This window comes from Suncus etruscus, chromosome 1 (assembly GCF_024139225.1).
Source record: "Suncus etruscus isolate mSunEtr1 chromosome 1, mSunEtr1.pri.cur, whole genome shotgun sequence".
NCBI lineage: Eukaryota > Metazoa > Chordata > Mammalia > Eulipotyphla > Soricidae > Suncus > Suncus etruscus.
The window spans coordinates 24082944-24154418 of record NC_064848.1 but is presented as its reverse complement, the minus strand read 5'-3'; the positions used below and the strand labels follow the sequence as shown (position 1 = coordinate 24154418).

At 46.5% G+C, this 71475-nt stretch overlaps 2 protein-coding genes across 2 annotated transcripts; one reads left to right on the top strand and one right to left on the bottom strand.

Moving 5' to 3' along the window:
- Positions 1 to 42133: 42133 nt before the first annotated feature.
- On the top strand, positions 42134 to 46662 carry ALDH1B1 (aldehyde dehydrogenase 1 family member B1). Its single transcript, XM_049784151.1, has 2 exons — positions 42134 to 42210; positions 44646 to 46662. The coding sequence occupies exon 2, from the start codon at positions 44656 to 44658 to the stop codon at positions 46207 to 46209; it is 1554 nt and encodes a 517-aa protein (XP_049640108.1). The 5' UTR covers positions 42134 to 42210; positions 44646 to 44655; the 3' UTR covers positions 46210 to 46662.
- A 7558-nt stretch (positions 46663 to 54220) lies between these two features.
- Positions 54221 to 68157, bottom strand: IGFBPL1 (insulin like growth factor binding protein like 1). Its single transcript, XM_049784169.1, has 4 exons — positions 67707 to 68157; positions 57473 to 57582; positions 56038 to 56154; positions 54221 to 54370 (listed from the first exon to the last, which is right to left on the bottom strand). The coding sequence occupies exons 1-4, from the start codon at positions 68155 to 68157 to the stop codon at positions 54221 to 54223; spliced, it is 828 nt and encodes a 275-aa protein (XP_049640126.1).
- Positions 68158 to 71475: the final 3318 nt, after the last annotated feature.

Here is a 71475-nt window from a genome sequence, read left to right as displayed (position 1 = left end):
CCACCTTCCTTCCACATGCAAGGCAAATGCCTTACCTCCATGATATCTCTCCAGCCCCTCCTGTTTGTTTTTTGAGGCCACACCCAGCAGGGTTTGGGGGCTGCTCCTGGCTTACTCTCATGGCAGTGCCAGATGATCCTATGGATATAGTGCAAGTAGTAGTGTGGGGATGGAATCTGGGCCTCTTGTATGTAAATCTTTTGCTTTCTACCCCTTTATTCAACCTTTAAAGTGGCCACAAATTGGCAAGCCTCAAAACTAAGGTGTCTAACATTTATGTTTCCTTTGGCTAGCTGGCTTTCCTGCCTCTGGATAGGTCATGAATTGTGCTTCCGCTCCCTTGTCCTCCCCTTTCTCTTCCCCACTTCCTGTCCATTGATTAACTATGAAAGGTCTGGCATTTGCCTTCCTGGGTTTAAATCTTCCTGGGAAGTTGTTTTTGCAATCTGGCTGTATGAACACCTGAATTTATTCTGAAATGGATTTGCCTGCCTGAGAAATCATGCGGGTCTTTAAGCCTCAGACCTTCAGCAATAAACCATCCTCCTGGCCCTGCACAGCGTAGGCTTCCCCTCAAGCTTCAGGTGACTGAGGAGGAGGTGCTGTGGGCCTCATCCCATCTCTGCATCCTCCAGCTCCTCTCCATGGAGCATTAACAGAAGCCCACTTGGTTTCCTGAGCTTCTAGGCCAGTAGCTCAGTCCTTCTGACACCTCCCAGAAGAGGTCAAGGCTGTGGCCTGGGCACCACATCCTGAGCTCCATGATCCACTACTTTACTATTTCCATAATTCTTTCACTATCTCCAAAGACTCTTGGGAGACTCTGGCCCACAATGTCAACGGGGCAGAAATCCTCGTGCAAGCCACCAATGAGAAGGGGACACTCAGAGGGTGCCTCACAGCTTGAGATGACAAAGGTCTTTCAATGCCACTTCAGGATGCCTGTTGGCCAGCCTCATTATACCATAGGCCAGGGAGTTGGACTGGTGAATGATAGAGCTAGACTTCTAGTATTTTCTTACCTGTAGAAAGACCTCTATCTCCAAAGCAATTGCTGACAGTTCTACCAGGAGTCCTACGTGGACAAGACATGCAGGATTAAAATATTTATACATACTGCATTCTTTCACCAGCCCCAAGTCTAGGCTGTCCAGAACAGACCAAAGGGACAGGGAAATGAAGTTTGCAGAGCAAAGCTCTAGCTGCCCACTGCATTTTCTGTACAGTAACTTGAATGGAGTGAGAGACAGGCACAGACTTCAGCTCCTGGGAGAGGGATTCAGGGGGAGACGGGAGATCTCAGACCATATGGAGCACGAGTGACAGAATTTGGCAGTGCAGGCACCACAGATGGGCCTACTTATGTCCAGACACATTTTGAGGCCAAAGACTGAATCATCTCTCTAGCAATTCCTTGTTTCCAAACACGTCTTTTGAAGAATGTGCGGATGCTTCATGCAGTTAAGCAGAATCTCTTGCTGGGAGAGGAGAGACAGAGGACCTAAAAGAAAGTTGTATTTATAGAAGTGGGGGAAGCAGGGGACCCATCATGTACCACTTAGATGGAGGACACAGCAGGTGGGGAGGAGGGAGGCTGACAGCGAGGCTGTAGTAAGGAGACTAGAGTGCATGTGTTACATGAATCTCACAGCAGCAGGAGCAGGGAAGTAGCCCCATCACCCAGAATGTAAGGCTGAGGTCATCAGGGGCTAAGGATTGGCCAAAGGTTCCCAGCTGCTGAGGACAGTTGTAAATGAGGAAAAGCAAATGGGGGTGTCCTCACATAGCCAAGGAACCAACCCCCAATACTCAAGAATCACAATTCTTAGAATTTGAGCCACATTAAACATTGCTCAGGGCTTATTCCTGGCTCTAGGTGTCACTCCTGGCAGTTCTTGGAGACTATAAGCAATGACAAGATCAAATCAGGGTCTGCCACATGCAAGGCATATGTCTTATCCCTGTCCTATCTCTCTAGTCCTTCTCCTGCACTTCCTACCAGCCTCTTGATTAGGGCATCTTAGATTCTTTTTGTACTCTCTAACCCTATTATTAAAGAAATGCAACACAGATGAACATTGTCAAAAACACCTTGAATTCAGCAACACTATTGAGTTTGGACTAACTTTTAGTTGTTGTGTGTTCATAAAACTTTTACTGTTGCCAAAATATTTCTGTCACTCCATACTCAACACCACCACCCCTATATAAATCCATACATAACCCACAGTTTAATAAACCATGTTTGTGCTAGAAAGGTTGCATGAGGATTAAGCACTTGTCTTATATGCAGCTGACTTGGTTGCCTAAACTCAAGAGAGAATGATCCCGGAACACAGAAAAAGGAGTAAGCTTTGAGCACTATTGGGTATAGTCCCAAAACAAACCCCACTCTAAAACATAAAATAAAACTCTGAGCTCCCCTACCACCCCATTTACAGACAAGGAAACTGAGGAGAGTATTGCTCCCCGATGGAGCCAAAATCATGTGCCTAGTAATCAAGAGTGAGATGAGAGTCAAGTTCTCTTTATAGTCATCAGCGACAGAATCCTATTTGCAAATGTGCCTACCAGGACCACAACCTTGGACAGTTACCAAGCTCTTATTCCATCTGCCTTCCATCTCTGAACTTCACAAGAGCCCCTTGGGCTGAGAAATGATTATCCCATTTAGCCAAATGAAAACACAATTTTTTAGAGCAAGGAATCAATCAGCTCAGATGTGAAAGTTTATGAATTAGCTATTTCTGTATAACAAATAATCCTGAATCTCAGCAGTTTCCAACAGTTTACATTTACTAGCTCCATGGGCCAGAGAGCCAGGTAGAATTTAGCTTCTACCTTGGAGTCCCTCGTGGATATTAAGGTACCAGTCCACCATCAACAAGTCTTATCTGATGGCTCAAAGATGTGCTTCCAATCTCATCCACCTGAGTACTGGCAGGGTTTGAGTGTCTATGTGTTATTGAAAAGAGGACTAACTAATTTTGTTCTTTGTCACAAGGACCTTTGGGACAGGACAGCTGGCTTGATCTCAGTGAGTGAGCCTAGAACACAGAGAGCCTGCTTGTAGGAAGAGGTCGTGGTCCCTAATAACCTAATCACACAGTTAGGAATCCACATTCCACACAGTTGCTGCATAAAAACACCAGGCACCAAGTTCACTGCAGACCATCACCACAGGGGACAGGATGAGAGCAGGCAGGTGGGAATGAACCTCGAGCAGCTGGATGGGGTTTTTTGTCTTTGCTACTTTGACATAGGTTCCTTCCTACTCCTGCACCTGGGAACATCCTGGCTCTGGGGGCTAAGGTGACAGGAAGTGATTGTCTGCCATCTGTGTTCTCAGAGCCAGGGTCAGGAAGAAAGCCAGCCTATTGTAAAAGCATTGTGTTCCCACCCCCACCCCACCAAGAAGACTGTGCACTTGCCTGGGTGGTTTGCACAACCCTTCCCAGTCCTGCCTGTCTCTAAATCAAAGCTGCTTGCTCTTCAGGGGCTCCCAGCCGCAGGCAGCCCGAGGATTTATGAGGGGCTGATCCAGAAATGTAATATAAAGGAGTCAAGATGCAGCCGGTAATGTAAACTGAGAGGGCCCATCCAGGCAGGGGTCCAGGGCCTCTTGAGTGACCTTCCCTGGCTGGCCCCACACAGCCTCCGCCTTTATGAAACTCTTCCATCATCCTTGTCCTCCCCCTGCCCTTCCCTAGTGGCCTCCCACCACAGTCTGAACCTGCCTCTGCCTGACCCTGCCTCCCCGGAACTGCCTTCTGTGGACCCTGGCCCTTCTTGTCTATCCAGCCTGTATCCACACGCTCCTATCTCCCTGTCTTTCTGCTGGATCTCAGGCTCTCTCCACTCCAGAACTGACCTTTGCTACTACCCAGAGATCTGGGTCCTCTAGGTCCTCCAGGCCCTGTTCCAACTGTCCCTCTCCTTAGCACCAAGTACTATATCCTTAACGAGAGAGTATCACAATCTTTCCTTGAAGAGTAGCCTGGGCTAACAACTCTGGGGCTTTCTCAAAATAGGTGGGGCAAGATTCCCTTTTCTGCGGGAAAGTACAGCAGCCTGCAGCTCCATCCAACATCTTTCAACAGAAACTCTGTGCCTTGGAATAAGGGACCTGCTGACAAGGTTGCTGAGCTCCACTCCCAAACTTCCAGCAGCTTCTGGGCTTTTCCTTAGAGCTGGAATTTCCCTGCACTGAGGGAGGAGAGGGAGGTACTGCCCAAGGACAGCTGGAGGGGACAGGTTTCACTCACACACACACACACACACACACACACACACACACACACACACACACACACACCGCTTCCAGTTCACCCCTCATTGTTTCTTTCAGCTCCTGGGGCTGCTGAAAGAAACAACACAGAGGATTGCAGGGCTGGAGTGGAGTGACCCAGTGAGGAAAGACCCCACCAGCATGGTACCTGGGTTAGAACACCCCAGAATAGGGGCTGGTAGGGCAAAGAGGGGCTGTCTGGGAGGATGAGGGCAGAGCTTAGGTCTCCCCCATGAGGCAGGAACTGCCTTCTCTGTGCTTGGTCCTCACCTCCACCCTCTTGGGATTGAGACTCCTGAACAGACAACAGGAAACGAGCACAAATCATCAGAATCCTGATGCTACCAGTCCCCCTCCCCCATCCACACACCCCTGGGCTCCCTCAAAAACTCCTGGCTCCAGCTCAGAAAGGGGCCTTCTGGTGAGAGCCCCTCCCTGGGAGTGCTGCCTTCTGGGCCGATTCCTCTCTAGGACTAAACTGACAGGAGCCTCTGAGATTTCAGGAAGCCCATTTCCCTCCACCACCACCCCTCACACAAACGCACGCTCGCACACTCGCACACACACTCATTGCCCCCACCCAGGCAATGTCTCAGGAGGCAGCAGAGGGAGGTGAGAATTGGAGAAAATACAGATGTCAGTCTGTGTCCCCAAGGAGCCATGCCTGGAAGTGAGATTCTGAAGCCTTTTCTACCCTAAGTACAAAGTGTTGGGGTACTCTGAGAGGCAGCTGTCAAGGAAGTTCTTGGAGAATGTAGCCTTAGAGCTACCCAGGGAAAGAAAACAGGGTTAGACAAGCACAGGTGAGGTGGACCTAGAGATGGATGGATGTGAGAGTCCCCATGAGTGGAAGAGGAGAAGGTGGGGAAGACGTTAAGAGAGGAATCCAGAAGGCCCCAGGACCAGGCCAGATCCTGCAGTGCCCAGATGTTATCTCATGATCTGAATTCCCTCTGCACTGTCCTCTCCAGGATGGCCTTCTCCCCATCAATGTTCCCAGTTGCCCACAAATGAACATAGCCTTCCCTTTGCAGGCACATACAAATTTACTTTATATTGGTTTTTTTTTTAACACAAAGGCAAATGGAATTATCAAAAATTTAGGTCAATAAAGGTTAATATTTGATCCTTCACAGTTTTCTCAGATGGGAGGGGGGTTCATCATCCTTTCTAGAGGAGCTTTTCTTTCCAGGGTACTTCCTGCTCTTTCAGCTCAAACACAGCCCTGCTTGGCTTATGTGACCTTAGGGACCCCCATCAGCTCCCAAGCCTGCTTTTTTTTTTTTTTTTTTGGTTTTTGGGCCACACCCGGCAGTGCTCAGGGGTTACTCCTGGCTGTCTGCTCAGGGGCACAGGCACAGGGGACCATATGGGACACCAGGATTCGAACCAACCACCTTAGATCCTGGATCGGCTGCTTGCAAGGCAAACGCTGCTATGCTATCTCTCCGGGCCCAACAAGCCTGCTTCTTCAACCCACCCTCTCTCTCTCTCTCTCTCTCTCTCTCTCTCTCTCTCTCTCTCTCTCTCTCTCTCTCTCTCTCTCTCGCTTCAAGGCATCTGAGACCTCACCAGGACCTCCCACAACTCAACACAGAGCCCAGTGCTTGAAGCCCTCCTAGCCCCCCAGAATTTCCCACCCTCCTCTCCTCCTAAAAAGATCCCCCCAGACAGCCTAATGACATTCACATAGTAACTGCATGGTCTGAGGACTCAGTTTCCCCACCAACAACCAACAGTGACAAGCTCCCAGGTATGGAGATGCTTCCTTGTACTGACTGGCTCAGGTGGCACTGACACGGCCCTGGAACTATTGCTCATTCTAACATTCTGGCTGGCCCCTCCTCTCTCCCTCCAGCCTGTCTGGGAGAAGTGGGACAAGGTTCTAGTGGACAGGGCAGAGGACAGCTGTCTAGGAAGGAGGTGAGGACTAGGGTGCAAGGAAGGAAAAATGAGGAAGGAAACAGGAGACATCCAGAGCATGCAGCAAGGGTTAAACCTTATTAGTTAAAGATCTGCACTTCTGGTAGAGCTAGCAACTCTCTGTTCTAGGCCACCTTGGCAGGGCTGAGAAGCTAGTCCAAAGAGGAATGCAAGGAGGACCTGGTGCTTGGCAGCTCTGGAGGAACCCAGATATCTGATACAGTTGGAGGGAGTGGAATGAGCTTTAAGTTTCCTTCCTGCAAAATCACTTTCAAAAAAATTTATTCTAAGAGACAGGTGGGGGGTGGGGTGGGGACAGGGGTGGGAAAGAAAAATGGGGGACATTGGTGGTGGGAAGATTGCACTGGTAGAGAATGGTGTATAGTCTATGACTGAAACCCAAATATGAACATTTTTGTAATCATGGTGTTTAAATAAAGAAATAAAAAATAAAAATAAAAGTAGAAAGTACTTTATTTAAACATTATGATTTACAAGGTTGTTCATAATACAGATGGATTTGTTTTTTTTCCTACAGATACAAAGTTGTTAATTATTGAGTTTCAGTCAGGCAATATATAACATTCGTCACCAGTGCACATTTCCTGCCACCAATGTCTCAAGTTTTCCTCCCTCCTTCTTTCTACCTTCTCTCCTACCTACCTCTGTGGCAGACATTTTTACTTCTCTCTCTCTCTCCCTCTTTTTCTGTCTTTCTCTATCTCTCACACACACTCTTGCTCTCTCTCTTCCTTTTTTCTTTTTAAACACTGTGGTTTGCAATATTGTTACTGAAGGGGTATCATGCATATCACTTTATCTCCTTTCAGCACCCAATTCTTGTCCAGAGTGATCGTTTCCAATTATCATTGTTATAGTGGTCCCTTCTCTGACCTAACTACACTCACCTGTTATTTGTGGCAAGCTTCCTACCATGGACTGGTCATCCTGACACTTGTCTCTATTATCTCTGGATATTATTACCATGCTCTTTCTATCTAAAACAAATGAGTGTGCTTATTCTTATTTGTGTGCTTATGAGTGTGCTTATCCCTCTCTCTCTGACTCATTTTGCTCAGCATAATACTCTTAAACATTCGTCCATGTATAAGGAAATTTCATTGCTTCATTTTTCCTAACAGCTACATAGTATTCTATTGTGTAGATATACCACAGTGTCTTTAGCCACTCGTTTGTTCTTGGGCACTTGGAATGTTTCCAGATTCTGGCTATTGTAAATAGTGCTGCCATGACCATAGAATACAGAAGGATTTTCCTGCAGAATCTCTTGCCCTAAGAGATTACTATCAAACTAGCCTTTATTAAGCCTTGCAATAAAGATCAATTCTGCATGCAATTAAAGAGCTAGATTTATATGCCTTACAGCCCATCAGTATGGCCTGTTGGGTGCCAAATTTCCACCACAGGCAGGGAAACAAATGCTGGACATTTGCAGAGGCCATAAGAGCCTCTGCAGAAAGAAGCGGATGAGTGCTGGTTAAGAGGGTACTGGGGTTCCTTTTTCTTTTTTTTTTTTTTTTGTTTGTTTTTTGGGCCACACCCGGCAGTGCTCAGGGGTTACACCTGGCTGTCTGCTCAGAAATACCTCCCGGCAGGCACGGGGGACCATATGGGACACCGGGATTCGAACCAACCACCTTAGGTCCTGGATCAGCTGCTTGCAAGGCAAACGCCACTGTGCTACCTCTCCGGGCCCTGGGGTTCCTTTTTCTAAGAACACTTTGTTTCTCATTCTAAGAGGAGCCTGAGTTGGAGTAGCCCTTGGATTTCATAAAATTCCTCAAGTAATTATTCAAATTCCCTCCACATCCCCAAGCCTCCAGCTAGTCAGAGAACTTTGATTATTTATAATCAGGAAACCTTAACTACCAAAAACCCTAACTAGTAAAACCAGTGTTGGAGCCCGAGAGATAGTACAGTTCTTACCTTGCACAAAGTTGACCTGGGTTTTATCCCTGTCATCCCATATAATCCCTAAACCAGCCAGAAGTGATACCAGAGTGGAAATCTAGGAGTAATCCCTAAGCACCATCAACTGTAGCCCACCCCATTCCCAAGTTAAAAAAAATAAAATAATGGGGGCCAGAGAGATAGCATGGAGGTAAGGCATTTGCCTTGCATACAGAAGGTCGGTGTTTCAAATCCTGCATCCCATATGGTCCCCTGAGCCTGCCAGGAGCGATTTCTGAGCATAGAGCCAGGAGTAACCCCTTGGCACTGCCGGGTGTGACCCAAAAATCAAAATAAATAAATAAATAAATAAAATAAAACAAAACCGTTTCCGGACTCAGCTATATAGCCTGCCTGCCTCATGCCCAGGTGCCATGAGGGTATTCATTAGTAACTTTCCTGGGTTGTACAAAGGAAACTTTGGGCCTTATTCTCTTTTCTTACCCTCCCCAGGCTGTCATTTCCTAGCCTTGCACATAGCAGCCCTTGGAGGCATATTCATAGGACTGGGAAAAATCCTTAGTGTGAGAGAGTCCTGTCACATCGAACAGAGAAAAGGAGAATGAGAAGAGCCCAAGTCAGCTCCCCCAGGCAACCAGGAAACAATTTGCAAGATGGAATTCAACAAGCAATGCCAACAAGATCATAATGACCATATTTATGGGAGAATGTGGCTGCCCGTGCGTGGGTTTTCATTATCATGTGTACAAATGTGATCGTCTCTGTGTAGCCAGTCTCCCACTCCGGGTGGCAGCTGTTGGCTGCTGCATGGTAATTTAATGTAAATTGCCCCCAAATATGGTAATTCTCTCTTCTGCTAGGGGAGTTTGAAGTCACAAACCTGGAGATATTAGCAGAAGAGGTTTGCTTACTTCTCGGCAGGCTGCTGGCAAGTCAGAAGTAAGCAGAAAAGCCGGAAAGTGGGAGAGACAACCCAGAGATAATCCTTATCTTTGCTACACTCTGTTTGTGTGATAGGGGACCTGCAACGAGCCACTCACCTCTAGAAACCTCAGTCTATCTGTGAAATAGACATGTCTGCCAGGGTTGCTTGGATGTATAGAAAAGACTCAGAGCACCTAGTTCAGAACTGTTAGTAATATTATCGGAAGGAGGGAGGGAGGAAAGAAGTGAATAAGGAAGGAAGGGAGGAAGGGAGGGAGGAAGGAAATAAAGAAGAAAGGAAGGGAGGGAGGAGGAAGAAATGAAGGAGGGAAGGGAGAGAGGGAAGGAGGGAAGTGAAGAAGAAAGAAAGGAAGGGAGGAAAGGAGGTAGGAAGGAAGGGAGGGAGAGAGGAAGAAAGGGAGAGAGAGAAAAGAAAGAAGGGAGGGAGGAAGGAAAAAAAGGAGGGAGGAAAAAGGAAGGGTTGAAGGGAGGAAGAAAGGGAGGGAGGGAGGAAGAAATGAAGGAAATTGAAAAGAGAAAAACAAAGAATGAAGCAGAAGAAAGAGAAAAAAGGAAAGAGAAAGAAAGAAAGAAAGAAAGAAAGAAAGAAGGAAGGAAGAAAGAAGAAAGGAAGAAAGAAGAAAGAAAAGAAAGAAAGAAGGAAGAAAGAAGAAAGAAAAGAAAGAAGAAAGAAAGAAAGAAGAAAGAAAGAAAGTAGAAAGAAAGAAAGAAAGAAAGAAAGAAAGAAAGAAAGAAAGAAAGAAAGAAGAAAGAAAGAAAGAAAGAAAGAAAGAAAGAAAGAAAGAAAGAAAGAAAGAAAGAAGAAAGAAAGAAAGAAAGAAAGAAAGAAAGAAAGAAAGAAAGAAAGAAAGAAAGAAAGAAAGAAAGAAAGAAAGAAAGAAAGAAAGAAAGAAAGAAAGAAAGAAAGAAAGAAAGAAAGAAAGAAAGAAAGAAAGACCAAGAGGAGAGGAAAGAGGGGGAAGATGGAAAAATGGCTCAAAGGGCTAGAGCTCAAGGTTTGCATGTGGGAATCCTGGATTAATTTCTCAGCACCATTTGGTTCTTGAAACATTGTACTGGACACCAAGTATGGTCCCAGAAACTAACTAAACAAATAAACAAAACAGGAAAGCAATCTGTCAGAGTGCTCCAAAAGTCAAATCATGGTGAACCAGGAACTTAGCTGAGCCTTTGTCCTAAGACAATCATGCAGTGAACAAAGATGCTCAGCCAGGTGAGTATCGCCCAGAGCAATGAAGACACCATCAGGGATCTGTCCTGATGCAGACACATGTGCCACCCAGAGGTCCTTCAACAGAGTTGAGTTTTGCAGGGTGGGCATCACAGGAAAGCTAGCTTGCTTGTAGCATGAACTGTTTATAGCATAAAACTCTACACATCTGCCTGTGGCAGTGGGGTGAGGTGGACTTCCTGAAGAGGGGGAGGGGAAACACAGCAAGCAGGGGTTCCCTACAATAGGGATTTTCTGTCTTTAGGTCACCAGAGGGGTCTTCAGAACAGCAATAGGAGCAAATGCACTATGAAGGGCCTTTAAAAACAGTTCCAAGGGGGCCGGTGAGGTGGCGCTAGAGGTAAGGTGTCTGTCTGCCTTGCGAGCGCTAGCCAAGGAAGAACCGCGGTTCCGTGCCATATGGTCCCCCCAAGCCAGGGGCAATTTCTGAGCGCTTAGCCAGGAGTAACCCCTGAGCATCAAATGGGTGTGGCTGGAAAAACAAACAAACAAACAAACAAAAAAACAGTTCCAGGATGTAAGGAAACGCAAGGACACTGGCAGGACACTGGGATCAGAAAAGCACCTTCTTTTTTTTTCTTTCGTTTTTTGGGTCACACCTGGTAGCACTCGGGCGTTACTCCTGGCTCTACGCTCAGAAATTGCTCCTGGCCTGCACGGGGGACCCTATGGGGTGCTGGGATTTGAACCATGGACCTTCTGCATGCAAGGCAAATGCCTTACCTCCATGCTATCTCTCCGGCCCCAAGGAAAGCACTTCCTTGGGGCTGGAAACTTTAGATCCAGAACTGCCTCCTATAGTAGTGAGTTCCCTGAGGCTGGAGGTATGAAAGCCAAGATTGTAGGCATGTCCAGCATGGATGTTATCACCTAAAAGTCACATGCCTGCTTATGCCACCTCATGACTAGTGCCTTTGGCCAGAGCTCAAAAGTAGAAATATAAACTTACTTTATCTATTTTATTTACTATATCTACTTATATACATAGATATATTTAAGTCTAATAAGTATGTAGATTTAATATATATTATATACATAATATATATAATATATAGATATAATTAAATCTATATTTATTTACTTTATGTATACAGAACAAAAGGAAGGGAAGAGAGGGGAATAGAAAAGAGAGAAGGTAGGAAGGAGCAAAGGCATGAAGACAGGAAGGGGATGCCAGATCTGCCACACGCCAAATAGACATCTCATCCCATGGTAAACACTGTCTGAACCTGCCTGTCTCCCTAATTGAAAAGCTCGTGTGGACTGTTTAATCCAGTCCATGTTAATGAGACCAAAACACATCATAGCAGATATTGACTTTGGCAGTGCTAGCACCAAGGCCAAGGACTCTCTAGTCAGAACATATTGACACAATGTGCTGGAAGCAATCTCGACCCACCCCCACCCACCCCAGACATCAGCTCTCTATTCCCTGGCTCACATCATTTCCTAGGGCCACAAGGTTCAAGAGCCAGAGTCCCCTTCCATCTAGCCCCACTTCCCCTTAAATCAAAGGATGAGGTCTTGAAAATAAAGTCCTAGATAAAAGCATTTATGCAAATAGTCTAATGAGTGCAAAATCGGTTCATGGGAGCTTTCTTCCTTTCTTTCTTTTTAACCCCTGTTTAATGGCTTGGATGAAATTATTATCAAGGCAAAGATAGACCATTTAGGAGGCTAGGGGTCAAGTTATGCCATCTGATTCCCACCTCCAGCTTGTGACATTTAACCCCTTCCATGAAAGGTTAATGCTCTCATCTTCTCGCTTGCTCTTAGCAATAATGTCTCTCATCAGATTTTCAATTCATTATCGAGTCCCTGATGCAGGGCCAGAAGTCTTATTTTTCAAAGTTAAACAGACTCTGTACCAGTCTTGTCAACCTTCACCTGGTTTGGGACAACTGTCATTCATTTCCCTGATGTATCTTACTACATCCTTTTCGCCTCAGCCCTCCCCAAGTCATTCTCCCACATATTGCCAGACTGTTCTTTTTTGTTTGTTTGTTTTGTTTTGTTTTTTTTATTTTTGGGTCACACCCAGCAGTGCTCAGGGGTTACTCCTGGCTCTATGCTCAGAAATCGCTCCTGGCAGGCTCAGGGGACCATATGGGATGCCGGGATTCGAACCACCAACCTTCTGATTGCAAGGCAAACGCCTTAGTTCCATGCTATCTCTCCGGCCCCCAGACTGTTCTTTCTAATTGACATATTTCATTTGTCTTGTGACTACATAAAGACTTCCCATGCTCCCTGTTTGCTCACTGATTAAAATCTAAAGTCAGGGCCAGAGCAATGGCACAGCAGTGAGGGTGTTTGCCTGGTACATTGCGGACTGGGTTCAATCCCTGGATTTCCATGTGGTCCCCCAAGCTTGCCAGGAGTGATTTCTGAGCACAGTCAGGAGTAACCCCTAAAAAATCTAAAGTTATCTTCTTGACATTTGGGAGTGGGATGGTGATTTCTTCTTTTTTTTTTTTTTTTTTTTTTTTTGGTTTCTGGGGCACACCTGGCAGTGCTCAGAGATTACTCCAGGCTCTATGCTCAGAAATCGCTCCTGGCAGGCTCAGGGGACCATATGAGATGCCAGGATTTGAATTACCATCCTTCTGCATGCAAGGAAAACATCCTATCTCCTTGCTATCTCTCCGGCCCCTGGTGATTTCTTTTTATATATATAATTTTTATTGAGACCAATGTGAATTAAGAGTCTTTCACAGTTATATTTAAGGTACATAGTGACAGTCACTTAGAACAATTCCCATCACCAGTGTTGACCTCCCTCAGACACTGTTCCCAGCATATATCTCATACCTTAACCCCTGTACTGCTAGTGTAACAGGTCCCTTTTGTATATAGCTTGTTGTAGGTTGGATCTCTTGATTCTATTGTCATAACACTTTTGTTTTTTGGACCACACTTAGCAGTGTTCAAAATGTAGTTCTGGCTCTATATCAGGGATTATTTTTGGCTCTGTGCTTAGGAATCACTCCTGGTCCTGCTCAGGGAAACCATATGAGATGCCAGGGATTGAACCTTGGTTGACTTTTTTGTATTATTTCTGCTATTTCTACTATTCCCATGAGCCTTTTTTTTTTTTTTTTATGTTCAGGCACTTCTGGCAGTGCTTGGGGATTACTCCTTGCTTAGTGCTTTCCAGTAATACCAGGGATTGAAGCAGAGGCTCCTACAAGCAAAACACACACCATATCCCCTTTATTCATCATTTTTCTACAATCAGTTCTCCCATAACCCACACACCCCCAATTCCCATGACTATCACATAGCTCAACCCCAGCCATTAACTTGCAAAGAGAAAGTGGCCAAGTCCAAACCACAAAGCCCAGACCATGAGCCCACTTGGCATTGGGCCGAACATGCACTGGTGTGGTTTGAAGAATTCTTGATTGCAGTTGCAGTCCTGAAGCATTGCACTGTGAGGCTGACCACCCTTTCCTCAGATTGTGAATGTCACAGAACTCGGTGAGGTGGATGGTACCAGAAGGGTTCCAAAGTTCAGCTGAGGTGCCTCAGAGGTGAAAGGCAGACCAGGGACTTGAGGGATCTGCCTGCCTGTGCATATCTTGGTGCTGCCTATGGCCCCCTATCCAGGGACTCCCAGCTCTGCCCCTTGTTTAGGGGAGGTGAGATGAGAGTGAGTCTCAGGGGAACAAAGACCTTGCTGGCTACACAAAGCTGGTTAGACCAGACTTGCTGCAACCCATCTGTCTCAGCAGCCAATCCTCTTTCTTGAATCCAGCTGTCTTTCCAGGCAGCTGTAAAGAGGCTTCCATGATGTTCCCCTCTGACCCAGGCACTCATTCATCGTGGGGGCCCGGGAATAAGGCCTTCTGATCATTATTTAGAACATGATGGAAAAGGAGCATTTAACCAGACAACAGCTGTTCTGTGAATTGAATGACTCAATTGGCCTTGAGAAATGTGTGTCCTCTGGGAGTGACTTCCAAGCCCAGTTCCCTGGTCTGAGATGACTAATGGAAAATCCATGTCTACCTCTGAACCTAGTGGCAGAGAAAGAGCTTTGAACCCTGTACCAGACACCAAATCTAAGCATTGGTAGACAAGGGTCTGGGTTGAAGGCATATCCTGAAGCACATAGTACAGCTCAAACTGATTTTATGGATTCCCTGAATCCTAGGACATCCAGTAAGTAGTGGCCAGCCCTGCTAACTGGTCTTTTTCCCATGCATCCACCCATTAATACATACATACATACATACATACATACATACATACATACATACATCTGTCCTCTACTCATTTACCCATCCACTCATTTATCTGCCCACTGATCCATCTATCCATTCATTCACTTATATACTTGTCCATCTATCAAACAGTAATTTGTTCATTTATCATCTATCCATCATTCATTTATCTATCAACATAAGCATTTATTTATTTATTTTCATGTTTATTTATCCTCCCACTTATCCACCAGTCACTCACTCATTCATCCCACAAACATTTCTTTTTTTGTTTTTCTTTGGGGGGATATCTAGAAATGCTTGGGGTTACTCCTGGCTTTGCATGCAAAGTTCAGGGGACCATATGGGATGCCAGGAATCAAAACAGGATTAGTCACCTGCCAAGCAAACACCCTACTGGCTGTACTAATACAAACATTTCTTGACCACCAACACCATGGCAGGAACCAGAGGTTTCAACATGTGGGAGGCAGAACTTCTCCTGGGGGGTCTTGGGCTGGTGGAAAGTGGTCCAGTAAACCTGCAAGCAGGAGGTTTTCATAGTCAATTTCTATGGTTACTACATGAAAAATCTGAGGCCTAAAGGTGTGCACAGAGATGAAGCAGAGACTGTGGTTTTGTTTTCAGGAGGCAGAAGGATGTGATTCTGCATCCCTCAATCAAGTATATAGAAAGCAATTCCTTTGGCATGAGAGTGAACCCTCTATGTGTTAAGGGCCAGAGGGGCAACTTGGGGGCCTCTGAGACTACTGGGGAAAGTGTGGAGGTGTGGAAGTGTGGGTTCAGCTTCTCCCCTCTGCTTTCCTGGCCTGGTGTGACTGCACGGATCTCTCATTTCTCCCCTCATTAAGGACACTCAGCTCACCTGGAAACAAGAGGATTTTCTACCCAACTGGCTTCCTAGACTGGTCAGCACCCCCCTCCACTGGGTCAAGCCCTCTTGGCCTGGCCACTCACCAACCGCCCTCTCCTCCTACCAACCCTGGGCCTCCTCAGGCCTTGGCCACTCTCTCTCCTAAGCTGCCTCACCTTGAAAACACCCCCACCCACCCTCTCTCCAAGGCAGACCAATTTGGGGCCTCTTCTATTCAAGGCAAACCTCTATTAGAGATTCATTCACAGCTTCGGGCATTTAGCTTCCTGATTAGACTTGAAGACTAAACCCTCAGAGCAGGGGCCACATCTGTTCCCATTGGGCAGTCTCAGAGCCGTGCAGGGAGCAGTGACAGGGTGTGGAGTGGTTCTAAGACTTTGTGTGTGGGACTTTGGGTTTCCTTCTCCTCCAGTCCATATTATTGGGGTAGTAGGCTTACCCAGTAGTGCTCAAAAGCTATATCTAGCAGTGCTTAGGTGTCACTTTCAGAGGTGTTCAGGGGCCCCTCTAGGGCTGAGAACAGAACTTGGGTCTTACCTATGCAAAGCTCCAGTCCTTTGAACCTTCTATTCCATTTCCAAGTGTGTCCCATAGGTCAGGAGCAGGCCTGCTATAGTGCAGCCATTTTCTGGCAATAACTTTATGAACAAGACAGTGGTAGGCTCCAGAGTTCCAGTGCTGTCACCAAATATTGTAGGTGATATGGGTGTCCCCCAAATGATGTTGGCAAGGGTGGGGGAGGGAAACGAAGAGGAAGGGACAGAGCTACCACCTTTCACCTTTCTTCTCAACACACTCTGGTTTCATGAGACTAAAGTCTGCAGCATCCATACTGAAAGTCAGTTCCAACCTCTGCTAAAGTTTCCAGTCTATCCCCCCCAGAAAAGAGTTTCAGGAAGAGACAAATAGCAAGGTAAAATATTTTTATTTATGGAAATATGAGAAAGAGAGGGAGAGAAAGGAAAGGAAGAAAGGGAATGGAGAGAGAGAGAGAGAGAGAGAGAGAGAGAGAGAGAGACAGAGACAGAGACAGAGACAGAGACAGAGACAGAGAGAGAAAGAGGTACATTGAAGATAAAACCCAGGTTTCCTAGAGAAGAGCCCAGAATTGGCCTCCAGATTGATATGGGATCCCCAGAAAGGGGATCTGGTTTACCTGCCTTTGTCAAGTAGATTTCATAGATTCTTCTCCAACTACACACCCTGCATCGCTCAGGGGTTATTCCTGGCTCTACGCTCAGAAATCGCTCCTGGCAGGCTCAGGGGACCATATGGGATGCCAGGACTTGAACCGATGACCTTCTGCATGAAAGGCAAACACCTTACCTCCAAGCTATCTCTCCGGCCCCACTTTTGGGCTTCCTATGCAGATGAGTCTTTTCCTCAGACTTGTCAGAAGGGAAGAGCTTTGAATTTTCAGTAGGACACTCGTGTTCTTATCACAGTGTTTGTTTCTCTTATGGCTTCTCCTTTTCTAAGTGAGATGCAAAGTAAAGCAGAAAAGATGCTTCCTCCTGGTGTGCAGGGGAGCTTTGGTTCTGGTCCTAGTGGAGATCTAAGATAAGAGCTTCAGATCTCATCAGCAAGGTGAGTCAGGGGCTCAGGCAGCCTCAGGCATTGCGTGTGTTTCCCCCGGAGTTAGCAGAGAGGAAAGCAAGGTTCAGGAAGGCAGATTCATCATATCTAGAGGCTCACAGCCAGTAGTCTGGTCAGGCTTCAAAACGTGGTTTGCCTGGCTTTGCAGTTCACACTTCACACTCGGCCCCATATAGAAGCAAGTTCTGCTTGTTTTGTTTAGTTTCGCTATCACACCAGCAGTGCTCAGACGCTGCTCCTGGCTCCATCCTAGGGTGATTGCTCCCAACAGTACTCAGGGTCCATATGGTGGCAGATATTGACCCAGGGCCTCCTGCATATAGAGAAGGTACCCCAGCTCTTTGAGCTCTCCCCAACCCTCTAGCAGCATCTTCAGTGGAGAGTCACTGCAAAGACAGGAGCTGGGAGCGCGAAACAAAACTGAATTTCCACTCCACCCCACCTGATGCTTGAAATTCCTACCCACCCCCACCCCCCAGGACCCTGGGGTACATCCTTTCTGCCTCCTAGGGAGCCAGACAGACAGAGTGGTGGCATCCCAGCAGGGGGCATGAGGGCAGACTCTCAGGAGGAATTAATAAGATCCAAGGAATTTCTCGGGAGCAGTAGGGGGGAATCAAGATTTTTCAAAGAAGGCCTAATAGCAAATTTCTGGATTTTCCAGCTAATTTGAAGGTACCTAGTTGGAACATTTTCTTGTCAGAAAAGATTTTTTAATACATTTATTCAGTGTGACATGATAATTGGGCCTGGCTGCTGGTGAATGCTTTTTATCTGTTCCCGAGCTATTGTTGGCGGGGTGGCTGCTGATGGACTGGAACGGGCACTAGGCTCTATGTAAGACATCAGGCAGAGCCATGACCCCACTGCCAGCCCTGGCCCTGGCAGGCCCCTGGGTCTCGATGGTCTTGGATAGCACCGTCGGGTTTGTGAGGGTGAAGAAATCCAAGAAGGCAGAAATTCTAGACAGCAGAAAAGCTACTCCCTCCCTGCATAGCAGGGGCAGCCAAAACCAGCTGAATGTCCAAAAACCAACAGGTACTGAATGTCCAACCCTGAAGCCAGTTGCTCTTTTTTAAGAATCCTGTGCAGGAAGACCCAGAAATGCACCCTGAAATTCCAGGCAAAGTCACCCAGATGCCTGCATCTCCTCTGCCTAAGGCTCAGAAAACATTTCCCTGCTTGTCACAATCTTGGGGGCATATCAGATATCTAACTTTCCCTTGCCGTGATGTGGTTACCACTTTTCCTTACTTCTTTCCTCTTTTGATTTATTTTAATGCCATTGTCTTCTACTGGCACATTTCCAGACCTGGCAACTGACAATCATTTTTGCAAAACTTTTCTCTCTCTCTTTTTTTTAATTTTCATTCTTTTTTTTTTAGAAGGATTATGAGTGGACCTATTATTTATCTGTATATCATTTTTGGTTTATCTTGGCTATCCCCCATTTAATCCTTTCACTATCTTTAAAAAACATACTACTCATTTTTCATTAGCTCAGCTACCGAAAAATACCCCATATGTTCCTAAGTTGTTAGTAAAACTGAGGCTTGGGTCTTCTGCTTTCTTCATATAGAGTTATCTTTTTTCTCTTGAAACACTCAGTGTACATTGGAGAAATAGTACAGCTAGTCAAACTCTTGGTTTGAATCTGGTCAACTCCAGTTCAAATGCTCAGCACTATGTATACTCAGCAAGTACCCTGAGTACTACCAGGAGTCACTCTGAGCAGAGCCAGGAATAGTCCTTGAGAACTGCCAAGTGTCACCCCATCCTCTCCTCCTCCAAACAAACAATTAAAGCTTAGTGTATCCTCAGAACTGCCTTTCATTAACATTTAAGAAATAAAACAGATGGGGGGGGGAATTAGGAAGTTGGCATTTTCATGGTTTTTCATATCGAATTAGTGAATTTCCTTAGTGAATCATGTAAATCATCCCTTAAGGGACTTCGCTTTTCACAAATGCAAAATAACAAAGACCCAGCTTGGGAAGTGAGTTTGTGTCCTCCTGTGAACCTTTGGATACCCCAACTCGTGGCTGAGAGTTTGAATGTGGATGTGTCATGCTGTACACTCAATCGCATGTATCTGACTCTGTGTGTGTGTGTGTGTGTGTGTGTGTGTGTGTGTGTGTGTATTTCTGAGTAGAGGGGGTTCATGATTCGGGGGGTCTAAATCTATGTGGCTGTATGTCCTCCATCCCCCAACCTAGAGCACAATTTAGGCCCATATGCAGCGAGGTGCTGTGGGTGTTCTGGGTTTGTGAGGTACATGTGTCTAATTGTAGGCACCGTGTTGAGGACGCCTTTGTCCTTGTTTCGACTTGAATGTTTTCCAGTGAGAATTTGCCCAGATCTGGGCTGAGCCCCAAACACATGTACACAGTACCCTCTAGTGGGCATCAGGAGAAAACACATCAGGATCTTGAACCCCACCTCCAATAATCACCCCCTAGTCTCTGGTGAGCAGCCACAGAGAGGACCAAGCTTTTAGGATAGTACTTGACAGGGTAGAATGGTAAGGTACCCACTTATAACGGAAATCCATGTAGGTCCAGCCAACTCATCTCCATACTAGTGCCGCAGCTCATCTGGCATCCACTCGGCTCCTTGAGCTGGTGGTAGGTGACCTGAGCACAGTCCTGAGCACAGTCCTCTCACAATGGAGAGAAGACTTAACAAGAGCTTCCCCATTTTAGGAGTCCTGTATTATTTATGACCTGGTCAAGTGTGAGGCTGTGTTTAGTATCAAGAACAGTACATGAGGGCCCGGAGAGATAGCACAGCAGCGTTTGCCTTGCAAGCAGCCAATCCAGGACCAAAGGTGGTTGGTTCGAATCCCGGTGTCCCATATCCCCGTGCCTGCCAGGAGCTATTTCTGAGCAGACAGCCAGGAGTAACCCCTGAGCACCGCCGGGTGTGGCCCAAAAACCAAAAAAAAAAAAAAAAGAACAGTACATGATATCCCTTCAGTAAGAATATTGCAAACCACTATGTCTAAAAGGGATAAAAGGAGGAGGGAGAAAGAGAAATAGAGAGATAGAGACAGAAAGAAACACACAGAGAGAAACACACAGAGAGAAACATACATAGAGAGAAAAACACACAGAGAGAGAAACACACAGAGAAATACACACACAAAGAGAAATGTCTGCCACAGTGGCCAACAAGGAAGAGAGTAGAAGGGGACATTGGTGGCAGAAAATGTGCACTGGGGCCAGAGAGATAGCATGGAGGTAGGGCGTTTGTCTTGCATGCAGAAGGACGATGGTTCGAATCCTGGCATTTCATGGTCACCCCAGCCTGGCAGGAGCAATTTCTGAGCTTGAAACCAGGAGTAACCCCTGAGCACTGCCCGGTGTGACACCCCTCCCCAAATAAAACAACAACAAAAAAGAAATATAAAGAACTGATAAAGGTTGTTCACTGTATGACTGAAATTCAATAATGAACAACCTTGTAAACCATGGGGTTTACATACGTAATTTAAAAAAAACTCTAAAAGTAATAATAATGATGATGATGATGATGATAATAATAATAATAATAATAACAATAATAAAAAGAACTGCAGTTTCAGGACCCTGCCAGTAACCCAACTTCACTGCATGCTGTGTGCTTCCTCACTGCCCACAAATCACTCACATTCGGTGACTTACAACCACTCTTAGCTTCCTGAAGAGTGACTGATTCCCCCACAGGATCCAAAGGACCATGGTTCCCTGACCTTCTCCACATTCTGGAAGTGGCTGCCCTCCTAGGCTCCCAACCCATGCCTGCCACCAGTGACAGCGGCTCAAAAAAGTGGTGGTAGAAGATTGAACTCAGGATCATTCAACTTCAAACCCAGTGATCTACAATGAAGAGACATTGAGGGGCCCAGGGATACTGCACTACAGTTAAGCTCAGACCAAGCAAATGGGAGGCCCTGAGCTCTGCCCCTTCATCATTGGGCATTGTCTGAGGGTTCCCCAGCACCATCTGCCCTTAGCAAAAACCAGCAGAATTATCAGGTTCCCAACCCAGACTGAGCCTCACTGGCCACAGTTCCCCCATTCAAGACCATTCAGGAAGACCCCTATTTTAAATGACATATGATTTGGTCAAATCTTTATAGATAAGAAAAGCCAAGACCTAGTACAGAGCATTTGTAACAATTTGACATAGATGAATGCCTTAAAAAATGCATGCTCTTATGGTGAGAGGACCATTCTAGTTGTGTTTTGGGGGCCAGGAATCAACCCAATGACAGTCATTTCAGCAGTGCAAGCCTAACAATTCAATGGCAGACCTACCTTGTATGCCAGGTGGTGAGGTTGAGAAAGATGCAATTCCAGGACCTCTTTCTCCCCACCTTACTTATAGGATCTTACTTTAATTCTTTTTTCATTTGGAGGTGACACCTGGCTTACTCTTGGCTTTACACTCAGGCAGGGATCACTCCAGTTATGGTAGACCATAACTGGTGCCAGGAATGGAGCTGGGTCAGTCATGTGCAAGGCAAGCCCCTACTATCCAGCCTCACTTATGTGCTTTTTTTTTTCCTTTCAGTTATTGGGTCACACCCAGTGGCACTTAAGGGTTACACCTGGTTCAGTGCTCAGAAATCGCTCCTGACAGGCACAGGGAACCATATAAGATGCCGGGATTCGAACCACCATCAGTCCTGGATTGGCTGCATGCAAGGCAAATTCCCTACCGTTGTGCTATATGCTTTTAAAGATAGCAGCCATGGACAAACCCAGTGGTCATTGGCAATTGGAGCATCATGAGGTTTGAAGTCAGTTGTGTTTGAGTATAAATTACACAGTTGGTGCTGGGTTGATAATACAGTGGGTAGAAATCTTTCTTTGAACTATACCAATCTAGGTTACATGTCCAGAACCCAGTATGGCTCCAAGAGCCCTGCCAGTAGCCATCCCTGAACACAGAGCCAGGAATCATTCCTGAGAGCTCCTGAGTGTGGCACCCAAAAACACATCATTAAAATCATCCATGTTAAGTATACAAGGCTTAGATGTTTGACAAACATTCAGAAAATATATAAGACGTCACATCCTTTGATGGCTATTGAAAGCAAAACCTCATGTTCCAAGAAGGAAGTACTTCTCAGTAGGGATGCCCTTGGCAGTGACCTCTGCTATCTCATCTGGCTCTGCCATCTCAAGTCTCTGCTGACAGGCTCCTCCTACTTCAGTCCCCCTCCACTGATGAGCCTTTTCCAGAAAGGCATAAATGGATGCATCAGTAACCTTTTGATTTTTCTTTTTCTGAGTTGAAGTTTATTTTTACATACAGTAAAATATTTTTTTTCAGTAGAGTTCTCAGAATTCTGACCAACTTAGAATTGATAGCCATAATCGAGACATGGATGTGACATAGCATCTTTCTCTCCCCATCCTGTCAATCAGTAGTCTGTTTTCTGTTCCTTTAATTTCGTCTTTTCAAGAATAGTTCATATATGGTCATATAGTGTGGAGGTATTAAAACTATATCATTTCATTCATTCCATTTTTTTTCATTACTGAGCTGTATTCTTAGTGTAAATGGTTCTCTATTTATTCTTTATTTAGTTTAATAAATCTAGAGGATATAGAAAAGAAAGAGAAAGAATCTTTTAGATTCAAAACCTCCACAAATTTGGTTATTTCCCAATGTGATGATTGTGAACCATCTTCTGTATCTGCTGTTGGATTTGTTTGGAAAATATTTTGTAGAAGTTCTTTGTATTATATTCCTAAAGTCTCTTGGACTGTCAATTTTCTTCCCCTACATTCTGGAATGTCTTTGTTGGTTTCTGGTATCAGGAAATGTTATTAAAATGGCTGGGAGGTGCTCCCTCTTTGTCTGTTTTCTGTGAAAGCTGGTTTAGAACTGGTATTATTTCTTCTTCAGATGCCTTGCTATTAGAATTTACCATCAAAGACCCCTGAGTATGGAATTTCCTTTGTTGGTAGGTTTTCAATTATGGATTCCATTTGCTTAAGAGATACAGGAATGTTCCTATTATCTATTTCTTCCCAAGTGAAACTTTGGTAGTTTGCGTCATTCATGGAATTTGGCCATTTCTTCTGTTATTAAGTTTATTATTAAAAGTCGAGGCAAAGTCAGTGCTGAAATAGCCAAACATGGGAATGAATAACTCACTTCTGTGAGCCTATAAGTGAACAAAAATCAAAATTTTTAAGTTCAGGAATAATCTGAAAGTCATTAAAAATGCATTTGTTTTGAAGTATCAGTTTATTAAAAATAACAATTATGCTCAAAGCATATATGTAAAGCAGTCTTACAAAAATTAAAATCCCCACAAATGTCAGTCAATATATAACATTCACTTGATATATATATTCTATATTATTTAAACTATGTAAAAAATTTATAGTAAAATGTTTATAACTTTTGGTGGAGGTTTTGAATCAAAAGGATTCCTTCTCCTTTTTTTTTCTATTTTTTTTTTAGCCACATCCAGCAGCTCTCAGGAGTTACTTCTGGCTCTGTGCTCAGAAATCACTCCTGGCAGGCTCAGGGAACCCTATGGGATACTGGAAATAAAACTGGAGTTGGCCACGTGCAAGGCAAATGCCCTACCCACTGTGCTATCACTCTAGCCCTGTCTCTTTCTTTTTCATATCCTTCAAATTTGCCATATAGCATTTTAGTTTCTGTTGTTTAGCAGTGCTTAGGGACAGTTCCTGGTTCTGTGCTCAGGAGTGACCTCTAGCAGTGCTCAGAGGACCATATGCAGTGCCAGGTATTCAAACTAGATTAGCTGCATGCAAAGCAAGTACCTTATTTTCTGTACCATCTCTCTAATCCTAGATAACATTTTTAAAGTGAGAACAAAACTATTTTTGGTTTTTGGCCCACATCCAGTGGTGTTTAGGGCTTATTCCTGGCTCTGTACTCAGGGATAACTCCTGGCAGGCTGTTACATACTACCAAATGACTGTGCCCTCGAGAGGCACACCTTGAAAAGCCATAAGGTAAAATGATGGTGGGATGCAGAGAATTGAACCCAGGTTGACCAATACAAGGTAAAGCACTCTATCCACTGTATTATTGTTCAATCCCCCAATATTATTGTTCAATCCCCCAAATGTTCTTAAAAATTTAGCATTTTCTCCTCCTATTGGAGTATAGCTACAGATCTTACCAGACACAGCTTCTAACCCATGGAGTCTCATTAAAAGACCTCTGCGTTCAGCTCTGAAGATACATTCTGACCCTTGGCAACAATAAGTTGATCTGGAGGGTAATGTGATAGTGAAACAATGTAGAGGAGGACATGAGTTTTCTCTGTGGGTGCCTCCTCCACTCACCAATCTGGACCAACTCAAGCACAGGAATGCCCTAGTCCAAAAGGTTTGCTCATCAGAGCAAGCCTACTGCATGGTAAGCACATTGCCTAGGGGCCCTGTGGAGCTGAGCTCACCACTTATGCCCAGCCACCTCTGGCACAGCTCCTCTGCTCATAGGCATGCAGTACTGCCTGCTGAACTCCAAGTACAAAACACAAGTGCAAGTGAAACTGTGGTACATTTCCAGACCATAGCAGAAAGCATACCACAAAATGTCTGTGCCCTCAGGAGGCACACCTTGAGAAGCCATAAGGTGAAACCATGGTGGCCAAAGCAGCAGATGATGATGATGCGGTGCCCCTTAGAAATTAGGCAGGGCGCTAAAGACATACTACAAAGCAGGGCACTTTTCTTGTACACAGATGACCCAGGTTTGATCTCCAGCATCCCATATGGCACTCTGAGCACCACACAGCGTAATTACTGAGTGCATAGTCAAAAGTGACTTTTCAGCATCACTATGTGTGCATCCCCTAAAACAGAAAGAAAGAAAGGAAGGAAGGAAGGAAGGAAGGAAGGAAGGAAGGAAGGAAGGAAGGAAGGAAGGAAGGAAGGAAGGAAGGAAGGAAGGAAGGAAGGAAGGAAGGAAGGAAGGAAGGAAGGAAGGAAGGAAGAGTGCTCGCTTCGGCAACACATATACAAAAATTGGAATGATACAGAGATTAGCATGGCCCATAAGAAAAAAAAAGAAAAAGAGGCCCATAAGAAAAAAAGAAAAAGAAGGAAGGAAGAAAAGAAGGAAGGAAGGAAGGAAGGAAGGAAGGAAGGAAGAAAGAGAAAGAAAGAAAGAGAAAGAAAGAAAGAAAGAAAGAAAGAAAGAAAGAAAGAAAGCAAGCAAGCAAGAAAGAAAGAAAGAAAGAAAGAAAGAAAGAAAGAAAGAAAGAAAGAAAGAAAGAAAGAAAGAAAGAAAGAAAGAAAGAAAGAAAGAAAGAAAGAAAGAAAGAAAGAAAGAAAGAAAGAAAGAAAGAAAGAAAGAAAGAAAAGAAAGAAAGAAGTCAAGCTAGAGTGCGCGCCTAGCAGTGAGGTTTTGCCTTGAGATGACCAACCCTTCTTGGATCCCTTGCATTACATGGTTATCCCAAACATTGCTAGGAATGACCCCTAAATATAAAGAGTATCCCCACAAGTACCACCTGGTGTGATCTATAAACTACAAACATCAGGGTAAGTGACAGGGCTGCCTATTGGTTGCCTGTTTAGAATTTACAAACCCACTCATCTACATGGCAGCCATACTTATAACAAGGTCATTATAATGAATGTGGAAAGTAGAGAGAAAGTAACGACTGTGAGAACTGAGACCATTCTCAATTTGGTGTGAGCTGTCTTCCCAGAGACATACCTGGTGGTGAGCATTTAGTAGGTAACATTTATGAAGTGTCAAGATTCCTGTCCTTATGCTTGATAACTGCTATATGGCCACCAAGATTTATTGAAAATGCTCCCTCTCTTAGGGAGCCTTCTGCTTTCTTCCCAGGGTTAGTGGTTCCTCCATATCATTCCTTGTATCATTCTGCTATTTTTGGACTCAGCCGAAGACTGGGGCTCTCAGATATCCAAATCCTCAAAGTCTGCTTTACTTACTAATTTTTGTATGTGAGGGGAGTGGATTTTAGACTACACCTGGCAGTGCTCAGGGTCTACTCTTGGCTCTGCACTCAGGAATCACTCCTGGCAGTGAACAGGGACCATATGGGATACTTGGGATCAAAACAGGGCTGGCCATGAGCAAGGCATGTGTATGATGGCTACAGCCCCAAGAATTGCTCTTTTTTTTGTGTGTGTGTGGTTTTTGGGTCACACCCGGCAGTGCTCAAGGGTTATTCCTGGCTCCAGGCTCAGAAATTGCTCCTGGCAGGCACGGGGGACCATATGGGGCGCTGGGATTCAAACCAATGACCTCCTGCATGAAAGGCAAACGCCTTACCTCCATGCTATCTCTCCGGCCCCAGAATTGCTCTTTTTAAGAAATTACTTTTGGATCAGAGATGTAATAGCTCAAAGACCTGAAAGCACATGCCTCAAGCATGAGACTTGGTCTAATCCCTGGAAACACACACACACACACACACACACACACACACACACGCATGCACGTGAACATGTACACATATTTTTTTTGTGTGTGTGTGTGGTTTTTGGGTCACACCGGCAGTGCTCAGGGGTTACTCCTGGCTCCATGCTCAGAAATTGCTCCTGGCAGGCACAGGGGACCATATGGGTTGCCGGGATTTGAACCGATAACCTTCTGCATGAAAGGCAAATGCCTTACCTCCATGCTATCTCTCCGGCCCCACACATCATATTTTTTAAATAGCCTTTTAATTTTAATTAAGTGTAGATTTACAGCAATGTTGCCTTGCTCTTATAAGGTCTGTAACCTTTTCACCCAGTTTACCCATTGTTTCATATTTTCCAGTATGTTGAAGCATGCATAAACAAAGCAACTAGACATTGTCATGTCCTCTCCAGAAAGCTCAGGATGCTGAGATGCCAGACTTCCCATCTATGACCTCTTCTGCTCTGTAATCCAGGTAAAGTCCCATGTTAACATTAGGAGTCAAGTCCTTACCCCTCCCACCATGTTCTCCACTGTGAAGCTTCTCAGTCTATTATATAAACTGAATAATCCTAACATTTTCTCTTACAAAGCTTGAACTCTTGAAGCATGTAGGTTCCTGGATAGGACACATCTAATAATGGGGACAGTGGACCAGACAACAGTCTCTGGCTGCCCCTGGACTGAGTCGAGGACCATCTTGCAGGGAATACAAGGCAGGGGCATGTGCCTTGTACCCACCCTTGGAGGGAGCGCAAGGGTCCCCTCACCTGACCTGGACTATTGCTATGAGACTGTAGAGGCCAATATAATTGTATAGGAAAGTAATCCCCGTTGGGGACTGAATGAATGGGACATTGTAAATAGAAGCCACTGAATTTGTTCTTATATGTATTTCAATTGGTTGCCTTTGAATTAGTCTTAATATGTATCTTAATTGGTTTCTGTTGGTGTTGTTTCCCCATTGCCTTTTCATCTGGCTTTTTCCCCTCCCCTTGGAGGGGTGGGGCTTTGTTTTTTATCTCAATAAATGCTGGTCAGGAGGCCTTTGCTGTCATCTAGGTCTGTGGTTCTATGTGGTAGAACGATTGGCTTATGGGTGAACAGCTTGCAATGCATGTGAATTTCTTGCCTGCTAAAACCTTTATATATGTGTGGATTATTTATTGTGGGGAATTACTACCAGACCAGCTTCTACTATCCTACTCAGATATGGGTTGTAAATAGACATTCTTTGGGAGTTGGGTTGAGGACTGGTTGTCCCATAGTTCCCAAAAGAGAAAGGGATATCCTATACCCTCTATCCAGGGAGTACAGGAGAAGAGGGTACGTTGATAATTCTCAGGCAATAATTAATCCGCACAGAAATAGAGGAAATAGCAGGCAAGAAAATTTTCACTGCAAACTGTTCACCCACAAGCCAGTCGCTCCAACAAATGGAACCACAAGCCAAGATGACAGCCCTTTCTCAGCTCACCTGCCTTCAATTTATTCAATTCCAAAATTCAAGCCCCTCCCTTAGGGGAGGGGAAAAATACCAACTGATTGAAATACAGTAACAAATGGGAAACAGTTGATGCCAGTTCAAAAGGCATTAATTTACTTAATATTTCCCCCTTTTTAATTTTCTAAAAAAAAATAATAGAAAATGGAGCTGGAGAGATAGCATGGAGGTAGGGCATTTTCCTGCCTTGTATGCAGAAGGATGGTGGTTTGAATCCCAGCATCCCATATGGTCCTCCAAGCCTGCCAGGCGCGATTTCTGAGTGTACAGCCAAAAGTAACCCCTGAGCGCGGCCAGGTGTAACCCCAAAACAAATAATAATAATAAATAAAAAATAATAGAAAGTAAGCTTCTCCGAAAAGACAAGGGAAAAAATACCAAATGAATAGCAATAATTTGCATAAGCGCATCAAAAAGAAAAATGTAAAGAAAAAACTTTAGGCATAATAACAGGGTGTTTCTACCCTAAAACATGAGTCAAGGAACCAATTTTAAGCTCCATAATAATTCATACTCCCCATAGTACATTATGTAAAGTTCTCATAAAAGTCTTTCTTATAGACCAAACAAAGTCAGAGTTATGGATCTGGGAGATCCATGAAGCAATTGAAAAATTGCATGGAAAATAGAATGCCTGTCTTGAAGACAGATAAGAGAAGGGGAGGAGGGAAAAGGGGGCACTGGTGGCAATAAAATTGTACTTGTGAAGGGGGGACTAGGGTACAGTTGATAACTGAAACCCAACTATAAGCAAACATGTTTGTAACCATGGTGCTTAAATAAAGAAATTATTTAAAAAGTTTAAAAAAAATATTTGTTTCTTCTGCAAAATAGCTGTCACTACAAGCAATTAATACTTCTAAGTAAATCCTGTGTGATACTAATAAAAATTATTTTAAATAATTGTTTAAAATAACTATTTAAATGCTATTTAAATAGCATTTTTCTCACTACATTCAGAATTTTAGGTTTTATTAAATACATTTTCTTTGTTGAAAACTCCTCAAATACATTTGATTCTACAGGATCCAGCCCTTTCTCTACGTGCAGTATGGAATATATTTTTATCCAATAAACATTTTTCTCTTGTTATTTTAATTCCACTGCATGTTGGAATATTTGTATTTTTTCAGTTTTACTTATTGAAACAGTGCTATTTGTATCATCTTATTTTTATAATTTTGTTAAGCTTTCTAAAATCATAGCAATATTAATAATTAAAATTAAAAAGCAAAACCTCAAATAAAAACTAATAAATTCAAAAAAAAAAAAAGAAAAGAAAAATTGCATGGAAATCCACAATTAGAAAACTCAGGAAGAAATTTACATCCTTAGATGTAAGTCAGTCCACCCAGCAGGCAAGATGAAGTTTATCATTTTATCATCATTTTTTATCATTTTATCATCATTTTTTATCATTTTATCATCATTATCATATTTATCACTCATCATATTTATCACATTCAGGTGGTACATGAGTCAAATGTAAGGGCACAGGTTTGAGTCCAATCCTGGAAGATAAGTCTAGAAGACTTATCAATAATGCTTCAGTAATAATACAAAAAAGGTGGAGAATGTGGGTATCCCCTCCCCAACTTCTTATTTATCCCACCTGAATGATCAGAACTGCCCACACATGGAATGGACGGGTAAAGGAGGCTCTTGGGGGGGAGGGTTAAGAAGGAGAGTTAGAGAGAGAAGTGGGGCAGAAAAAAGAATCAACAGCAAGATTCAACAGAGAGATTCAGCATCAGATTCAGCATCACTGGAAAAAGCAGCTGAAAGGGAGACAGAGGCCAAGAGAGCCAGAAGGAGTAGAGAAGTGGCTGCTAGGAAAAAGCTTAGCACAGAAGCCATGTGAGGAAATGTATATGTTGGGTTAGGACCCTGAAATAACTGACACCTGGAACTTCATCTGACTGCTTTGTGAATCTCTCTGCCCTCATCCTGCAACTTTCAGGCCTGCCAGGCCATAGGGGCTGCAGGAGCTGAGCCTAGCAGAGAAAGGTCTCACCATCCCCACACCAACATTAGGACTCATTAATTTATATTAAAACAACAATGGGGTATGGGATTCCCTGTTCCCCACTGGGGACTGTGGAACATTCAACCCGACATTCAACAGTACACAGCTTTGTGTATTAAGGAATTGACTTCTTGTGTGTTTGCCACTGTTTTCGCAAATCCAGATGAGTTTTGCAACATGGTCATTCTCCTACTCTAGGTGTCACACCTGGTGGGAAAGGATGGGTGAGGGTGAAAGATTCTTTTACCTGGTATGAACAGTGGTTTAATCATCTGGAAAACCTCCCTGATTAAGAAGCATCTTAGTGCTAAGCTCCCAATATGTGCCCACAAGTAGGGACAAGGATGAGAAACCTCAAGGAGAGTCAAAGATTTGATTCAGGTTCATAAGAAGAGGAGGAAATATTGGGACCTGGGTTCTGAACAAGGAGAAATAGATACCATTTTGTAAAGGCCATGTGGCAGGCAGCTTCTTGGGTTCTGAGCAGGGAAAGAAACCATTTTGTAAGAATCACATGGTGTAGGTCTTCACAAGCCTATTTTCATAGATACCACCCCAAGCTACCTGACCATACCAGGTAGCCTATCTGGGAAGGACAAAGGAGCAGTAAGAAGGTACCCCCAGACAATAGCCAATCATTTTAAAGATCATCAGAAAGCTGGAATCTCCCTATATCCTTTCCCTATATAATCTTCCTCATGCCCTTGGGTGGGGCTCATCTCCTTCAGGAGATGGCCCTGGTTGACCAGTAGGGGGTAGGGGCTTTTTGGCAGATGGATTAAAGTATTAAACTTTTTCCAGTTGTGTGGTCTCATCTTTCGAGTCTGAAGGCTACAATGTGTTCTAGCCAGGCACTCCCTTAATTTTCAGGTGGCAAGAAATGAACCAATACACATATTCCAGCAGGCATACCAAAACTATTCACATCAATTTTTCAAATCCCTGGAACTTTAAGACCAGCAGTTCAGTTACTGTGGGCTCAAGGAAAGCTTCCTGAAGGAGTAACCTTGGGTCTTCAAAAATAATTGCTTTTCCTCTTCTGGGCTTCCCAGTGGCCTCCAGCCTCAGAGATAGGTCTTTTCATGCTAGTCTAGGACTGGAATTCAAGGGCTGTGAGAGGAAGGCAGGGGACAGTGATCAAGAGAACCAGCTTCTATGGGACCTTCAAGTGGAGCCCTCTGGATGGCACACTTGCACTGCATGGGGCAGAGAAGGGCAGTGGGGACTGGGAAGGGCAGGAAGATGCTAATTAAGCCATTAATCAAATAGCAGCTTACTTGGGGACCAAACAGCTTCACTCCCTACAACATTTCCTAAGTGTCTGTCATCAAAAGAGGGCTTGGATGGCAGGAAATCTGAGATTCTGGCCTTGATGAACTGAGATGGGGAGTAATTGCACCCCAACCCCGGAGGGAATGTTCTTTCCTTCCTCTCTGGGTATTATGGGAGGTAAACTTGCCTTATTTAGGCAGTAATTGTAATTGTGCCTCCTTTGCCTCTTGGTTTTACCTAGCCCTTAGCCTCTCCGCCTCTTCCCCTTCTTTGTCTCTCTGTGTCTCTCTACCTCTGACTCTATATTTCTCTCTCCTCTCTCTCTCTCTCTGACTCTCTGTGTCTTTCTGTTTCTGACTCTCTTTGTCTCTCTGTGTCTTTGTCTCTATCTTTCTATGTCTGTCTCTCTGTCTCTCTCTGACTCTCTGTGTCTCTCTTTGTCTCTCTGTCTCTGTCTCTCTGTCGTTCTCTCTGGCTCACTCACTTGCTCACTCTCTTAAAGTGTCCTGCCCAGTTGAATGGGGTGACAACACAGTCAATAGTTTTCTTTCCAGCACTGTGAGGCAGAGAAAACACAGAGAGAAGGGCAGGACTCACTGAGTGAGAGAGGGAAGATGTGGGAAGAGGGATGAAAGCAAGTGGGAGGCCTTCCTTGGCCTCCAATGAACCATTCCTCTGCCCAGGGACCTCTCTAATTCTGGGGCTGGGGGCAGGGGTAGAGGACTCAGAGTCAGCAGGCTGTTAGGACTCAGGCACAAATGGAAGATAAAAATTCTGAGGTGAGGCCCTGAGGTCTAAAGAACAGAATCCCAGAATCCCTGAGTTTGGACAGCCTCTGTGGTGGGTGGAGGTGCCCTGAGGTTGGCATAAGCAAGGTGAGCTGCCCGTGTGACATCTGTTGAATGGATTACTGATCACAGAACCTAACTTCCTTCCTCTGAACACCTCCACCCACCACAACAGATGTCCAAAACAGGACATCTTTCTGAAGTAGTTGTTTAAACACCCCACCTGCACCAGGTGAATCATAAATAAGGCTTTGCCCCTATGCAGTCTCCTGGTAGAACTAGTGCCAGCCCTTCAATGGAGTTGACCTGGGAAAGTCCATTGGCTTTTCTCAAACTCAGCTTCCCTACCTGCATAGTGTCAGTGTTGGGTCAGAATCTCAATGAGCACTCCCTTAATCTGTCCCTGATTCTGTGATGGAGACACACCTAGTCCTCTTAGATCAGATCAGAGGGGGTTCCACTCAGGGCAGGCCTGCTCTTCTCAGAGTGCCCTGGAGGTAGGCAGGCATTGGGCGGTTGTAATGTATCTTCGCTGTTAACTTTGCTGGGTATTTGTGAATCCAAGAACAGTCCCCAGAATGAGAAATTACTTCCCATCCCCTTGTCCCCTTTCGGGGGAAGACCTTGGTAATATTTATCCACAGCAAATAATAATCCACACAGACAAGAAGGATAGGGTGTAAAAGATTTGGCAAAGAGAGCGAGAGAATCCTCCTGCAGCCGGCAGCTTTCGCAAAAGGACCCCTCTCCCCTGTCCATCAAGCTATTTATTGCCAACTCCACAGCGCCCCACCTGGAAGGGCTAGGTGGGGCAATAGTCACAGAACAATCCTAAGGAAACACTTTTATATACAACAATTCCAAGAATAATCTTATGGAAACTTTTTCATATACTACAGGCGGTATCTTAGGAACCATATTTCAAGCAGAACTATCTCCCAGCTGGGTTATGTGCATGTGGCTAGAAGGCCTCATATATTGCTCTCTTAAATACAGTATCTAAGCCAAACTTGGCAATTCTAGATACGTCCAATCTCTCTCCTTCTCTGTGCCTCAGTGTCTTTATCTGCCTGCTGAAGCTGACAAAGCATAAATAGAATAAAACATAGCCCCATTATTGTTAGCCAGCATTAAAGACATTTCCCAGCCTGCCATGCTGTTAGTGGCACCATGTGCCAGACAATAGGAGGAAGACAAAGGATTTGGGGATAGCTTTGAGGTTACTGCCTTAGACACTCAGGCTTTTTTTTTTAATCTGCCTTTATCCAGTACCTGGAATAGGAATATAGTCACTAAAGTTTTGGATAACAATGCCAATGCCAACCACTAACTAGGATCTTGTGGCAAATTGAAGGGATGTGTTTTCTTGAAGGTCACTAGTCACCTCTCTGGCCTGCTAGACTCATTCAGACATCCACTTCCATCCCCTATATGTTACTGTTATTAGAACCTGTTACCCAGAGCTAAACCTGTCCTGCCAAGAGAACAGGCAAAAGAACCTGATTGCCTAGCTACTCAGAAACACAGAAATGTCTTTGTATGGCCGGCCCTGAAGATGCTTCCAGATCTGTCCCCTCTTACTGCTCTAGCCTGGGTTCTATCACTGCTCCCCATCATCAAACCCACTTATGCATCGCTGTGTTCTAGAAATATCACCTCCTCCCTACCCCTCTCAGTTTACATCCCCCCCCCCAGAAGATACCTGATCTTTTTAGACTTTGCTTGGTTACTTCCCTGTTGCTCTTTGGATACTACAGGGCTCTCTCAAATGGTGTGGCCTTGCCTATATGCTTCCCCTGCATGGGATTCATTTGATTCCAGGCATAAAGTCACCCTGCCAAAGCCCCCAAAATGGGAATTTAACTTTCCTCAGTAAATAAAGCTGTGAAAAGGGAGAAGGGAGGGGTGTTCATCAAGAATCTGTGCATTGGATCCAATGTCCTTTTGCAAGCCTTGGTATGGTACTGGTGTCATGCATGACAGAGCAGCATCCAGGACAGCACACTAACTAGATGTTTGAAGAATAAGCCCTACCATCCCCCGTGCCTGCCAGGAGCTATTTCTGAGCAGACAGCCAGGAGTAACTTCTGAGCACCGCTGGGTGTGGCCCAAAAACCAAAAAAAAAAAAAAAATAATAATAAGCCCTACCAACCCTTTGTACTTCACCCCTTGCCTCCTCAAGGCCACCAGCTGTTGAGATAACAGTATGGGAAAGTCAACTTGCTGAGTTTTTCAAACAGTAGTGATCAGGGTCCATAGAGTAAGGGCCAACGGACTCCGTAACAATTTTTTTTTTTGAGGTCACACCCAGTGATACTCAAGAATGACTTCCAACTGTGCACTCAGGAATTATTCCTTATGGGCTTGGGGATCAAACTGGGTTGGCCATATACAAGGCAAGAGTCCTACTTACACTATTGTTCAGGCCCAACAATAAGCACATTTTAATGGCTTGATGCTGTCCCCTGATCTTCTTAGGACCTTCCATCAGTGCCTGTGTGTTCCACTTAGAACGAGAAGGTCTGAGGTTGAGAGTTGTTTCAGGTTGCACAGATGGTTCAGACTGGATCAGACCCCAGAAGCCAATGCCCTACTCCATGGTCTTTTACCATTCCTGTCCTGACTCCAGGATTGCTGGCTAATGATTGACTGCATGTTTAGATAAAGACACTGATCCTTGAGCCCACATCTTATGAACTGTTTGGAACAAGAAGGGTTGTTGGTTTGGTAACATCACCTACCTTTCATTTGTGTACTTTGTGTGGTGCCTAGTTTCAAGGAGCACCAAGAGGAGAAAGAAGCCCCAGCTTCAACCAGCTTAAATAATTGTCAATATAGGCTGCAGGCCACATCATCAGGATTGTTCATCCCCTAGCAAATAAGAGGTGGCCCTTATTTTGTTGCATGCTGATCCATGTGCACCCACCTTTGTCATTTTCCAATCCCTGAATAGAACCTCTCTAGTTAGAAGGAGCATGAGAAAGTCTTGAGCTCACATAACAAGTACTTCTCCTCTTTCCCTTTGTGTTGGTCATTTTGGAGATTTACTGGAAGATGGAGGTTCTAGCCAGAAGACTTCTCCAAAATTTGAATAATAATCTTCAAAATGATCCACTAGGGGCCAGGAGGTGGCTGAGGGGTACAGCATTGCCTTGTATAGGTGAGACTCTCAGTTATCAAACAGCATCAGCATCACACACACACACACACACACACACACACACACACACACACACACCACATACACACACGCATATGCATGCAAAATGTCCCAAACATATTCTGCTTAATTCTACTATCATGACAATGTTAATAAGTGAGAGAAGTAGAATGCTTGTCTCAAATACAGGCAGGGAGTGGGAAAGAAGAGAGATAGGAGGCATTGGTGGCAGGAATGTTGCACTGGTGAATGTAGGTGTTCTTTTTTTGACTGAAGCCCAACTGCAAACATGTTTGTCATCATGATGCCAAAATAAAGATAAATAAAAAATAATTGAGTTATTGTGTTTGTCAATCCTAACAATAGCAGAAATAGGAAATATAAGAAATGTGAGAAAAATTAACCATTTCCAGAAACAATTAACTAAATTCTGTTCACTCTGTTACATAGAATTTGCAGCATTTTACACAGGTCAAAGGGTTCTGTGGATTAGCTGAATCTTGCACTGAAACTTTGTAAATCCTAATGTTGTAGGAATACCACTGTGTGTATATATGTTCCATTTATAGTTTACAGGTGAACCATAAGTTCCCTTTGGATGAATGCTGGCAAGGTAGCAGAAAGAAACTCAAAGGGACATTTTCTTTAAGGACAGGCCTCAGCAATTGAGAATCCCGTTAGCACTAGTAGTCATCCCTGATCACACAGGTCCTTAGTACCATCTGGGTGGTCCCCCAAAACAAACAAACAAAATGAAGCCTGGAGGTGCTAGTGACCCAGGGATCCTCTGCTGCCTACCCCCTACCTAGAGACCTCTCAAGGAACCTCAAGGTCCAGGATACAATCCCCATCTGCAAAGGCTCAGATGCTCATGGGATCCCACATCACTCCCTGGATATCTGTGTGCCAGTGTGAGGTCCAGAGCCTAGTCTGAGAGTGAATCCTTATCCATAGTGCCCCCCAACGCTATCGTTTCCTCCAGTAAGAGCTGAGGTTCAGAAGGAATGAAAGAAGTAAGACACTGGCAGGCAGAAGGGACACCTGTCCCAGGGCAGAATCCCCTTATCTGAAAGGATCTAGACTTTAGGGGTGTTCATGGGATGTAACCAGCACTAGTGTTTTTCAACCTCTTCCTGTCCTTGGCCCCCTTCCTGCCTTGTTTCTTTCCTGTGGCCCCTACCCCACTTCGTGTCCTGCCAGTTGGCCTTCTCATCTCATGCAAAGACTTTCCATTTATGCTATTGTCACCTGTGGCTGCTTGGAATAACCCAATATCTCTCTGAGCCCAGCTGCGAAGTGCTGGTATTGAGGCTCAGAGAAAAAAAAAACGGGAAGGGAACTTTTTTTTTTCTGTACAAGAATCTTTCATGTTAGCTCTCGGGCTGTACGATGTTTGGAGTGTCCGAGCCTGAGACACTGTCGAGAGAGGGTGTGGAAGGTGCTGCTTTCCCTGTTAAATAAAATTGCTGAGTCGGGGTGGGGGTGGGCGAATCTTTCACTTTAAGTCTCTGTCTCTCACCCCTGACTTTGGGGCCTGTCTTCCATCCAGACTCCAAATGCAGACACAGAGGCACCTGTTATGCTCAACATTGAATAAACATGGCCCAGGGAGCCTGATGTCATTTTGTTTGGGCTCTGTCTGAATCTTTCTTTATCTAAGAGTCTGGAATCTTCTCCAGTCATATCTTAGACATATAAGGTTCTGAAGAAAGCACTGAAGACTAAAAATAGTTTCTCTCCTCCCCGCAGGGAGGGTAAACATGCCTCTGGGTAACAATTTATGCTGACTGAAGCCCCACAGGCTATGTTATCTCACTACTCCCCTCAGACCCGTTAGTACGAACTGTTAATTCTGACAGTCCAGTTCCAGACCCACTCTCAGGATTGAGGCCTGTCTTTCTAAGCTGGTTAAGAAGCGGAACCTGAAACATTCCTGAAAATCAGGCAATCCTCTGAAAAATATCTCATGCTATTGCATACCTGTCCTCCCCACTTTACATATTAGGCAGGTTTGGGGGTTATTTGGTGAGTTTTGGGGTGCTTTTGCCACAGAACTGCTTGGGGGAGTTTCTAGTATTTTGCTTTTGTTTTGCTTTGGGAGGCCACCCCTAGTGGTACTTGGAGGTTACTCTTGGTTCTGAACTCAGGAATCACTACTGTAGGGGTGAAGGGAACTACATGGGATGTCAGGGATTAAACCCTGGTTGGCCAAATGCAAGGCAAGGCAATGCCCTACTTTCTGTACTATCGTTTCAGCCACAGATTTTTGTTTGTTTGTTCGTTTATTTTTGGGGGGGGGGCACACCTGGCAATGCTCAGGAGTTATGCTCAGGGCTTACTTCTGGCTCTTCATTCAGGAGTAATTCCTATTAGTGCTAAAGGGACCATATAGATGCCAGAGATGGAACCTGGGTCAGCTGTGTGCAAGATTGTTAGAATTCAACACTCTAGTTGGCACTGAGAGTCAAAGACCATCTCAAATAATGCAAGATGCAAAAGGGAGTTTATTCAACTAGTTGGGCCCAAGTCTCATCCAACCAAGGGAGTCTTGACAAGGAGCCTGAAGCAAAATCTTAGCCAGTTTTTATAGACATCAAGAGCATTAACACAGGGGCCAGAGAGATAGCATGGAGGTAAGGCATTTGCCTTTCATCCAGAAGAACGGTGGTTCGAATCCTGCCATCCCATATGGTCCCCCGAGCCTGCCAGGGGCCATCTCTGAGCGTAGAGCCAGGAGTGATCCCTGAGTGACACTGGGTGTGACCCAAAACCCCCCCAAAAAATAAAATAAAAAAGAGCATTAACAGAATAAGCATTTCATTGATTAATAAAAACAGTTCAATCTTTACAGCATACATGATTGGCCTTTAACTTTCATCATATACTTGATTGGCTTACTTCAATTTGCACACAAAGCATTATTTCTTAACATCGATGTATCTCTCTGACTTATCTGACTCAATTTTGGTTGTCAAGGGGGCCTTATCAGGTGGAACATTCCAGATCCACCTAGTTCCTCTATCCTAGCAGAATAGGGAGGGTCTTGTCATCCCTGCATTTCTACTGGGGTTTTGTTTCTGAATTAACTCCCTCTGCCTTGTCTCAGAGTGGTACGGAGTTAACTCCCTCCACCTTGGCTCAGAGTGGAAGCTTTAGCTAATAGTGAAAAAGTACTTAACCTTTTAACCTGCCTGAAGAACTGCTTTTAACCTGTCTCAGGAAAAATTACTTTTACTAAGGTTTGGGCTCATCTTAGTCTAGGGGCTTTATCATGGACCCAGGGGATCTTGGTTCTCAAAAGACAAATGTGCTATCCATTGTACTATTTCTCTGGCCACCTGTTTTTCTTTTGAGGGGGCACAGACCATGGTGCTCAGGGTTTATTCCTAGATCTCTTGGCAGAGCTCTGAGGATCAAATGAGGTGCTATGGATCAAACCTGGATCTGCAACATGCAAGGCAAATCCCTACCCACTGGACTCTAGCTCCCTCACTGGTTGAGAGAATTCTGATGTTAGTCACAATGTACCAAGAGCTGGGGTGGCCTGCTGCCTGAACTTGTGAGAACCTAAGCCCCTTGGGCCTAGGACCATGGTGATCCTAAGCCTCCAGTAAACTCACTGTAAAATATTTTTAACTCTATAACTTCCTCATAGGCAGAGGGTGTTAGCCCAAAGATAAAACCGCAATAAAAAAGGGGGGTGGAGAGATAGCTTGGAGGTAGGGCATTTGCCTTGCATGCAGAAGGACCGTGGTTCAAACCCCAGCATCCCATATGAGCCTGCCAGGAGTAACCCCTGACCTTCCCTGTTCAGCTAAAATAGAGGAACTAGGTGGGACCAAATGTTCCACCAGACACAAAACAATAAGTTGAGACATCAACTCTGAGTATAATGTGATTCCTGATGTGATTTCTGTTCAAGTTGATGAAATGCTTGCATTACTGTATTAACCAATGAAATGCTTGAGTTGTTGAAGCTTGTAAAACTCTATATATACTGCTGGAGGACTTAACTTAGGGTCCTTGTCAAGACTCCCTTGGTTGGATGAGACTTGGACCTCAACTAGTCGAATAAACTCTTTTGTACCTTGCTTTATCAGAGGTGATCTTTGACTCTCAGCACCAACTTGGGTGTTAACTCTAACCCTAACAAACTCAGCACAGGTAAAACATTCACTAGATAAGCCACTCGCTGAAAACCCTCCATGCTGGAGTCATAGATCCTCATGACTGCTTGGGCTACAGCTTCCATCATATAAGTATGGAAAGAAAAAACGAGCCAAGACCCTAATAACTTATAATCTTTTGATTTAGTAAGAGCCAGAAAGGTTGACATTTTTGTTTGTTTGTGGTGTGTGTGTGTGTGTGTGTGTGTGTGTGTGTGTGTGTGTGTGCCACACCTGATGGTGCTCAGGGGTTAGTCCTGGCTCTGTGCTTAGGGCTCATTCCTGGCAGTGCTTGGGTGACAATATGGGAAGCCAGGGATTGAATCTGGGTCTGCTACATGCAAGGCAAATGCCCTCCCCACTGCACTATTACTCAGGCCCCGGGAGCTTGTAATTTTTAAGAAATATTTCCAGGTAATTTTGACACAAAGTTACGCCTGGTTTCCGGTCTAATATGGCACTCTACTCGACTTTTTGCTGGTCTCCTTAGTGGTGCTAGAGGGGCTATGAGGCACATCTGGAGATTCTAGACCCAGCTGTGCAGAACCTGATGGTTCACGCTCAGGCCCAGCCATGGGCCAGGTGTTGTGAAAGATAGAATTTGGGGCTGAGCATTTTCAAGGCATGTGCTTCATTTAGTCCTTTGAGCTAGTTCCTCCTCTACAAAGATTTACCAAATGGTGCTCTAGCCAGCCTGCCTTGAACTCCTCCTGAGATGGGACGCTCACTGCCTTTCAAGGCAGCTTTCTCTCCCACTCTTAGCCAGCTCTGCTTGGCCAGGTTGATCTTCTTCATCAAAGTCACATCACACTGTTTATACCTCCTAGGATCCCACACACACCACATTTACTTTGGCCATTCAAAGTTTTGGAATGTACTGCCTGTTTGTTGAGTTCTTTTTTTTTTTCCTTCGCTTTTTTTGGGTCACACTCAGCAGCGCTCAGGGGTTATTCCTGGCTCTATGCTCAGAAATTTTTTCTGGCAGGCACGGGGGACCATATGGGATGCCGGGATTCAAACCACCGTCCTTCTGCTTGCAAGGCAAACGCCCTATCTCCATGCTATCTCTCCGGCCCCAGTTTGCTGAGTTCTAATGGGTGAACACCTCCAGTTTTTCCAGCAACCTTTCGAGGATATAGACTTAACCTCTCTCCATGTGGGTCTCTCACATACTGACAAGGCCATTGGGCTACGGGAAAAATGAAAGGTCTCTCTCTTTCAGAGACTTGCCGCCTATAAAGAGGCTTGTTAATGACTGACTAAATAATCATTAAACCCTTTAAATAGTCATTAAATCCTTTAAGCTTTTACCCCAAGGGCCAAAGGGCTGTGTGTGGAGGAGGATGGGAGTATGCAAAGGGAGTATGAAAAACATAAAGAGCAGAAGAGGAGATACATGTGGTGGTGAGAGGCGATAGAGAACAAAGTTGCAGTCAGGATTGCGAATAGGTAAAACATGATTTGGACACCAGAGCCTCCTATGATGGAACTGGAGCAAAGTTACCGGCAGGGGGGTGGAGAGATAACATGGAGGTAAGGTGTTTGCCTTGCATGCAGAAGGACGGTGGTTTGAATCCCGGCATCCCATATGGTCCCCTGAGCCTGCCAGGAGTAACCCCAGATGGCTGCCAGGTGTGACTCTAAAACAAACAAAACAAGACAAAACAAGAGGTAGGAGCAGGGGGTTGGGCTGATGTGGCAAGATGGGGAGACTCTGCCTGTGGTAAAAGGAGGGACCACTCAGTGCTAACTATGAACCCCAGAGCAGAAAAGACACTTTTTTAAAATAGTTTTTTATTTTATTATTTTTTAAAAGCCACACCCAACAACACTCAGCGTCACTCCTGGCTCTCTGATTAGAAATAGCTCTTGGCAACCTTGGGACCATATGGGATGCTGGGGATGAAACCCAGGTTAGCCGCATGCAAGGCAAACACCCTACACACTATGCTATTGCTCCAGCCCTCAAAGGACTCCTTTTTGTTGAACCAATGTTAAGTTTATATTTAAGGGCTAAGTTTCTATCCCAATAATAATGGCACAGATCCCCAAGGCCGTTATAAACCATGGTATACCACCCTCGACATCTAAGGACATAAAAGAACATGATAAAACACCCGAGACAACAGCCAATCAACTTAAAGGTCAAGACTTCCTGCTTCTAGTTTTATATAATCTGGCTTGTGATCACCTCCCTCCCAGGGTATGCAAGGCATACACCCTATCACTGTGCTATCTCTCAGACACCCTTCTTTAAAAAGATTTTTTGAGATCTCTGCATTGTGCATATCCTTGTCCTCAGCCTCCTCCACCCCTAACAACACCAGAAGCAAACAAATGAAAACAACCCACATGTTTTGAAGGCATAAGGATAAAACCTTCTTAAGAATGAAGAAAAAAAAGTCAGGGAGAGTGGCAAGCAGCCTGGATGGAATTAGGGATCCGAGAGAAGGGTGGGGCGTGAGATGCACTTGAGAGAGAGGCCAGGCTAAAATTGCACTGGGGCAGAGGGCACCCCACCCCCCAGAAGAGCCAAGGTAGTTGGAGTCCCCCCCCCGCCCCCAACAAGGGCCTTAGTACCCCAGGAGGTTTGCAGGGAAACCAAACAGCGAGAAAGCAAAGCCCAGGGCAGGCGAGAAAGGGTCGTTACCTAGGAAGGGGACGCCCCCACATCCATGCCCCTCCTCCAGAAGCCAGATCTCAAAGCGTCAGAGGGAGGAGCAGCAGGACCCGCAGACGGCCTGCGATTGGCCACCGAAACCCGAAGGACGCGGAGCAGGGCGGTTGTCTAGCGGGAATTCAGGGACCCGAGGGCACAGAGCTGCGTAGCCGCGGAGCTGGTCCTCATTCTACTGCGGGTAAGTCACTCTCTTCAGCGCTCTGCCCAAGGCCACGGTCAGCTTCCCACCCCGCGTGCACCATAGGATCAGCTCCAGGCTTCTCCTGCCCCTTCCCTGCACCGGGCCCCAAGGGCCTTCCCTGCACCAGGGCCCGGAGGTCCCCCACCCCACCCCCATCTCTGAACAGATCCACCCTAGGGCTCCACTGGCCCACTCTAACCGTGAGCCCCGAAATGCAGCCCACCCTGGAAAATCAGGTTTGGGTCCCCATACCCGTCAGCCCGGGATAGAAAGCTTGTGTCCAGCAGGCACAAGCCCCAGGTTTCATCCCTGGGTGACCCCGCCGGTCCTCAGCTCCTCTAGCTAGCAGCATCTGACAGCCTCTTCTTTAGAAGGCCAGCAAGGAACTGGGCAGCTAGTGAAGTCGTACCGGCCTGGCCCTCAGCACTGCTTAGGTAAGGGATAGCCTGTCGATCTCAAAGCAAAAGAATCTGTGATGCCTCTGCTTCCTTGGCCCCTGAGAGCCTCACTGTCGGACTCTGCTTTCTCCCAGCATGGGCATCCTCATCTGGCCAGATTCCCCTAGGGATGCCAGGAGACTAAAGGAGATTAGGATAACTTGGCAGCAGCCCCTACGCGGTGCTCCACAACAGGTGTGGGCAGCCAGGCCCTAAATGCAATGGTCACCCACCAACAGAGATTCCCACAGGGTGAATTGTAAATGTACTTGACATTTACAATTCACAATCAAATTAGCAGAATATTAAATATTTACAAAATCTTATCTCTTAAACATATTTATAAAGATAACATGCAGGGGCCAAAGAGATAGCACAGGGATAGGGATAGATCCGGGTTCAATTTCTGGCATTCCATATGGTCCCCCAAGCCTGCCAGGGGAGAGTTCTGAGCACAGAGCCAGGAGTAACCCCTGAGCACTGCTAGGTGTGGCCCAAAATTAAAAAACAAACAAAAAACGAATACAGATAACATGTAATCTTGTTCCGCAAGTGGGAACTGCCTTGGCTTGTCATAAGACATTTGCCAGTCATAGTCCCTGTCAACACCCAGCCCTTCACCCCACCCCAATCCTGAGACCCTTCTCTCCTCTGACCCAGACCCATGTACCCAAAGCTGTTTCTGTTGCTTCTGGGGCTGAGCCCTGAGCAGTACATGGCCTGACCCCAAATCCCAGACAGCTGTAGATTCACTTCCCCATTCAGAGCAACCTTTCACCACTGATGGATTGGGGGTTTCCCTATGCAGTGGCCAAAGAGAGGAACGTGTGAGCCGTTAGGCAGGTACAGTTCATTTCTGTTGCTGGATAGGGCAGTGAGATTACAGAGGCCAAGGGAGTTTAACTGCCTCAGCTGATCTTGGGACTTTATATGCCTTCAAAGTTTTATTGAAGTCTCAGTAAAATCCAGTTTCAGAGTGCCAGGTGTATGTCAGCAGAACCTTACTTTTTGACTGCCCCTGGACTTGGGAGAAGGCAGACCTGTGAGGGGAGAGTTGGGCTTACTTTTGGGGACACCAGACTTTTGAAAGGCACAGCTATTCCACATGGCCTTCATGAAGTATCTGGCAGATGAAGAAATTGAGGCACAGAGGCGGAGTGAAACAGGGTTCTTCTTTAGGAAAGACCTTTGTCCTCTCTTCATGCTTTGGCAGGAGTAACTTTTATAGAAAGGTGTCTTCTACCTTTACTTAATAATTCTCTGCAGAGCAGCTGCTTCTGGAGCAGTAGCATTTGAGGCAGCAGGGACATCAAAGTGGATGAGACAAGTAAATAAGATATCCCAGCCTAAGAATAGTTTTGCTGGAGATAAGTGGGCAGTAAGGACCTACATGCCTTCAGGCATGGCAGAACTTGAATGTGTTGGACTGGGAAAGAACATGGTCAAGGAGGAGGCTGGGGCCTGGAGGGATGTTCATCAGGGATGAACACTTGCCTTGCACATGGCCAACACTTGTTCGATCCCCAGGACTGCATATGGTCTCCATATGATCCCTCAGCCCACCACCACCCCAAAAAGGAGAGGCTAGTAAGTACTGAAGCAGCAATTCTACAAAAGGTGGTTGGGGACTGGAGAGATAGCATGGAGGTAGGGCATTTGCCTTGCATGCAGAAGGATGGTGGTTCAAATCCCGATATCCCATATGGTCCCCAAGCCTGCCAGGAGTGATTTCTGAGCATAGAGCCAGGAATAACCCCTGAACACTGCTAGGTGTGACCCAAAAAACAAAACAGGTGAACGAGGCAGGAGCTAGAGGATGTACAGGCCAGTTTGGAGCTGGACCAAAAAGAATTGTCAGGGTCCAAGAGCCCCTCCCCATCCATGGTTTTAGAGGGACATCCCAGATGCAAGAATCTAGAGGTGTTTGTATTGATGGACCTTGAGGTAGCCATAGTGTTCCCTATCACCTCACTTACTCCTTCCTGCCTTTTCCAGGTCAGTCATCATGCTTCGCTCCCTGCTGCCCCGACTATTCTTTCTGCATGCCAGGACAGCCCCATATTCATCGGCCGCAGCCCTGCCCAAACCCATCCCGAACCCAGACATCCGCTACAACAAGCTCTTTATCAACAATGAGTGGCAGGATGCTGCCAGCAAGAAGACCTTCCCCACCATCAACCCATCTACAGGAGAGGTGCTAGGGCATGTGGCCGAGGGGGACAGGGCAGATGTGGACCGGGCGGTGAAAGCGGCCCGAGAGGCCTTCCGCCTGGGGTCTCCCTGGCGCCGGATGGATGCCTCGGAACGGGGTCGACTGCTGAACCGCCTGGCCGACCTCGTAGAGCGGGATCGGGTATACCTAGCCTCCCTAGAGACCCTCGACAATGGGAAGCCCTTTCAGGAGTCCTATGTCTTGGACCTGGATGAGGTCATCAAGGTATACCGTTACTTTGCTGGCTGGGCTGACAAATGGCATGGTAAGACCATCCCCATGGATGGTGAGCATTTCTGCTTCACCCGCCATGAGCCCGTAGGTGTCTGTGGCCAGATTATCCCCTGGAACTTCCCCCTGGTCATGCAGGGCTGGAAGCTTGCCCCGGCACTGGCCACAGGCAATACTGTGGTGATGAAGGTGGCGGAGCAGACACCCCTGTCTGCCCTATACTTTGCCTCCCTCATCAAAGAGGCCGGCTTTCCCCCTGGGGTGGTGAATATCATTACTGGCTATGGCCCCACGGCGGGAGCGGCCATTGCCCAGCACATGGACATAGACAAAGTGGCCTTCACCGGCTCCACGGAGGTGGGCCACCTCATCCAGAAGGCAGCTGGGGACTCCAACCTCAAGCGTGTGACCCTGGAGCTGGGTGGGAAGAGCCCCAGCATTGTGCTGGCTGATGCTGACCTGAGCCATGCTGTAGAGCAATGCCATGAGGCTCTGTTCTTCAATATGGGCCAGTGCTGTTGTGCGGGCTCCCGCACCTTTGTTCAAGAATCCATCTATGATGAGTTCCTTGAAATGACTGTTGAGAAGGCAAAGCAGAGGAAAGTGGGGAACCCCTTTGAGCTGGACACCCAGCAGGGACCCCAGGTGGACAAGGAGCAGTTTGAGCGCATCCTGGGCTACATCCAACAGGGCCAGAAGGAGGGGGCAAAGCTTCTGTGTGGTGGGGAGCGCTTTGGGGAGCGTGGCTTCTTCATCAAGCCCACTGTCTTTGGGGGTGTACAGGATGACATGCGGATTGCCAGGGAGGAGATCTTTGGGCCTGTGCAGCCCTTGTTCAAGTTCAAGAAGATTGAGGAAGTGATCGAGAGGGCCAACAACACCAGGTATGGCTTGGCAGCTGCTGTGTTCACACAAGACCTAGACAAGGCCTTGTATTTCACACAGGCACTCCAAGCTGGGACTGTTTGGGTGAATACCTACAACATCGTCACTGCCCACACACCATTTGGGGGTTTTAAGGAATCTGGCAGTGGGAGGGAGCTGGGGGAGGATGGGCTGAAGGCTTACACGGAAGTCAAGACTGTCACCATCAAGGTCCCCCAGAAGAACTCCTAAGACTCACCACCACAGACCCCCAACTCTGGTCCAAGAGTTCTACAACCACCTAGATCAGTGGTCTGCCAAGAACCAAGGGCCCTGAAGAACCATAAAAACCTTGGAGGGAGCATCATCAACAAAAGCAATGCAAGTCTGAGCAGCTGGAGTTCTAGTAGGGGGTGTGCAAGGCCTCGTCTTGTCACTTGCACAAAAGGCTCCTTCAGTGTCCTGAGTTACTGCCAAGAAACCTTAGGAGGTGTTAGAATAGCCATCAAGTCAACACTTTGATCTGCACAGTGCCTTCCAGGTTTTCCTGCTAACTTAGATGTCTCAACTCAGATGGACTCAACTTATTGGATGAATGTGGGATCAGAAACATTCAGATCATGGCCCACTCTTCATGTTCCCTTTTTTACAAGCCCATTGCTGGTTGTTTTGCTTGCTTGCCCTTTATTTTGCTACTGGTATGGGAAAGGGAGGGAGGGAGGGAGTGTTCTATCTTGCTTGCTTGCTTGCCCTTTATTTTGCTACTGGAATGAGAGGAGAGAGAGTGAGAGACAGAGACAGAGACAGACAGAGAGACAGACAGACAGACAGAGACAGTGACTGGACTCACTGCTAGTGACTGTGGGATATTTTTTTGAGCAAAGGTTTGAAATATTCTGGAATTGAATACTGGTGATGATTGCCCATCTTGGTCTTTGTGCTAAAAGTTACACAAATGAATCACATGCCTTAAAAAAAGGATACATTTTAGAATATGTGAGCTGATTTCAATTAAAAAATGTTATATAAATTCCCAGTCTGTTTGCAACTGACTTCTCTCTCAGTGGTCTCTTGTTGAATGTTTTATGGACTTTGATGCATGAAAAAAGCCCAACTATTAGTCTGGACATACTTCAACCAGAGTTGGAGAAGCCCTCCCAACCTAATTTCATGTTTCTAGTTTTGCTGTTTTCTCTTGACTAGGTAACAAAGTTCAGCTTTATTTGTATTTATTTATTTATTTATTTATTTGTTTGTTTTTAGAGCACACCAGGCAGCGTTCAATAGTCACTCCTGGCCCTACACTCAGAAGTTGCTCCTGGCAGTCTCGGGGGACCATAGGGGATGACAGGATTTGAACCACCATCCTGCATGCAAGACAAACGGCCTACCTCCATGCTATCTCTCTGGTCCCCTGTATTTATTTTTTATTATTGTTTCTTGGCCACACCCAGCAGTGCTCAGGACTTACTCCTGGCTCTGTGCTCAGGGATCACTCTTGGCAGGGTTTAAGGGATCCTATGAGGTGATGGAAATTTAACTCCAGCCCCCAGGTTGGTTGCATATAAGGCAAACATTTCACCAAAGTGTTTACCTTTTCTTACCCAAAGAAAAGCTCTGGGTCTGCCTTAATATGACATTTCCAGTGTCATGTTAAAGCTTATGGAACACTGTCTCCTGTAGCTCACACCTCCAGCCAAATCTAGCATCGGAGCATCCTGATATGCTTCCAGGGCTCTAAACTCAGATTAGGCATGCTTATTTGTTTATTGGGGTTTGTGGCCACACCCTGTGATGCTCAGGGCTTACTCCTGACTTTGCAATATAGTCCTGGGGTGGAGGGTCTGTGGTTCTGGCTTCCTACTATTTATAACATTGATCCCACCATTCTCTGATGGCAGAGTGTGAAAAAAGTCCCCTTCCTACCTGCAGCAGCTGCAAAGACCACTACTCCCCACCACACCCTGCACTGCATTTCTCCACCCCTGCTTCTGTCACATGTGGTTTCCCGAGCTGGGTATCCCTCACACCCACAGCAGTCCTCAGCTCAGATGCCCTTTGTTCCATAAAGACTTCCTGATCTCCCCTTGCCCCGATCACACAGCAGACACCTTGTGCCGCATGGCAGGAAGACAGACATATCCCACCCATGTCTTACCTGAGTGTGGGTCCAGAGTCAAACTGCCAGTCAGTGTCCTTTGAACTGCAGGAAAACATGTAAGGTGAGCAGGATGATAAAGTGAGGGAAGATAGGGGTTGACAGAATCAGCAAAGGAAGGTTTATACTTCAGGAGACAAAATCTGGAAGAAGGAAGTATTCAAATGGCACTCATGAAAGATGATGAGGGCAGCTTAAAAACTGCTGGGTAGGGGCTCGAGTAGTACCACCACACCAGGTAAGGTTATATGCAACCAACCCAGGTTCAATCTCCAACATCCCAGATGTTCCCCCTGAGCCTTCCAGGATTGTTTACAGAGCACAAAGCCAGGAGTATGCCCTGAGCACCATGGGGTGTGGCCCAAAAACAAACAAGCAAAACCTGCAAGTTAGAAGCTGGAGCAATAGCACAGCAAGTAAGGCACTTATCTTTTTTTTTTTTTTTTTTTTTTTTTTTTGGTTTTTTTTTTTTTTTTTTGGTTTTTGGGTCACACCTGGCAGTGCTCAGGGGTTACTCCTGGCTCTATGCTCAGAAATCGCTCCTGGCAGGCACGGGAGACCATATGGGATGCCGGGATTTGAACCACGGACCTTCTGCATGAAAGGCAAACGCCTTACCTCCATGCTATCTCTCCGGCCCCTAAGGCACTTATCTTGCAGCAGCCAATATGGGCGCAATCTCAGCACCCCATATGGTCCCCCAAGCACTGCCAGGACTGATCTCTGTGTACAGAGTCAGAGCATGGTATGGCCCCAAAACCTATCAATAAATAAATTACCCTGCAAAGTGGGTGCTCAGGTGTAAGAGGTCAGGAAAATGAGGCTGAAGGAGCTAATATGATCTAGCCAAGAAAAAGGGAGGCAAGATAGAGAGATGATGGAAGGGCCAGGGCCTGATACAACAACATTATTGTCTGGGTCCAGGGATGCATCTATGAAAATAGGGCAGAAGATCCTGAGTGCCAGTCACCAATGCTGACTTTGGTCATTTCACACACAATAAAACTCACACACAATAAAACACACACACACACACACACACACACAGCCCTCTGGGTGCTCACTTGGGAGACCTCAGGTTATAATCAGGCAAATCTACCTTAGTGGAGTTTTGATTTTGGTTTTGGTTTGTTTTTGGTGGAGGCTACATCTGACTGTTCACAAGGGCAACTCCTGGCTCTGCTTACTCCTAGATCTGAGTTCAGGGATCACTCGCAGAGGTGAGGGAGACCATATGCAGTCTTGTAAACTGAAATGGTGTCAGTTGTGTGCAAGGCAAGTGCTCTATCTGCTGTATCATCTCTCCCACCCAAACCTTTTTGGTTTTGGAGAGAATCTCAGGTTTCTGCCAGCCCCAGCAGTAGGTTGACCTAGTACTGAGCTCTGTCCCTCCAGGGAATCAGCCACCTTACCCTCTGAGCTTGGATCTAGCTCTCCACTTCTAAGCAGATGAATATGAGATGATCCCACAGCTGACACTGAAGGTGCCAATCAGGAAATGGACCAGCTATCCAGTAACTTTGTCACACCCGGCAGTGCTCAGGGGTTACTCCTGGCTCCATGCTCAGAAATTGCTCCTGGCAGGCACAGGGACCATATGGGACGCTGGGATTTGAACCGATGACCTCCTGTATGAAAGGCAAACGCCTTACCTCCATGCTATCTCTCCAGTCCCAAGCCAAATCTTAATCAGTCCAACCACCCACTCCCCTTCTACGAGTGTTTGAAATGTTTGTTGAATGTTTGAAAACCACCTTCTAATTCCTTCTGATTTCAATGAGAAATCTGAGGTCCAATAAGTGATCGGAAAGTGCGAGGGTCACACTGGAAGCCAGGGAAATGGGTCCCCATGGACTTTGTGTTTCTGGATTTCCAGGCGCATCACCTGCCACACAGCACAGCACTGTGTTATTGCTGCAGTCATTTCAGACAGGGTGCCAGGCTGAATGGCTGAAAACACCATTTTATAACAACTCTAGGGGCTAAAAGAGAGAACAACATTTAGGACAAACCCAGATCGATCTCTGGCATTACACAGTCCATTGAGAATCACAAAGGGCAGTCTTAGGGGTCCCCAGCACCACCAGAGTGGCCTGGGCATCCTGGGCATTGCAGGTTCTGAAAATACAGCACTGTTCAGGCCCTTGTGTTGAGCTGCCAGTTCAGAAGTGCCCTCACCAACCTCATTCTCCTGAGCACTGTTTGGGAGATAGCTCTCTATAAATAACAAAAACAACAAAAATAAACCAAGGACTCCAAAGTGTACTGTCAAAGGGAGCAGCGTAAGTGTGTGCTTAAGGTAAGAATAAGGCTAAAGCAATAGCACAGTGCCTTGTACAAAAACTGACCCGGATTCTATCTCTGGCATCCTATATGGTCCTCCGAAAACCACAAGGAGTGATCCTAAGTACAGAGCTAGGAGTAACCCCTGAGTATCGCTAGGTGTGGCCTAAAAGCCAAAAAAAAAAAAAAAAAAGTTTTATATGAGTCTTGAGGAAACTGAAAAACTGAGCAAGTGGCAGTGGCAGCATGTAAAGTAGTTCTTGTGACTCTGAAAGCACCGGGAGAAGCAGTGCATGAGTTGGGGAAAGAAAAGCAAAGGTTGGTCCTTCCCTTGAGCCCACCTGGGCAGTGCCTTATTTTCCCTCTAGCACCTTCACCTGAAAGACAAAGGATGTGAATACCAGAATCTGCTGTTGCCCCAGAAGTGATCTCAGAAGGTAAAGCTTTCCATGACCTCCAAGGCCTCTTTGCCTATGTAGTTTTACTTAAAAGAAAGTCTAATCTAATTTAAAAAGAGTCTAATCACTGGTGTTAGGTTATACCTTATTTTACCCAAAACAAAGATCATCTCTGGTTTCTTTGTATCTTTTTGTTTACTACTTGATTTCACCCAAGACAAAGATTGTCTTATATGTAAAACAGGTGGGACAGCCTCAGCTTACTTGACCCACCTGGGGGGTGGTCTCTGTACTTAATAAAAACAGTTCTAAGCAGGCAGCTTAGAAGAGATACCAGGTAGAAGACTGACAGACTAAGTCAGGGGTCTCAAACTCAATTTACCTGGGGTCCGCAGGAGGCAAAGTCGGGGTGATCCTTGAGCGCAAAGTCAGTAGTAAGCCTTGAACATTGGGGGTGTGACTCAAAAACTAAAACAAAACAAAACAAAACAAAAAAAGATTCCTCTAGGGCAGGGCCACAAAATGTTGTACAGAGGGCCGCAAAGGGCCCTCGGGCTGCGAGTTTGAGACCCCTGAATGTGTTTCACCCTCAACCTGGTTTGGATTATTTCATTCTATACCCTGCTTTAGACTCATTCGCCTGAGGTTGGATATGGAACATGGGGTGGTTTTAACATGGCATGACAATGACATGGCTCGAAGGGCTGGCTTTGAAGCACAGGCTTTGAGGGCAATGGATCCTGAGTTTGAATGCCTATCTTGTGGCCCTGTAATCCTGCGGGCTCCTGAGACTGCTAGGGTGTTTGGGTTTTCCACAGTACTACTAAGCCCAGAAGCACCGAACATTGATCAGATGTTGGATCAATGTTTAATGTATGATCCCAGCATTGAATTCTTAGGCCTGCATAGAAAGATCAAGTCTCTGAGAATGGCTGCCAGATCACCTGAGCCCTGCAATTTGGGTGCACCATCCTTAAATTACAGTCAAATAGGGGATCAACTTGTGTTTATCCTATATATTAAATATCTCCTTTCTTCCTGAAAAGGGAAAAACATCCGTGTTCCTGGACAAAGGTCAGACACACCCATGTACAAAAGGACTCCCACACTCCACTTCCGCAGTTGGGGGTGGGGGCACCAGCTGCCATTGGCCTGCTGAGACGTGTGGGGCTGGACACCTGTTGCCCACTGGTTAGAGTTCTGGCCAAGCTGGCCATGGTGTGGTCTTCACTCGTCCAGGAGCTGTGAAGTAGCAGAGGGTCCCAGCTAACAAAAACAAAACCTCTCTAAGTCTATTGTTTTGTTTTGTTTTGTTAGGGGTTACTCCTGGCTCTACACAATACACTCAGAAATTACTCCTGGCAGTGCTCAGGAGTCCATCTAGGGTGCCAAGAACGGAATGGTTCAGAAGACAAAAATCTCTTTGTTTTTGGGGGAGTTTTTTAGGCCACTCCTGGCAGTGTTTAGGGGTTACTCCTGGCTCTGTCTCAGGAATCGCTCTTGGCAGACTCTGGGGACCATATGGGATACTGAGGATGGAACCTGGGTCCATGCAAGGCAAATGCCCTACCAATGTGCTATCAATGTGGCCCCACAAAAATCTCTTTATAAAACAGAGAGTGGGAAGAGCAGAGCCCAGACAAAGCCAGGAAGCAGTGGAGGATCTCCCCCACCCCCTAAATTCCGTTCTGGAAGGGTCTGAGGTGGGGAACAGGGAATGAAAAGGGACTGTGGTTACATCTAAACCAATGCCACCTTCTCAGGGTGGCACCACGACACCCCCAGGGAAGCAGAGAATCAGAGGACAGCTTGTGATGGGGGCCTGAGGACACTTCCGGGGGAGGGCCAAGTCTGAGGAGGAAACACCGCCAACTATACCCTTTTGGGAGGATGGAAATATTCCCCACACACCAGTTTCCCAGGACAAAGCCCATTGAAAACATTCTCGCACATGCCTCTAGTTTAACTTCTAACTTTTAAAAAAACATACAAAAGGGGCCATTCTACAAACAGTGTCTCTAATTTGTCACTAAGAAAAGAAAAACAGAATCCATAGCTTGATGTTCCTTCCTGTCTTCCTGGGAGCTCTTTTGAGGCCCTAGAAAGAAAGAGGGGAAAAAAATATTAGAGCAAAGGTTCCTGCTTTTAGCACCCCCAAGGCTGTTATAGATATGGTGGGAATCTTTGTAGATTCCTAATGCAGAATCCCTGCTTGGCAAGGAGAGGGTCTGATGGGAATGCAGGGCCCAGCATGGGTCCAACAAGGACAGGACAACAAGACCTTGAGGGCAAAGGCAGAGCCACAGGAGGAAACCAAAAAGGATCCCAAAGGTGGTCTCATTTGCAGAGAATGAGCTCCATGTCCACAGAAGTATATAAGCAAGAGCTTTTTGCCTCTTGGGGGGGGGGGGGCGTTACTGGAGAATAGGGAAGTGAAGATGCTGTTCAAATAGTATGGTTCTGGGGGCTACGTAGCTCTCTCCCCTCATGTACATCCTTTGGCCTCTCAATTTCCAGCTCCTCAGAGTACAAGGACTTCTGCTCTTGGAACATCCACGCACCCCTAGAGCTATGCTATGCAGAGGATAGACTTAGCTGTATAACAATACTGACCAAGACAATCATCCAGTCAATTTGGGTTCCAATTTTTGTTTATTAGATAGTAAAAATAAGAAAGAAATTCTTATTTCTGGGTGAGGGCCAGGCACCCAATGTGGGATAGGGCAGCTGGGAAACTTCCATCTACTCTCTGTGATGTGTGGAGAAGGCAACCTCCTACCGCCCACTGGTTGGAGTGCAGGCCAGCGGGGGATGGTGAGGTCCCGACACCCTGCCCAGGAGTCTCAAGAGTGGCACAGGGTCCCTGCAAAGACACAACTTTAATAAAATAGGGAAAGAGCAGAGCTCGGCTGGCTGCCATACTCTGAGACAAAGCCAGAGTGCTATAAAAGATGTCCCATAAATCCCTGGGGGCCGCTGGGGGTGTCTGGTGTTGTCCAGAGCAGCCTCGCTAGGCCCAACTGCTGGACTTTCAGGCTCAGCACTGAGAACTCACTGCTCTTGGCTATCTGTGCAGGTTTGAGGCCCACAGTGACAGGGACAGAGAATATACTAGGAGAGATTTTACCTGCTAATCTTTTCTTCACATGTTCCTACTCTGATGTCCTCTGTCTCATCAATGTCTATTTCTTTTCTTATTATACTTCCTTTTTTGTTTGTTTGTTTGTTTGTTTGTTTTGAACTTGGGTGTTACTTTCAGAAGTGCAAGGAATCTAACCTCAGCTATCGGCATGTAAGCAAGTACCTTCACTCCTGAACTCTCTCTCTGGCCCCTTGATTGCACTAAACTCTTGGGTTGATTGATTAAACTCTTGGGTCACATAGGTGTACTTACTGATAACGATGGCACAGGAAGGTGGCACTGTTACATGAGGCCAATGGGGGCTGGGAAGCGAGGCACCCCATATTCTCTGAGATCTGTGACTGTCACTGTGCCATGAGCCTGGGCCTCACCGGCCATGTTAGCAGAATGACACTGGTATACTCCCTCGTCTTCCTTTTGCAGAGGGTTAATCTAGAAAGAAAACAGCCACATTGATATGGTTCTCTGTAGCACAGACATACTTACGGAGTTATAGACAGCAGCACAGCAACACTGAAGATGCCCCTAAACATGCACTTGAGGATGCTATGATCGAGGTTCCATCCCTGGCACCACACATGGTTCCCTGAGCACTCTACACAGGATTCCTGAATGCAGAGCCCGGAGGAACGTGAGAGGCAGGAAAAAGGTTAAATATGTGCTTCTGAGTCTCACCACCACCTTGGACTTTAGGCATAAGGATTTAATTCAAGTGTTGTTGTAACCAACCTCCCAAAAATAGTGCTTTAACACAATGCAACATTGTTGGTTCATTTCATCTCATATGTAATCTTCCTTTTTCATATCAGATGTCCAAGTTTCAGTGGTAAGGTCAGGGGTCAGCAGAGATGTATTTTTCCCCTGAAAGATATAGGAACCCCCTCGCTCCCATGCCTTGCCTTTGCCACTAGGAGACTGCTGTATTCTTCAACTTATGTCCTCTTCATCTTTGAAGCCATCCAGGGCATGTCACTCTCACTCTCCGCCCTCTCTCTGGCTTTCTCTTCTGCCTCCCTCTGCCACATTTAAAGTCCTCATGCAATAGTAGTGGATAAACCAAATAACCCAAGGTAATGTCCTGATTAAAGCCAACAGATTATAAATGTTGTCTACCCCCTCTTTAATCACCAATGTTCATATCTACAGATTTTAAGGATTTGGACAAGGATGTCTTTCTGGGACTGTGAGTCTGTTAATCATGGCTCAGGATTATAGACCTGGTCTGCTCTGCACAGTTCTTCCAGGCTCCAATGAAAGATAGATAAGAACAGCATAATACAAGGTCAGAACAATAGTACAGCAGGTTGAGTACTTGCCTTACACACTGCTGGCCCACGTTCAATACCCGAAACTCTATATGGTCTTCTGAGCCCTATCAGGAGTGATTCCTGAGTGCAGAGCCAGGAGTAAGTCTTAAACACTGCTAGATTGGCAAGAAAGAAAAGAAAGAAAGAAAGAAGAAAGAAAGAAAGAAAGAAAGAAAGAAAGAAAGAAAGAAAGAAAGAAAGAAAGAAAGAAAGAAAGAAAGAAAGAAAGAAAGGAAGGAAGGAAGGAAGGAAGGAAGGAAGGAAGGAAGGAAGGAAGGAAGGAAGGAAGGAAGGAAGGAAGGAAGGAAGGAAGGAAGGAAGGAAGGAAGGAAGGAAGGAAAGAAAGAAAGAAAGAAAGAAAGAAAGAAAGAAAGAAAGAAAGAAAGAAAGAAAGAAAGAAAGAAAGAAAGAAAGAAAGAAAGAAAGGAAAGGAAGGAAGGAAGGAAGGAAGGAAGGAAGGAAGGAAGAAGGAAGGAAGGAAGGAAGGAAGGAAGGAAGGAAGGAAAGAAGGAAGGAAGGAAAGAGAAAAAAGAAAGAAGGAAGGAAGAAAAAAGAAAGGAAAGGAAAGGAAAGGAAGGAAGGAAGGAAAGAAGGAAGGAAGGAAAGAAGGAAGGAAGGAAGGAAAGAGAAAAAAAGAAAGAAGGAAGGAAGAAAAAAGAAGAAAAGAAAGAGGAAGGAAGGAAAAGAAAGAAGAAAAGAAAAGAGAACATCATAATACATTATTGAAAACTCAAGGTGCTTTACATGGGCAGCTGATAACAGTCATTATTCATAAGCCAATAAGACACTCACCACAATCCAGGCCGTGGCCTCATGGTCAGAGGGACCCCCTCGCACCTGGACAGCCATATTGACGTGATCCCCGGGCAGATCCTCCAGCACTGGGGTGCCCTCGGGGGACTGTGTGACCTACAGTACAAAGAAAACCAGCAGTGGTGGGCCTGGAGAGATAGCACAGTGGCGTTTGCCTTGCAAGCAGACAATCCAGGACCAAAGGTGGTTGGTTCGAATCCCAGTGTCCCATATGGTCCCCCGTGCCTGCCAGGAGCTATTTCTGAGCAGACAGCCAGGAGTAACCTCTGAGCACCGCCGGATGTGACCCCCCCCAAAAAAAAAAACCCAGCAGTGGTTTAGGACATGCTTTTATGCTTTTCTGCATCAGGACCACCAACAGCCATCCTTGTCCTCATTCTCCCACTGACCCAAAGTTAAGAAAACCTGGCCCCTATGAAAATGTCAGTTGCTTTCTATTTATTTATTTTAAGTTATTTTATTTAAACATCATGGTTACAGGGTTGTTCATAATATAGTTGTTTTTTTTCACAGTTATAAAATTGTTCGTGATTGACTCTCAGTCATACAATGTACAACATATTTCATCAGTGCACATTTCCCACCATCAATATCCCCAGTTTCCCTTTAGCCCTCTCTCCCCCACCTGCCCCTGAAGCAGACATAATTTCTCTCTCTCTCTTTACTTTTATTTCTTTTAGACACTGTGGTTTGCATGTCACTTTATCCTTTTAGCACCAGTCAGTTGCTTTTTAAACTTAAATGGAATTGTGTGTCGTCAGCGCCCCCTGTTGGTTATAAGCACAACCACAGCCCAGAGCTGTTGAGAATTCCCCTACTAAATCTATATTCACCAGGTTTGTATATTTCTTTGTCTTTGTGCATGCAGATTTAATTTTGCAAGTAGATCGGGTGAGCCGCCAAACAGCCAGGTTCTTTCAAGATCCTCTGAGGAGCTCCTCATTTCATTTCTGCTGCCTAGGTTAGAGCAACAGCAGAACATTCTGGGACAATAGAGAGTTGGAGGAAGCAAATGAATGCACACTCTTCTCTGTGCATAGCCCAGTGTAAAGGTTCTGGACTATGAGCCTGGGGGTCAAGGAGTGGTATATGAGGTGTCTTGTAAAAAAAATCTCTTGTCCACATATAAAAGTACACAAATACACTTAAAAGAAAATAAAAAGCAACAACTTCTTTTTAGGGTTGAAGATAGTACAGAGGTTACAAAAGCAGATAAGCCTTGCATGTGGCAACCCAGGTTCAGTCTCTGGCACCCCCTATTGCCCTCTGAGCCCTGCCAGGAGTGATCGCTGAACAAAGAGTCAGAATAACCTCTGAGGACTGCCGGTGTGACCCAAACATCCTCCCTAAACCAAAAAAAAAAAAAAAAAAAGTATACACATACACACACACACAGAGTTCCTGGCATACATACCTTTCTCCACATGATGGCTGGGGCAGGCACTGCCCTCACCTCACAAGACAGGGATACTTGTGTCCCAGAGATGTTGTGAATGTTCCGAGGAGGAAGGACAATGACAGGAGCTGCGAGAGGACAGGGAACAACTTCTTTACCTGCCTGTTCCTAGCACCCCTTGGACTCCCAAGGAGACAGCAGGGCAGGGGTTGGAGAAGAGCTCAGTCCTCAGACCCAGAACAGCCTCTGCCCATGTCCTGGCCCTCCTGTCTCCTTCGTTCTAATAACAGGAACAGAAATGCCCAGAATGGGCAGAGCTCCTGTCTTGTCACACTCCCATACCAGGCCCTGTCTGGCCTCAGCTGCCATCTGCTCTCAGCAACTGGGAAGGCTGGGGGGTGGGGGAGGAGTTATTGCAGCCTGAGACAAATGGGACCCTTTCCATTTGGGGCATTTCACAGAATAAAACCCTCAGAGCAGCTGCACCCGACGGGGTTCACATTCATTGTAGTCACTTCCCAGACCTATTTGCATATCAAGAAGCCCAAAGCCACAAGGTGCCCCCCGGCCCCCCCTCCCCCCACCCCCCTACCCCCCCCCCCCCCCCCGCCAAGGAAGAAGGTTACATCAGAGACCCAGCAAGTGGGGGTGGGAGAGGCTGAACATCTCTGGAGGGAATGGCAGGTGAGAGATCTCAGTATAGGAGAAATTCTAAGCAGAGGGCTTGGGGATCAAACAGGGACTTGCTCTGTCAAACTGGCCTGGTTCCTGAACCACCAAACCATCAATTGTTCCCCCCTACCCCCCATCCCCAGGAGCAGTTTTGCAACCTTCCCCCAGCTGGCATCTTGGTTTCTCACCTTTCTACTCAGATAGTCTGGCCCTTGGCTTGGCTGGAGAATCTCTGGGAGTGTCTCTTAGCCAGGCTGTACACTGCTTGGGAGTACACCCCAAAACACACAAAGAAATTCCTTGCTGAGAGGCCCAGGGATGTGACTCAGTGGCAAAGAGAGGCCTCATCACTGCTCACGGAATTAGAGAGAGTACCCACTGGTTGGTTTTTCCATGCACCACACTCTGTAGCTCCAATACAAGCACAAACTATGATTGTGAGCACTGAGAGTCCTACACAAGGGCAGTGGCTGTGTCACTTGCTGTAAACACAAAGGAGAGGAGGAAGGGGACAAAGGAAAACAGTACTCTTGGCTGACACTCTCTGGGTCTGACACCTGCTCTGCTCAGAAGGAGACAACCACACCACTGTACCCACCCCTCCCCAGGGATCTCCACAGGCCAGGCTCAATGAGGGTTGGGGGAGGGTTCCCACTTGCACAAAGTGCCCACAGCTGAGTTCTGGACTTGAACCAGGGGGTCTAACCCTTTTGTTTGGTTTGGAGCCCCATTCCTCTGATGTTTCTCCTCTTATGTGGGGATCCTGCATACCAGGGCTCCAGCAAAGTACGCTCGCACCCCTTTGAGTCCCCTCCCAGGCCCCCTGCATCTGCTGGATCCTGGACCAAACTGCATGAGTGCAAACTCAGCCTTGGTGAAGAAATGCTCCCAGCCAGGGCTTCTGTCTGTAAGCACAGCCTCTAGAATGCAGGGAGAGGGAAGGAAAGGTAAGTGCAGGCTGGGCTGAAAAAGGGAGTTGGAGGCTGCAGGAAGAGACCCGCAGAGAAAGGTGCCCAAGGCTTACTTGCTCATTCTCCCCACTCTCCCCTTCACTCTCACTTCTTTTCTCCCTCTCCTGACTCTCTCTCCCTCTCCTCAGTCTCCCTCTCTTTACACCCCCTCTCCTTGCTTCCCTTCTTCCTAACCCCAAAGAACAAAGGGCTTGAGACAGAAGGTTGGAAGAATAAGTAAAGCCGCAGGATGAAAGGGTACAGCAGTGAGACTGGCTGGGTCCCTCCAGACCTGGAAATGAACCCCATCAAGTTGCTGCCTGAACAACTCCTGGGAAGCTGTTTGAGATCCATAGAGGGCAGCACCAAAGGACTTTCTAGCACCCCAGCACCCTGTGCCCTGCCCAGGCTCATCAAGCTTCCACTTGCATGCATCTAGTGGTAACAGGCTCACTACTGACCATGCCAGGCATGTCCATCCCTGGAGAAAAGCCCTCACCTGGAGTGAAGATTTGTGGGTCCCAGGCTAGCTTTCTGGGGAACCCCAAGATGATGCCAAGGCACCTGATGGCCTCCAGTCACAGAATAGCCGCTGACCCCTCACCCCCACTCTCCCATGACTACCTCCCAACCCACTTATTCTGCCTTGGCAGGATCAACTCAGCCCTCCATCTGCCTGGCTCCCAGCACCATGCCCCTTCCCTAGTGAACAAAGGTCCCAGCTTCTACCCAGAGCTCCAGGCTCCAGGGCACTGATACTGCTTGTAGCAATCAGTCATCTGTGTGACCAGTCATAAAAGTCTAAGTCACAGTCTGAGTTATCTCAGCCTCCTCTCCACAAGCTGCTATGGGGACAAGCTGCAGAGGGTGTGATCACAGCCCCATTAAGGCTCCCCAGGGGCCCACCAGCAAACACACAGCACATTCTACTTTTCTTTCTTTAAATATTGTCTTTATTTAAAGACCGTGGTGTACAAAGTTGCTCATCACACAGCTGTTTCTAGCATTCCACATTTCAACATATTGCACTTTCCTTCCTGGAGAATCATACATTTTGCAAATTGATTCCCTTCCTTGCTCTCAGGCTTCAATGAACAAACCAGTGACTCACACCTCATCTCCCTCTCCACCTGCCCTTCTATTTTCTCCTAATTAAGGAGATGAGCTAAGAACTGTCTTGGCCTTTGGCTTCCTGACCAAAAAATACCACGTAGTTTTACAAAATTTATTTTACAAAAAAAAATTTTTCTTTTTACAAAATTTTACAAAAGGGTCCCCTGCTCCTTACAGTGAATAAGCCCTCACATATGTGACTGCTTTAACACTGACACACAGCATGTTTTCACACACGTATGGGACACTCACTCCCCTGGTTCTGGAAGATTTTGAGGCAAACGCCCTGTTTTGTCATTACTGCCAAATCCAATTATCTTCAAAATTTCCCCCAGGTCTCTCTTTCTCAGGGTTCAGTTCCTTTCAGCACATCTGAATTCAACTTCAAAATTTTGATGGGCCAGAGAGAGAGAGTATAGAGGTATCACACTTGCCTTGCATGCATATGTGGTCCCCATGGCAGTAAAGTGGCATTCCCTGAGCTCCCCTCCCTGCATTCCTCAAGTCATTTGTCTCCTTATTAAGACTTTTTCATCAAATTGCCTATAACCTGCCCTCTTGCCTTTAACTTTGTCTATGTTTCAAAGGAGGCATTAAAAATGTGGGGTTAATAAAGCATAAATTCCCACTCAACCTTTGTTCTGGGTCTAGTCTGTCAGAGCTCCAGCTCTTCACTGAGTCTGCCTGGTATAAACAAATCCTGCTTCTATTCTATATGGTCCCTGGGGCCAGCCAGGAGTGATCCCTGAGAGCAAAGCCCGCCAAAAATATTATGATGATAATGATAATCAATTAAAATGATCAAAAATGTTAAAAAAGAAAAAAGCTCTGTGGGTGACTGTTTGATTTTTTCCAGTCTGATCAGACCAAAACCTTGCAACAGTACCCTGAACACCACCAGGAGTGATCCCTGAAAGCAGAATTAGGAGTAAGTCCTAAGCATTGCAGAGATGGTTTGAAATAAAATAAAAAAATTTTTGTTTGTTTTTTGGGCCACACCTGGTGGTGCTCAGGGTTACTTATGGCTCTGCACTCAGGAATCACTCCTGGCAGGCTCAGAAGATCATATGGGATGCTGGAAAATTGAACCTGGGTCTGTCCCAGGTCGGCAGTGTGCAAGGCAAACACCCTACCTCTGTGCTACCATTCCAGCCCCTGAAATAAGTTTTTACCCATGGCAGCACTTTACAATTATTGACATAATAATTTAAATAAAGCATGGGAGCTGGGTGCAGGAGCCCAGAGGGGGAGTTCTTGGGAACCCCTGGAGCCTTTTTTTCAGAGGCCACCATGCACCACTTTCACCCTCACCCCAACACTGGAGTGAAAGTAGGGGTTTTATGTCTAGAAAAATCCAGGCCCAGCAGGACAAAGGCTGGGAGGAGCAAAGTGCAAATTTGTGTACACCAAGTCCTTGTAGGTTTTCAATGTGAAATTTCCACCAGCCAGGACACCCTTTCAGAGTAAGTAAACGGTTGGTTTCCAGGCCCCCCCCCCCCCCCGGAAAGCCCAGGGTTCAGGGATTTGTTTGAAGGACTGACTTTCGGTACTCTGACTTATTACTGCAGGAGGAAGCTGAGCCAAAGCTCAAGGGACCAAGAGAAGACAACCTACATGAGATGCCAGCTCCCACATGCCTCTTGGGGGTTGCCAGAACTGCCACTTGCTATCCAGATTCCAGACTTTCAGGAGGAGAGGGGGCATGTAGCACATGCCGACTGGGGCACAGAACACCCACCTTGTGAGTTCTGGGAAGGGCGGGTGCCCTGAAATCCTAGTTCCCCAACCTCAACCCAAGGGAATCTTTCCAGCAGCTGATGAGGCCAGTCTCTCCCCAGCCCTGGGGGTGGGGAGGGGAATCTTTGTGCACAATAGACACCCCCTCAAAGCACATGGAGATAGCTCCTGTGCAGACTCTGAACAATGGTGGACTCTCCTTACACCAGGAGAATATTCCACAATGGAGATAGCCAAAGAGCTCATTGGACTGTGCGCCTGGGGTGTTAAATGTTGGCCACATAAAATTCAGGCTCAAGACCCTATCTCTTGGACTCTGTTTTCCCTTCTTTAAAATAGGCCCACTGTCTTTCCCACTTTCCCCAATGTCCCCTCCCTGTAGGCTGTTGTGAGCAACTCTTAACAAGATCTTTTGTCTGTAAAAAGACGAAAGGACTTGGCAGGTTTGTTTACCCCCATCCCAGAGTGGTTTCAAAGGTGCTTTTTAGTTGAGCAGTGTATCATTGACCTTTCCTAGAAGTTCCACTGACCCAGTTGTCATTCTGTGAGCCCAGGGGACAAGTCTCTTACCTTCCTGTGACCCCCAAGCTGACTGGGGTTTCTTCTCTCTCTACTTCCCCCAAGGGCCATGTGGCTTCCAGGCATAAGGATGATACTGGCCTGCCCAACCTCAGAAGTACTGGCCCAGCCATTTTCCTTGCTAGATACCTGTTTGCTTCTACAAGGGCCCACAACAGCCTGGTAATGCTGGATGTCACCCACGCAGCCTGTGCAACAAACCCAGCTGTGCACCCATTCAGGTTGCACTGCCAGCTCTGGTTGGTCAAACATTGCCCAGGGAAACTCTGGTGCCTGAGGATCCAGTTGTCAAGCACAAGGCTGAGGGGAGATGTGAGATACCTTTTTCTGCAAATCAAATTAATGAAAGTGGCCATGCTTTCAAGGGGCAGGGAGAGAATGCTGTGGGCAAAAATGACTGTGAGATCTGCACAGACAGAAAGGATCCACGCTGTTATGATTAGCCAAGAAGATGAAAGGGCTCCACAATATTATTAATGTCAGGATCTGTACAGATAAAATGGGTCCACATTATGGGTGTATGTATTATATATATACATAAATATTGATTTGGGGGCCATATGCAAGGCAGGATTTTTACCTGCTATATTAAGGTTCCAGCCTAATATTATTAACCAAGCAGATCTATACAGATGAAAGAACTCCAAGTTATTAGGAGCCATGTGGATCTTCACAAACACAAGAGGTCCACATTCTTATTAGAGCATCCTGCAATCTGTGCCCCCAACCCAATCAGCCCTTGACTGCTCGAATAAAAGATCTCACTCAAATGCCTCTGAGATTTCCTTACAGCTAATGGTGCTCGGGAAAGGCAGAATATCAAACATCCTCCCCCAGGACCCCATCTGCTTGTATGAAAAAAGCTCACAACCAAAGGGTATAATAACCAACATGCACTGAACAGCCCTGATAATTTATGCTAATAGTCGCTTTACAATGTAGAACAAGAAACAGTTTAATCTGGCTCCCTGCAGCCTGCACCTCAAATCCCCTTCCTCAGCATGAAAGCCTTCTGAGCCCCAGGTTTTCCCCTTCTTTGTCCTTCTCACAAAGTGGCTTTGCTGCCTCTCTGAGTTTCCCAGGAACAAGCACCTTCTCACACAAACTGTTTCTCAGTGGGACTATAATTCCAGCCCATGTGGACTTGAGAAATGCCGAAACTTTGGAAGGTGGGGATAATGTTCCTATGTGATTGAGCAGTCAATTACTACACTCACCTGATACCTGCTGCTCCCTCCCCTCTGGATATTAATAAAAGGTCAGGGCACAGACACCAAAGATTCAGCCAGTGAAAGTATTGAGAGCAACAATAAGGATGAGTAAGAAGTCCAGGCCGCCTGACAGGAGAATTGGAGCGAAGTTCTGCACTACATGAAGCCTCACTGCTCCATCCATAAGCAAGCTGGGTCTACGACTCTACCAGGGGCTCTCTCTGAGGTCTCCTCTCTCCTCTGCCCCTCACTCCACATGCCACTTCACCTCTCAACCTAGGTATTTGGACCCATCCTTCAAGGTACCTCTCATCTTGGGTGCTGCTAGGCTACCTCTATCCTTCACCCTTTCACCAGTCATAAGCCTTGAGGAGGCTGATGCAGATGGAGAAAACCTCTGTAAGAACTCCAGGTTCCCTTTGATCAGATTTCAAGCACCCCCTCTAAACAACCCAGGTTGGGTGGGCCAGAGAGATAGTACAGCAGGTAGGGCAGCCAACTTGCTGGCCGCCAACTCTGGTTCAATTGCCAGTATCCCATGTGGTCCTCCAGGTACTGCCAGGAGTAATTTATGATTGCAAGAGCCTGAGTACTGCCAGGTGTGGTCCCAAAACAAACAACAAACAAAAGAAAGAAAAGCCCAGATTGGGACCACATTGGGCTAGGGAGCAGTAAGGAATCTTACTCTGAGAGCACCCTAGTGTGTTCCTTTCTTCTTCTTCTTTTTTTTGTTTTTTTGTTTTTTGTTTTGGTTTTTGGGTCACACCCGGCAGCACTCAGGGCTTAGTCCTGGCTCTACACTCAGAAATCACTCCTGGCAGGTTTCAGGGGGACCATATGGAATGCTGGGATTCGAACCACGATCCTTCTGCATGCCTTACCTCCATGATAACTCTCCGGCCCCCACCTAGTGTTCCTTTCTATTCAGTGGCAGTGAGATTTGGCCAGGTTGTTTGCAAACATGAGTAAAGAAAAGGATGAAAGTGGGATTCCCAATAGCAAAGAATGAATTACTCGTGGGAATGTAAACTGGTTCAGCCTCCAAGAAGAAGTTAATGAAGATCTCTCAAACAATGGAAAATAGAACTACCATATCATCAAGCCATTCCACTCCTAGGTAACTATCCCAAGGACACAACCATACTAATTAAAAAAGCCACACACATGTCGATGTTCATCACAGTAGTGTATGTAATAGTCAAGGGCTAGAAATAATTCAAGTGCCCACTGGCACATGAGTGGATTAAAAAAAGATTGGGATTCATGCCCCATGGAGAATCACTCTAGCCTTTTGCTATACAACATGGATGGAATGGGAGGGGTCATGCTAAGGGAAAACAGTTAAAAGGAGAAAGATAAACAGCAACTTGTTTCCTACCTAATGCAACATATAAAGAGACAAAGGGGAACCTGAGAAATAGTATCGTGGCAGGATGCTTGCCTAGCACATGGCTGGCATGTATTTGGTCCCTGGCACCCCACAAGCTCCCTGAGTGTTAGCCCTTATCACTGCTGGGTGTGATTCCAAACAATGTTCACACACGCGCACACACACACACACACACACACATACACACACACACACACACACAGAAAAAACAAAGGGAACTAACCATGAACCAACCATGATGTTGAAAACAAACCCGTAGATGAACAGAATTCATAAACTCTAAGGGAGAGTCCTAGAGAAGGGTCCTCTCTGTGATACGTACTCTGCTTCAGCAGTGATCATGGTGTGCTCATATTGTACCCCTAAACCATAATCTCTTGTGCTTATAAACTAACATTACCTCAATGCTCTGCTAAGTGGGCAGTCTGGGACATAGTGGACATGCATTTGTACTGAGAAATCATTCTCAAGCTTTCAGGCAAGTCAGAGCCAAGACCGGAGAAAGACCTGAAGATAAGCCAAAAAACCAGTTCCAAAGGGGCGGGGAGGCACTGCTGGACAGGAGGAAAGTATGGGGGCTGGGCAGAGAGGACTCAGTCCCCAGTCTGGGAGGGGCGCAGCTGCATTGGGGTCCTAGGGGGTGTGATTACACAGGGCTCCTGCAGTGCCCTGAGATGAAAGGATGGCTTTAGGGCAAAGCAGGAGGGGGGCTGTTTTCTCCCCAATCACCTCCCATTCCACAGTCCTCATCTCCCCCTCCAGACCTCCCCACTACAACCCAGGGCAGGGAGGGGATGCAATTACTTCAGAACAAAAAGGACAGAAGCAGTAGCCAGGAGTGAGGTGGACACCAAATCCATCCATCCCTTGGGAAGAGAAGAATTGCAGAATCTGGGGGGGGGGGGAGTCTGGCACCAGCCACCATCAACGGAACCCTTAAAAGCAGCTTCTGCATGGACCAGGGACCCAGGATATCTTGGCACCTAGACCCATTCTGGGGATGGGGGGGTGATGTTGAGGAGGGAGTCCAAAGAAGTGTCAGAGAGAGTCAGAGGTAAAGAAGCTATCACATCTACTGGTCATTTGGGGGTTTGGGGTTTCCATCTGCCATCTGGCCTCATGTAACCATAGCAACCCCACCTGATGACGTTTAACCCTCTCCAGCCTTGTCCTGATAGCACAATGACTTTGCTGGTCACCCTGGACAAGTACCTTGCTGCCCTGGCTTTCAACTTCCTCACCTAAAGGGCTCTAATGGGAGGAAGCCCAGGTTGCATCTCCTCCATGCTGCGGGAACTGTTACCTGGCGGGAGACAAAGGGAGCTGCCAAGAGAGCTGAGGAAAGCAGATCTCAGAGAGAGTGACAGGAACTGGGAGGAAAAGGAGGAGCAGACAGCATTGGTTAAACATCAAAGACAGAAGGAACAAAGGTTCCAAGCTGAAGGGACCCCAAGGGGCATCACTGGAGCCTACACATTCCCCACAGAAGGGAAGGGACCAGACCTGATGGAGCTCTGGGCCTCAAGCAAGCCCCCACCCCCCACCAAGAACAGCCAGTGGCTGTGCTCAGGACTGCCCCAGCCCCCTTAGAGGCATTTCCCAAAGGCCGGTGGGTATAAGGGGGATAGGTGAAGCTCATGTTTCTCCAAGCATAGAAAAGGCGCACTGGTTGAGGAGAGGAGCTTCACTGTAGATCTGCACGCCCTGTTCGAGAAGTCTGGATTCCATCCTCAGGTTCAGGTCATAATTCTTCCCAGGACACTGAACCCTAAACCTTGCTCCTTCACTCTCAACTCTGCACTGCCCCCTATCTGCAATGTAGAGAACTGATGGAACAGTTTTCCCAAACCTGGCGAGGTCCATTCTTTTTGCTGGACATTCCAAGACCCATATAATGTTTTATTTTCAGTTGCTCTATTAAAAATTACATAAAGAGGAAAGGCAACGAATGCCCATAGATTGATACTGAGGATTCCCAAGGACGATTTACTATCAGGAGATGAAGCTTCCTTGCTAAGTCTCTAACAATGAAAGCCTCCAATTCATGTTAGCCATCAAAACCCGACTATGTCAGCACATAAAAAACCCAAAGGGTCCTTGATAGCACTATCGATTTGGGGCTCCGAGCTCCAGAGGTCTTAGTGGGCCGGATCCCATCCACCCACTGGACACTTAGCACCTTTCCTCCACCAACCCCTTGTTTCCTCCACTTGGTCTAGACATGCTTTCCCCTTCCTCCTTCTGGATCTTTACTTCCCCTACACTCTCTAGTCCAACAATTCGACCTGGCTGGGCCCACTGCTGCATTCGGAGGTCTTGAACGAACGCAGTGGCCAGCACACCCACTCCAGCATTTGGCCGCAAAGGCAAAGTTAGATAGATCTGCAGCAGTAAAGGAAGAGCAGGTTCCCCAAGTTCCCACTATCTTCGCGGTGGCTGTCTCTATAAGCTCGGGAAGGAGGGGACTCCTGGTCCTGCAACTTGGATCACCTGGCCACCTGCAGCCCAGCCATCGGTGTACCTGTTGAGAGGATAGCTGAGTGCCGGGGTCCCACCTTTCCCGCCCTTGCCAGCCCCGTGGGGGCTGGTTCTCCACTCACCCAGTTGACAAGGCCCATCGCGCGCCTTGTGCAGGTGGCCGGGGCGCAGACGGAGCGCGAGGCGGGCGCGGAGACGGAGCGCGCACACGCTGGGGTAGGAGCGGCCGTCGGAGCCGCACACGGGGCCGCGTTGCGAGCACACGCAGAGCCCGGAGCCCTCGGGTCCCGATCCCGCAGAGTTGCTCGCGCACACCAGCCCGGGGCCGCAGCGCGCGCCCGAAAGTCCCCCGCAGCTCGCACCCTCGGCGCCCGGGCAGCGCGTGCAGCACCCGCACTCGTCGCGCGCCAAGATCCCGGGCACGGGGCAGCGTGCAGGCGCCAGGCAGCTCTCCGGACGGCACGGAGCGCACCCCGGACGGAGCGAGAGGGCGCGGCGGAGCCCCAGGGAGCGAGCCGACAGCAGCAGAAGTAGGAGAAGCAGCGGAGGGAAGAGCACGGACAGGCGGCCCATGGTGGCTCCGAGACGGCCGAAGCAACGGCGCTTCTACCGGAGCTTGGATGGAGGGCCCGCACGGGCGCAGCCTACAGCCTCCCCGTCAGCCCGGCAGCCGCTGATTGGTCGCGTCTGCACCGCGGGGTGCCCACACGTGGCTGCCAGGCCCCCAAGCTTTGCGCTGCGGAGTGGGGCTGTGGGCTGGCTCCGGGCGGCTAGCTGGAGGAGGGTCGGACAGCGACTCTGGGACACCTGGGGAGGCCCAGTTGGAAAAGAAAACTTGCCCGAGGTCGCTGTGCATGGGCCCCGTTTGGATACGCTGTCTCCAGATGCAAGGCTGCTGCTCCTTTTAAGCTTCCCAGAAGGATGCGCTTTTCCTTTCTTTTCTTCTTTTCTTTTTTTTTCGCATTTAACGATTTTCTAAGGTTATTATTATTATTATTATTGTTTGGGTCACAACCGCTCAGGGGTCACTCTTAGCTCTGCGCTCAGAAGTCTCTCCTGGCAAGCACAGGGGACCATCTGGGATGCCGGGATTCGAACCACCGTTTGTCCTGGATCAGCTGCGTGCAAGGCAAACGTCCTACCGCTGTACTATCTCTCCGGGCCCATGTCAGGTCCAAGATTTCAGAATTTCACGTTGGAAAGTTTTCCGTCCTTCTTTATTCCACAGGCACCCCCAGCTTCTGGAAGCGACTCGTCAGTTATTGTGTATTTTTCCAGGTTTCTGGGAATTCTGTAGGACTAGGAAAACAGGTGTGATGGTGTAATTTCTCGCTTAGAAGACGAGCACACATAGCTGCCCGCTTGTTTTTTATTTTTCCACCTTTGGTATTTCCCATAGTTTCCTTCTTCTCCGACCATTTCTCCAAATCAGCTTGTTGTCCAATTAGAGAAGTCCAGTTTCCTTGCCCCCCTCTTGCCCTTAAAGCTACAGAAAGACAAGCAATAACTACTCTTGGTGAGGAGTCTTTATTGTTTTGTTTTTTAGGCCACACCCAGCTGTGTTCGGAGATTACACTTGGCTCGGTGCTCAGAGATTACTTTTAGCGGTTCCCGGGGATAGAACTTGTGTCAGCTCCGCCAGGGCAAGCACAATACCGACTACATTCTCCCTCCAGCCCCAGGGTATCTTCAAGCTTAGCTTTGAGCTTTTCACCTTCCCACAGTTTAACTGCACAGAAGCTGTAACTGTTGAATCAGTCGCTCCTGGTTCTCCATCATTATGGTCTGTGTGTCTGCCATGGAATCTGGTAAGGTGCTTGTCCTTTTGGAGTTATTTCTGCATGCTAACACTCTGCCAGCTTGGAGCCAGGCTCTGTGCCCAAGCCCTGCCTTACCCTGACAAAAGATTCAGAAGAGAAATCCAGGGGCAGTCTGATGTGTCCCCAAGTGAGACACAGAATGGCAGGACAGAGGGAGTACTTGGTGCCCACCCTTGATCAGTGACTCTCCTTCCCTCGAGCTCTATCTGCCTTTGTCCTGCTGAGCTCTTTCTTTCCTGATCTCCTGCATCCCCACTGGACTGCACTTCTGAACAAAGGGTATCTTGGTAATCAAGTACAGCCCTTCCCTGACTTGCAGTCCATCAGAGAACATCCTTCCCCAGTGGAGCCCCTGCATCCTGCATGAGCCACCTTTGTGGTGGTCAGCAAGACCAGCTGGCCGACTTCTTCATCTCTTCCCTTTAGCTGCTAAAGGGAAGTTTAGCAGCAGAAACATAGCACAGGCTTTCAGGAGTACAGGGCAATGAGGACAGAATTGAATACATGTGATAGAATATCTGTATAGAACTCTGTTCTGTCAGTATATATATATATATAATTTTGATTTTTGGGTCACACCCGGCAGTGCTCAGGGGTTACTCTTGGCTCTATGCTCAGAAATTGCTCCTGGCAGGCACGGGGGACTATATGGGGTGCTGGGATTCGAACCACCATCCTTCTGCATGCAATGCAAATGCTCTATCCCCATGCTATCTCTCCAGCCCCTGTTCTGTCAGTATTTATGAGCTAACTCTTCCACCAGGAGCCTGCTGACTTTACCTAGGCAGCTTTTTAGGTAGTTGGAGTAGGAATGGCATAGGTGGGGTTCTCAGTGTCAAGGATGAACTCAGGGTTCCTATGTGCAAAGCATTTGCACCAGCCCTTTATATTCTCTGGCCTGTGGAATAGACTTTTAAGGTTCTCAAATCTTTTGGCTCTTGGTTCCTTTCTATGAATCTCTCTTAAGGGAATAATCAGATTTCACTTTGAAGTTACTTCAAAGTGTGAAACATTACTGTGAAACAATGGAAATAGCATGATAACTTAATACCCTTTGATAGGCAATAATTAAGTTAGGATGGTGCTGGGGAGGTTACAAAGGGGTAGAATCTATGATTTGCATGTGGAAGGCCCAGATTTGAACTCTGACACCACCTGGTTCCTGAGCACCAGTGACCAGGAGTCACTCCTATGTCCTGAGCAAGGAATAATACCAGAATACCATCAGGTTTAGCTCCCCCAAAATAAATACATAGATTGTGGCACATCCAACAATAAAGGACATTGAATATGTGGACATTGAACATGAATTAGGATAAGCCAGAGCAATAGTATAGCAGGTAGGGTACTTGCCTTGCATGCAGCTAACCCATGTTTGATGCCCAGCATCCCATGTGGTTCCCTAAGCCAGCCAGGAACAATTTTTTGTTTGTTTATTTTGAGATCACACCCAGCAGCACTTAGGAGCTACTCCTGGCACTGCCCTCAGAAATTAACTCCTGGCAGGCTCAGGGAACCATACAGAAAGCTGGGGGTCAAACCTGCACCATCAACATAACAAGGCAAATGCCCTACCCTCTCTGTTATCACCCCAGCCCCCAGGTGTACTTTTTGAGTGCAGAACCAGCAGTAACCCCTGAGCATTGTTGGGTGTCATTCCTCACCCCACCCCAAGGAAGAGGGAAGGAGTTGTAGATTAATTGAGACAGAAAGATATATTGTTTAGGGATTATTTCTCAAACAGGGGCCATTCCAAAAGGCTGCAGGTAAATATCAAGTAAATAGGGACCATGACATGAGACTAGGGGGCCAGCCAATAGAATGAGGGGACCGCCAGGAAAGAAAGTCAGAAGAGAACCTTGTTCTAAAAGGATCGAGAAGTAACCCCTGAGCATTGTTGGGTGTCATTCCTCACCCCACCCCAAGGAAGAGGGAAGGAGTTGTAGATTAATTGAGACAGAAAGATATATTGTTTAGGGATTATTTCTCAAACAGGGGCCATTCCAAAAGGCTGCAGGTAAATATCAAGTAAATAGGGACCATGACATGAGACTAGGGGGCCAGCCAATAG

Coding starts and splice junctions, on each gene's coding strand:
- ALDH1B1 (XM_049784151.1), top strand. CDS start 44,656: ATGCTTCGCTCCCTGCTGCCCCGACTATTCTTTCTGCATGCCAGGACA.
- IGFBPL1 (XM_049784169.1), bottom strand. CDS start 68,157: ATGGGCCGCCTGTCCGTGCTCTTCCCTCCGCTGCTTCTCCTACTTCTG. Junction 57,583..67,706: donor CGATGGGCCTTGTCAACTGG/GTGAGTGGAGAA, acceptor GTCCTCTCGCAG/CTCCTGTCATTGTCCTTCCT. Junction 54,371..56,037: donor AGGCCACGGCCTGGATTGTG/GTGAGTGTCTTA, acceptor TTTTCTTTCTAG/ATTAACCCTCTGCAAAAGGA.